The following is a 72089-nucleotide window of genomic DNA, read 5'->3' as shown; positions in this document are numbered from 1 at the left end:
GTTCCACTCACATACTGTGACCTGGATGGCCAACCCTGTCCTTCCACAGCCATCTTGTGCCATCTCGCACCACCTGTGTAGGCCACGCTCACCCTCGGAGCTCTACCTTTTTTTTTTGTATAAGCGGCCCGACGGCCGTACTAATAAGTCTCCCTCACAGAGCCTTCCTCCCCGCGCAGCGATGCAGGCAGAGGAGATAGTAGTCCCGTGACAGGCGGATAAGTGGCACCACAACGGCCCATGGCCCCACCCACTGAGCTGGGCCAGCGGCGTGGAGTCTGCCCAGGCCCTGCTCAGGCAGACTGTCGGCTTTTCTTTGCTGGGGGACCGGATTGTTCCCCCCAGAGGGCTCCTCGCCTGGTGCATGGCGCCGGATGAGGGCCCTGGTGAAAACAGAGTGCCAGAGGGCACAACCTCCGCATGCACAGCAACCCTCACCTACCAGCCTCGATTCGCTCACCTGGTCATCCATAAAGACCGCAACCTGTCTGTGCATCCACCCCGGTCCCCTGTTCACCACTGCTGCCTGTAAACTCATCTGAGTGACATCTCGGCCATGTTGGAGGAGCAGAGGAAAAAACTGCCTCCTCCTTTCTTTCTTCACAACTTTCTGTTCCCCAGCCCAGTCCCGCCTCCTTTTTATATAGTACCACTCCCCCTTGGACTTTACTCACTGTCCCCTCCCCTCTTGGCTCTTCATATTAACCCATGCATTGTCTCCCCTAAACACACTGTCATGCCTGGCCCTGCACTACTTTTTCTTTTCTGCCTTTTCTGTTCCGGGCCTCACTTACCAGCCTTAGGCCAGCTGCTATGAATCTAGCAGGTAGCCCCACGATGGTGCATTTAGAGGTTTTTTGGCTCTTAAAAGCCTGCCTCCTAATTTTTACCCAGGGTAGGGGGGGCACCCTTGGGAACATATCAACAAGTTCCAACCTATTATTTCTTCTTTATACTGCTCTATCAGTGTGCAAGAGTTAATTAAGACCTCTTGTGGTTTGGGCTACAGCTCACCTGTGAGCTGTACGAGAAGTATAAATTGCTATCCTGCAACACTTAATTTACAGGTTCCTGGTGCAAACCTCTGTGCTAGAGCTACATAAACTAGCCTGGGTTTAGTGGGAAGCCCTACATGTGTCTGATTGCCTCCAGGCTAAGATTGTGGTCATCTTTTCCTGAGAATGGCTTAATTGATCTGTGGGTCTGTGCTTGTTAAAGACCTTAGATGCTTGGGAGGCTTTGAACACGACTTTTGGAGGCAACTTGGACAGGACTTGAACGCGACTTGGGCACGGCTTGGGGCGACTTACAACACGACTTTAAGTCGCCCCAGGCCAGGCGACTTTTGCCGTGGCCAATCAGAGAATGAGCTCTGAAGGGGAACCCCCTACGCTGAAAAAAACGGCGTGGGGCTTCCCCCTAAGATCCATACCAGACCCTTATCCGAGCACGCTACCCGTCCGGCCAGGAAAGGGGGTGGGGACGAGCGAGCGCCCCCCCTCCTGAGCCGTACCAGGCCACGTGCCCTCAACATGGGTGGTGCCTTGGGGAAGGGGGGGCCGTGAGGCCCCACCACCCCAAAGCACCTTGTCCCCATGTTGATGAGGACAAGGGTCTCTTCCCGACAACCCTGGCCGTTGGTTGTCGGGGTCTGCGGGCGGGGGGCTTATCGGAATCCGGGAGCACACTTTAATAAGGAGGCCCCCAGATCCCAGCCCCCCACCCTATGTGAATGAGTATGGGGTACAATGTACCACTACCCATTCACCTGTGAAAAAAAATGTACAAAAAAACACAACACACAAGGGTTAAAATAGTTTATTGCACAGCTCCGGGAGTCTTCCGCTATCTTCTGCTAGCTCTTTTACTAGCGGAGGAGCCCGGCTTTCTTCTTCGCCACCGCCCTCTTCTTCCGACTTCGGGGGTCTTGTCCCCCTCTTCGGGGGTCTTGTCCCCCTCTTCGGTTCTTCTTGCCGGGCCACCACGCCTTCTTCTAGCTCTTTTACAACCGGTCTTCTGTCGCCGCTGTCGCCATCTTCTGTTCTTCTCTTCAGATGTGGCCACGTCGCTGCCTCCGGTCACAATGGCAGGGACGCGGCGCGCAGCGACTTATATAGGCACATCGCCGGATGATGTCCCTGCCCATTATGATGTCGCAGTCCAAGCATCCCCTGGGACTGTGACATCATAATGGGCGGGGACATCATCCAGGATGTCCCTATATAAGTCGCCGTGCACCGTGTCCCTGCCATTGTGACTGGAGGCAGCGACGTGGCAACATCTGAAGAGAAGAACAGAAGACGGCGACAGCGGCAACAGAAGACCGGGCCACCGCTTGTAAATGAGCTAGAAGAAGGTGCGGTGGCCCGGCAAGAAGAACCGAAGAGGGGGACAAGACCCCCGAAGTCAGAAGAAGAGGGCAGCGGCGGCGAAGAAGAAAGTCGGGCTCCTCCGCTAGTAAAAGAGCTAGCAGAAGATAGCAGAGGAGTCCGGCGAAAAGACCCCCGAAGACGGAAGACCCCAGGAGCTGTGCAATAAACTATTTTAACCCTTGTGTGTTGTGTTTTTTTTTGTACATTTTTTTTCACAGGTGAATGGGTAGGGGTACATTGTACCCCATACTCATTCACATAGGGTGGGGGGCCAGGATCTTATTGCCCCCTTATTAAAGTGTGCTCCCGGATTCCGATAAGCCCCCCGCCCGCAGACCCCGACAACCAACGACCAGGGGTCAACATGGGGACAAGGTGCTTTGGGGTGGGGGGGCGCTCGCTCGTCCCCACCCCCTTTCCTGGCCGGCCGGGTAGCGTGCTCGGATAAGGGTCTGGTATGGATCTGGGGGGAACCCCCACGCCATTTTTTTCAGCGTAGGGGGTTCCCCTTAGAATCCATACCAGACCTAAGGGCCTGGTATGCTCTCGGAGGGGGAACCCATGCCAAATTTTTTTCATAAATTTGGCGTGGAGTTCCCTCTTGAGAGCTGATAATTCTGTGAGAGTCGCCTCCGTATAGACGGAGATCCAACTTGGAGGCGACTTCCATTGAAATCAATGGGTACCAGTCGCCTACAAGTCGGATTGAAGTAGTACAGGAACCTTTTCTGAAGTCGGAGCGACTTCAGTAGTGTGCATTAAGATGACTCTCATTCACTTACATTGATTTTTACATGTTGTCCGACCTGAGGCGACTAGGGGCGACCTGAAGTCGGATCTGAGTCGCCCCTGTGTGAACCGGCTCTAACAGCTACCACTACTGTGGTATACTCTCACACCTTAGACTTCCATTATTTGCAACTACCATGTTCCTTCACTGATGGTTGAAGGATTAATATCTGGAGTCCAGGCTATGCCTAGGATAGATTGTTTGTCTGACCGCACATCAGAAATACACAACATTGGAAGTTTTGTTTTGTGTCTTTTCAGTTATATAACTATCTTATGGCTCACTAAAAAGGCATAATATTGCTAATCAGAAATGCACAACATTGAATTGTCAGCGACATTTCTGTTGGTTGTACGACTGTACAAGGTCGCTATTTAGAAACTCACAACATTGAATTATTGTTAATGACATGTCTGTTGGCTATATAACTGTACATTGTTGCTAATCAGAAACACATGACATTGAGTTACTGATAGCGACACTTCTGCTGGTTATGACTGTACAAGTTTGCTTATCAGAAAAGCATTACATTGAATTGTTTTTTTTAATTTCATAATCTTTATTCATTTTTCAACATTCTTTTACATAATAAAAGCCAGAGAAACATTCTCTATAGCACGTATAACACTTATTTCACCTTTACAAATACAATAATACTTTAGTGAATAATAAAACCTTTAAGAAACGTTCCTATCCATGATGTGTCAATAATTCTTCTAATCCCTCTTTTCACTCATTGCTCATATATTCCTCCTTCCCCTCCTACTTCCTCTCTCTCTGCCCACCTTCCTCCTCTCCCATGCCTCATTCTGGAAATCTCATTCTATCCAGCCAGGGTTTCCACATCTTTTTAAATTCTTTAAAATTTCCTCTCCTCAAGTATATCACCCTCTCCTTCCATATTGTCTCCATAATTACTAGCTGCCAGTCCTCTGCTGAAGGGGCATTTTTTGCTTGCCACCTTTGAGCTAACAATTTTCTTGCCTGAAACAGACATCTCAGTATTGCTTTATTGGTATGTCGCGATCTTCCTATTGCTTCACCCAGGCCCAGCACACATATCCTGGGATCCCCCCTGATCGCTACACCAAATGTTTCATTCAGGGTAGTAACAATCTCTGACCAGTAGCGAAACAATTTTGGGCATCGCCAGAACATGTGAGCCAGGTCTCCAGACTCTTGACATCTAGGGCACTTATCATCCGCTCTGCGTCCAAAACTAAACAGTCTTTTTGGTGTATAATAGGCCCTATGTAGCAGCATTAGGTGTGACATCTTCTGGGCAGGCGAGACTGAAATTGAATAGCCATCCTCCAGTATTTTCCTCCACTGTTCGTCCGTAAATATTCCCAACTCCTCCTCCCATTTCCTTCTGCATTTAAACCTTTCTGGGCTTCCTATACTTCCTTCACATATAACTGGATATACCTCCGCTATAAATCCTTTTGTCCTTACTGGGGCATTTAATCTGCTAAAAATAGGGAAGTTATTCCACACAGGACCTTGCCTATTAAATTGTTTCCCTAGAGCGTGTCTAATTTGAAGGTATTTATAGAATGATTGTTTTGATATATCAAACTCTGATCTTAACGCGCTGAATGTTTTTAATATTTTCCCTGTATATAACTGAGCCAACTTATCTATCCCTTTGACTTCCCATTCTTTATATACCCCTATTTCTTCCATTTCCTGCAGGTTCCGGTTGTCCCACAATGGAGTGTACTGAGTTAAGCCTCCCAGACCTTTAATCGCCTTAACTGCCTTCCACACCTTTACTACTAATTTTATTGTAGGTATTTTTTTTGGGGAAATGAATTTGCCTCCAGAGCTTCTACCATATTCTTATGGGGTGTCGCCATTAATATTAAAGCCCTGTTAATTTCTCCACCTATCTCCTCGCTCATTTCCAAGTGTTGTAATTGAGCAGCTAAAAAGTAGCTCCTTGGATGTGGAACTGCCATTCCTCCTTTTCTTGTGGGTGATTGCAAAGTTTGTAGAGCAATCCTGGATACTCCCCCTTTCCATATAAGTTCTCGAAATAATACCTCTATTTTCCTAAACCACATTATATCTACCCAAATCGGGGAATTATGTAACACATACAATAACTGGGGCATCCATACCATTTTAATCAAATTGCATCTCCCTGCATTCGATAATGGGAGTCTTTTCCAGATTTCAATTTTCTTTTTAAATTTAGCTATTAATGGAACCAAGTTATCACTTATATATTTATTAGGATCTCTTTGTATGTGTATCCCCAGGTATTTCATGCGCTCCACTACTTCCAGCTGCGCACCTGTCCCTGGGCTTTGGTCCCTACTTTTATCCAATGGCATAAGAGCTGATTTTTCCCAGTTTATCTCCAGGCCTGAGAACCTCCCGAAATCTGTAATAAGTTTCATCCCTTGTCTAAGGGACTGCTCTGTGTCCCCCAGAAAAAGGAGAATATCATCCGCATATAGCGCTATCCTCTCTTCCCTCGTCCTCCTTTGAAAACCGACCATATTCCTGCAAGATCTGATTGCGATAGCTAATGGTTCTATTGCCAGGGCAAAGATCAGGGGTGACAGAGGGCACCCCTGTCTTGTCCCCCTCTCTAGGAAAATCCTATCTGAATATTCAATATTAACCCTAATTCTAGCACTAGGGCCATTGTACAGGGTTTTTACCCATGCAATAAAATTGGGGCCGAACCCAAGTTCCCCCAGTACCCGCCAGATATAGGGCCATTCTAAACTATCAAAGGCTTTGATTACATCTAAAGCCATTATTGCCTTATTGCCATCATTCTCTATAGGTACCTGCATGTTAAGATATAATCTTCTTATGTTCGTGCTTGTAGTTCTGCCTGGTATAAAACCTGTTTGGTCGGGGTGTATCAGCCTGGAAATAATTTTATTCAGTCTAATAGCTAATACTTTGGCTAATATTTTAGCATCCGCACAGAGAAGGGAAATAGGTCGATAGGACTGTGTTTCCAATGGGTCCTTCCCTTCCTTGTGTAAGACTATTATTGTTGCCTCCGTCATTGACGTCGGCAATCTCCCCTCATTTTTTGCCCAATTAAATACTTTAAGGAGCTCTGGAAGCAATATTTTACTATAGTATTTGTAAGTTTCCACAGGAAGACCATCTGGTCCTGGGGATTTCTTATTGGCCATTTCTGCTACTGCACACTGAATTTTCTCTATTGTTAATGGGGCTTCCATTATCTCATTCTCCTCCTTTGTTAGGGACGGCATTTTAGTATTCGAAAAGAACCTATCCATATCCTCGCCAACCTCTGTCCCCCGAGAAGAATACAGTTTGGCATAGAATACCCTAAAGGTATCAGTAATCACTGAGCTCTGTGCTGATATTTCTCCATTCTCAGTCCTTATCACTGGGACAGTGGATGGCGAGGAGTTACTTCTTACAATCTGTGCCAACATCTTTCCTACTTTTTCCCCTTCCCCATATTCCACTTGTTTCTGGAACAATCTTTTATTCTCTATTTTCCTAGTGACCACTACCTTGTGTTCCTGTTGTTTCTCTAACCATATTTTTTTTTTCTCTGGGGTGGGGTTTTCTATATATGCTCTCTCTGCTATTACCAGATCCCTTTTAACCCTATTCTCCCATTCATTAGATGTTTTCTTAACATTCGCTACCTGTTGAATGAGAATACCCCTAAGATAGGCCTTCAATGCGTCCCATATTACTCCTACTTCTGCAGACCCACTGTTAAACTCCATAAACTCTGCCACTCTGACCAGCACCCTCTCGGGGTCTCCAATCAACTCAAACCACACTGGATTCATATTCCATACTCTTGGGGGCTTTATCCCCCCTAGATTTATTGATACTGTCACGAGCGAGTGATCTGACACCCCTCTAGGTTGATAAGCTATTTCCCTCACTACACGGTTCGCCTCCTCATTCCCAAGGACTAAATCTATCCTTGAGAGTGAGGAGTATGAGCTTGAGAAACATGAATATTGCAACTGGTCCGGATTACGCATTCTCCATATATCAAACAGGCCCCCCTCCAGCAGAAATCGAGACAGCCGGGTCTCAGCCTCCGTTTGCATATATATTCCTGGCGGAAACCTGTCTTGGCTTTTATTTATAACCTCATTAAAGTCTCCCATTACTATAACAGGAATCCCCGATTTATCCGCTATAAATTCCATCGAACAATATAAAACTTCCATTTTAAATGGAGGAGGAATATAAACATTTGCAAAAACATACTCCTGATTTTCAATTACACAGTGTAAAAAAATAAACCGCCCTTCTTTATCTATATTGATCTGCCGTCAGGAGAACGCCACCTCTCTACTTACCAGCACAGCCACTCCCCGCGAATAAGAGGTGTGGACTGAATGGTACTGGACTTGAAATTTCCTACTCTGACTTTTTGATATGGTTTCTTTAGTTAGGTGTGTCTCCTGTAGGCAGATCAATCCTACCCTACACCTTTCCAGGGTGTCAAACACTACTGCTCTTTTTACAGGGGCTCCCAGCCCTCGGACATTCCAAGAGCCAATATTCAAAACTCTAGACTGAATGACTCTAGGAAGTGCGAAAAAAGAATAAAGAAGAGCAAAAAAAGAATAAAACCTGGAGACTCAAAATTACCATTTAAATTCTCTGAATTCCATAATGATGAGCAGAAATAATCCCTGCTTCTCTCCCTATAGTTCATGCCGAGGAGAAGAATGCAAAGGGGGGATGTAAAAAGGAAAGTGCAATCCCACTTAGTGAGTACTTTGATAAAGTTATACAATCTTTTGCTTCATGGTGTAATCCCTTCTCAATTTCCCCTTGTGAACGTGAGATCCAAACCTTCTGTCTACACACACCATTACCCCGTGTTTACTCATTACTTTTAGATTATCATCTACAACTGTGCAAGTATTACCCTTTTCCTTTTCCTGAATTCTATATGCTTCCATTTTCCCTGTTCCCTCCCCCCTGCCCTCTCCGTACCTATCAAGGTTACCCCTAGGAGCTTTTTCCGTGACCACTACACTTCCACACACACCCACATGCTCCCCCCACCCCCCTCCCTCTCTCACGCCCCCGTCCCCCCCCACCTCCCACCCCCCCCCCCCAATACCCAACAACCTCCCCCCTCGACCCTCCCCTTTCTCATACATAAATTCTTACTATACTGTGTGTCATTCTCTACACCCTGACTTGGGTATAACATCTTCCCTTTCTTCATTTACAGTGCACCCGTTACACCCCCCCTTCGCTTTTCTCCCCCTCTCCCTGAAAAAAGAGGGAGGGGAAAGGAGAGAAAGAGAGAAAAAAAAAAACAAGAGAAAAAAAAAAGTAAAACACAAAAACATAGGGGAAAGGATGAATGAAAAGGGGGTCATACATATACATATATGAAAAAGAAAAACACATCACTTCTTCAATAACTGATCTCCCTTCTCCTGCATCCATGCTTCCACCCTTGCCGGAGTGTCAAAAAATAATGTCTCTCCTAATGCTACTACCCGTAACCTTGACGGATAGAGCAGGGCATATATAACGTCCAATTTCTGGAGTCTGCGCTTGACCTCTATAAACTCTGCTCTGCGCTTCTGCAGATCAGGGGAAAAGTCAGAATAAAACGAGATTTTGGCACCCTTATAGATGACACTCCCCATCTCCCTGGCCCTCCGGAGCAACACAACCTTATCCCGAAAATTCATAAATTTGATTAATACAGATCTAGGCTGACCCCCCCGGTGCATAATTCTAAGCGGAACTCTATGTGCCCTTTCTATAGCAAATTGTTGGGAGAAAGTCTCTCTGCCAAGCACTTCAACAAGCCATTTTTCCAGAAACTCAGCTATGTCAGAGCCTTCACACTTCTCGGGGAGGCCTACCAGTCTTACATTGTCCCTGCGGAGTCTGTTTTCCAATTCATCCAGTTTCCCTTCATATTTACCCATCTGTATTTTTAAATCTTTGACCTCTTGGTTTAATGGATACACCTCATCTTCAATCTGGGAAATTCTACCTTCTGCTGCTGTTAATCTGTCAACCGTTAACTGAAGTTCCTGCCGTATGAAGGCCAGCTCTTCTTTAATACTTCTTGTTTGATTACATAGCTCTAATAATGACTGTTTACAGACGTTAACAGCTCCAAGGACCTCCTTCAGCGTCGGTTCTTCATCACCATTTATTAAGGGTATCTGCATGGGATTTATCTCCAATCTTCCAGTTGCTCCCGCATTTTTATTATCTGTATGTTTTACGCCTGCTTGTGTCAGCTGCCCATGACTCTTTCTGTCTGTTGGGGGTTTCACTTGACTCCCCTGCCCCCCCTTAGTTGGCGTATTGTCGGGGGTATGAGCATGGGCATATTTTTCCAACTTGGCCGCTGCGGCTATCCCGGCTGTTGTTGCAGAAACCTGGGGGTCTTTTTCTTTATCTTTTTCTTTGGCAGATCTCAAAGATTGCGCCCCCACATTTTCCTGCCTGGCATGCTCCTCCTCCCTTCTCCTTGCAGACATCGCTCAAATCCGCAAGTGTCCCCAGAGAGAGAAAAAAAAAAAAAGTTAACAATATCTCTTTTGAAGGGGGGTAAATTTCCCTAGGCCAAGGCAAAAAAAAAAAAAAAAAAGGAGAAGTCAGCTTCAGCTACTCGGCAATTAGACCACAGTTAGTCCAAAACTTTAAGAATGAATGAGCTAATTTCTTAAAGGGCAAGCAGCAGGAGCTATTTTCCAGTGTATATGTTTATATATTTCTTTCTTTCTTTCTTTATTGCAACACTTTCCCCAAGGATAATACAGCGTTCACACCAACTCCCCTCTTACTGTTAATTCAGCTCAAAGGGGACAGTGATGGCAATGATGGGGGGGATCTGACATGAAATAAAAACGTCTCTCCACAGTCATTGCATAATACTATATCTGTGCCTTTAAATTTCTTCGTTGGTTTTAGGTCTTTTACCTGGAAGTGGCTATGCCTCATCCCCAGTCTCAGTGATGTGGCTCCTCTCTCGAACGGATCTCACGGGGTTTCGCCTCCAGGGGCTGGGCTGAGCTGAGAAATCTCTCCTTCGTTCACACTCCTCCACACACCGCCAGTACTCGAGAGACCCCGCCGCTCCGCCACTCCGCCGCTCCCGGCAGTCAGCAACCACTGCTGGGCACCATAGATCCCCCCAGCACACCAAGCCAGAGCCTTCCGTTCGGGAGATCCGACGGGAATCACACGGGGATATAACGAGTGCCGCTGATACCGGCTCCCGTCAGCGTGCAGTGAGAGCACACATCTCTCTCACACTCACTCCTCACACACCGCCGCCATCACCATCCGGTCACGCCCCCTCTTACATTGAATTGTTAGTGACACTTCTGTTATATGACCATACACTATTGCTAATCAGAAATGCGCAACATTGAATTGTCAGCGACATTTCCGTTAGGTATATGACTGTACAAGGTCGCTATTCAGAAATGCAGGACACTGAAATATGGTTGTGACATTTCTATTGGCTATATGACTGTACACGGTTGCTAATCAGAAACACACAACATTGAGTTACTGATAGCGACATTTCTATTGGTTAAATGACTGTACAAATTAGCTAAAGTGACATCTCTGTAGGTTATGTGACTGTACACTGTACACTCAAAAACACATAACAATGAATTGTTAGTGACAATTCTGTTATATAACCCTACACTATTGTTAATCAGAAATGCGCAACACTTATTTGTCAGTGACATTTCTGTTGGTTATATGACTGTACAAGATTGCTATTCAGAATCGCACAGCATTTAGTTTCTGCTGGTGACGTTTCTGTTGGTTAAATGACTGTACAAGGTTGCTATTCAGAAATGCACAGCACTGGATTTTTGCCAGTGACATTTCTGTTGGTTGTATAGCTGTACAAATTTGCTAATCAGAAATGTACAACATTGAACTGTCTGCAACATTTCTGTTGGTTATAGGATTATACACAGTTACTAATCAGAATTGCACAGCATCTGAGTTTTTCTATTGACAATTCTGTTGGTTTTATGACTGTACAGTGTTGCTAATCAGAAATGCCTTGCATTGAATTTTTTTTTGCTAGTAACATTTCTGTTAGCAACAGTATATGACTGTGCAGTGTTGCTAATCAGAAGTGCATGACATTTGAATTATTGTTGGTACATTTCTGTTGATTTTTTTTTTCTTCTTGACTATACCCTGTTGTTAATCAGAAGTATGTTAGTGTCACCCTGCAGGTTATGACTGCACGTGGTCCAGCACCAGCAATACACAACTATAGGTTGCATGTTACATAGTTACATATAGTTACATATTTACATAGTTAGTCAGGTTGAAAAAAGACACAAGTCCATCCAGTTCAACCTTAAAAACAATAAATAAATAAAAAACAAAAAATATCGTACAATCCAATACAATCCAATATACCCAATTTTATGCCCACAGTTGATCCAGAGGAAGGCACAAAAAAACCCAGCAAAGCATGCTCCAATTTGCTACAGCAGGGGAAAAAATTCCTTCCTGATCCCCCAAGAGGCAATCGAATTCTCCCAGGATCAACTTTACCTATAAATGTTAGTACCCAGTTATATTATGTACATTCAGGAAAGTATCCAGGCCTTTCTTAAAGCAATCTACTGAGCAGGCCATAACCACCTCTGGCGGGAGTCTATTACACATTTTCACAGCTCTTACTGTGAAGAAACCTTTCCATATTTCTTTTCCTCTAGACATAAAGAGTGCCCCCATGTCCTCTGGATTGATCGTACAGAGAATAACTCAACACCAAGTTCACTATATGGACCCCTTATATATTTGAACATGTTGCTCATATCCCCCTTATTCTCCTCTTCTCAAGAGTGAATAAATTCAGTTCCTCTAATCTTTCCTCATAGCTGAGCTCCTCCATGCCTCTTATCAGTTTGGTTGCCCTTCTCTGCACTTTCTCCAGTTCCCCGATATCCTTTTTGAGAACTGGTGCCCAAAACTGAACTCCATATTCCAGGTGAGGTCTTACTAATGATTTGAATAGGGGAAAAATGATATCTCTCTCTCTGGAGTCCATACCTCTCTTAATACAAGAAAGGACTTTGCTCGCTTTGGAAACAGAAGCTTGCCATTGCATGTTATTATTGAGCTTATGATCTACCAAAACCCCCAGATCCTTCTCCACCACAGATTTCCCTAGTTGTGCTCCCCCTAGCATGTATGATGTATGCATATTCTTAGCCCCCAAGTGCATAACTTTACATTTATCAACATTAAACCTCATCTGCCACATAGTCGCCCAATTAGATAGTGTATTGAGGTTGGCTTGTAAATTGGAGACATCCTGTAAGGACATTATTCCACTGCATATCTTGGTGTCATCTGCAAAGACAGAAATGTTACTTTTGATCCCAGACCCAATATCATTTATAAAGATGTTAAAAAGTACGGGCCCCAGCACTGAACCTTGGGGTACACCACTGATAACCTTAGACCATTCAGAGTATGAATCATTAACCACTACTCTGAATTCTGTCTTTTAGCCAGTTTTCTATCCATTTACAAACTGATATTTCCAAACCTGTAGACTTTACCTTACACATGAGCCATGTGTGGGGAACTGTGTCGAATGCTTTTGCAAAATCCAAGTATACCACGTCCACCGCCACTCCTCTTTCCAAGGTTTTACTTACCTCCTCATAAAAAGAAATCAGGTTTGTCTGACAACTTCTGTCTTTCATGAATCCATGCTGTCTGTTGCTTAAAGTGTTTTTTTTTCCAGCAAGAACTTGTCAATGTGGTCTTTTATTAATCTCTCCAGTATCTTCCCTGCTATAGAAGTTAAACTAACAGATCTATAGTTACTTGGTAAAGACTTTGATGCCTTTTTAAATATAGGCACCACGTTCGCCCTGCACCAATCCAGTGGTACTATTCCCTTCATTAATGAGTCCCTAAAAATTAGATACAATGGCTCTGAAATTACATTGCTCAATTCTTTTAGGATCTGTGGGTGAATGCCATCAGGGCCAGGTTCTTTATCCACCTATATTCTTTCTAAATATTTCTGGATGTGTCTTTTTTGTTGTCATACTGGCTATGCGACTGCATTTTCTGAATCATCAGAAATGCACAATAGGTGTTAGTATAATTTCTGTTGGTTATATGACCATACAGCATTTGGTATCAGGAATATACAACGCCATAGTGGTTCTTGGCCTTCTGTATGGCATCCATTACCTTAGTTTGCAGTACATCAGAAAAACTCAACAGTGAAAGGTGTCTATGTCTTCTCTGTTTTTCATATTGGTTGCTCAGAAAAACACCACGTTTGCATTGGTTAGTGTCCTTTCTGTTGGATATATGACCTTACGTTGTTGAGCATCAGAAGCACATATTTGTGTCCTTTCTCTTTGCTTAGGTTATATGATGGTATCTTAATACACAACATTTTACATTTGTTTGTGTCTTCTCTGTTCTACAGGTGACTGTGTGTCTTCCTGTTTTTTGTATTCCTTATAAAGCTTGGGCTGGCTACCCTTCAGAAATATAAGATTTATGGCCTGTATATTTGTGATATTAATTATATAATTGTCACGTTTATTCCAGACCTTATTTTCCATGCACATGGAAGGAACAGATGTTTTGACTGCAAAAAAAATTAAAAAATTCAGTCCGTTATGTTCAGGCATGCCAGAGGCATTTCCTAGGCTTGAACCCAGTAGGGCACTGGAAGAAGGACATAAAATGATCTGTCATGATTTTTTTAGTAAGAACTATGGAGTTCTTTGGCTTGAAGATGCAGCATCAGAACTTATCTGACCTGTGTACCCGACCCAATAGGTTTACAGCTCTGCAGATTTCCTTCATGTCGCCCTCCTGGATGAACTGAATGTAGCTAGTCAATATTGGTCTTTTACTATAGACTTAATTCCCTGTAGTAGGAATCTGCTTAATTTAACACCCATTGGTCATGGATTATGGTCTCAGACATCTGATATTTAAGAAATAGTTACTATTAGTTCTTACCAGGCTCCTTTTTGCTTAAATTTAATGCATCTACCCGCAGGGGTATAAAAAGTCTGGGGATATAGAACACTCTCACATCTGACATGTCAGCATTCAGATGGGAAGAGAACCAGAAGTTGGGTATGCTTGGTTACCTACCTGTCCAGTCCTCTGAGCCCAGGGAATAAGCTTCCTTTAATCTATTATCCTTAAGTGGGTTCTTGCCTTTTCACCATGGCTATGGCAAATAAATATAAAGGGGACCCGCAAGGATTGTCTGTCAGGGACCCTTTTTCTGAATCGTTTTCCTGAACAGACTAATGGTTTAACCACTTTCAGACCGGACCATTTTGCTGGCTTAAGACCAGACCACTATTTGCAATTCGGCACTGCGTCGCTTTAACTGACAATTGCGCAGTCGTGCTACGTTGCTCCCAAACAAAATTGATGTCCTTTTTTTCCCACAGAGCTTTCTTTTGGTGGTATTTGATCCCTCCTGCGGTTTTTATTTTTTGCGCTACAAACAAAAATAGAGCGACAATTTTGAAAAAAAAAAACGCATTATTGTTTACTTTTTGTTATAATAAATATCCCCCAAAAATATATAAAATAAAAAATGTTTCCCTCAGTTTAGGCTGATACGTATTCTTCTACATATTTTTGGTAAAAAAAATCGCAATAAGCATTCGCAAAAGTTATAGCGTTTACAAAATAGGGAATAGTTTTATGGCATTTTTATTAATAATTTTTTTTTTTTACTAGTAATGGCGGCGATCAGCGATTTTTATTGTGACTGCGACATTATGGCGGACACATCGGACATTTTTGACACATTTTTGGGACCATTGTCCTTTATACAGCAATCAGTGCTATACAAATGCAATGATTCCTGTGTAAATGACACTGGCAGTGAAGGGGTTAACCAGGGGGTGGCAGTGTAAGGGTTAAGTGTTCCTAGGGGCATGTTACTAACTGTGGGGGGCTGGGCTTTGTGTTAGTGAACACTGATCTCTGCTCCAATCACATGGAGCAGAGATCAGCATCACTTGTTGCTAGGCAGAACGGGGAGATGCTGTTTACAACAGCATCTCCCCATTCAGCCTCCCCGTAAAACGATCGCGGGTATCCCCGCGGCGATCGAGTCTGCGGGACCCGCGACCGGACTCACGGGGTCCCGAATGGCACGTGAGCACATGCGATGGCAGGGCGGCATATAGAAATGGACGTACCTGTACACCAATATGCCTGCCCATGCCATTCTGCCGACGTACATCGTTGCGCGCCGATCGGGAACTGGTTAATACCAGATGTTCTTTGTTGACCAAGTAGTTCCGTGTTTCAAAGAACAAGTCTCCATTTAGTCCTTTTATTGGTTCTATGCAGCAGTTACAGACATTATAGAACACGATTGCTAGAAGGTTGACAGTCAATTTTTCTAACATACAAAATTCACAGGCTCTCATAATTTATCTTTAAGAGTCCATGCCATTTAGATCCTGCATGCGAAGAGAAGGCAAGGACATGGGTGGAGCAGACCTGAAGATCAGTTACATGATCCAGCTAGGATACATTCATCACACACTAAGGAATGCAGTGTAAAGAATTCAAGTCAAAAACCTGGCATTTGGCAGAAAGGCCTTACAGGCAGGATTCCCACCCTAAAGTAGGCCTGGGGTTACTTGATTATCCTCTCAGGTGTGCCATCCTGGAAGGTGATAGGAGAAAAACCTACGTTAGACTTACCGGTAACAGTATTTCTACAAACCTTCCAGGATGGCAGGCCTACTTCCCACCCTATGTGGAGGGAAAGATAAGCTAAACACTAGGTGGTAAGCACCTATGTAGAGCAATGCTCCTAGTGAATCAGTTCAGGATTACTTTATTACATACTGAGGATCAAGGGGAAGGGTGGGGACTTATAACAAAGCTGTCAAGTGATTGTGTTTCCTGTAGGGAGGAGCCCTCATCTCTCAGGTTTGCTGTCCTGGAAGGTTTGTAGAAATACCGTTACCGGTAAATCTAACGTAGTTTTTTTATTTATTTATTTAGATGTAGCACTGCCCCCATAAGAGTAGTTGATCTTAGGGTTCCCCACTGCTGCATAGCCAGTCACATAGCATTTTCCTTCATTCACAGAAAACAGTCCTTGGCTTGGTTTGTTTTTTTTATTTTTTATTAGGGGATGATAACTTGGGTGGGTAGGGAACTATGGGATTCCCAGTGTGACAACTTGAGCTCTAGAGACGACTTCCTCCCTATTTACACATTTTCCCTCTCACTTCCTCCTGCACACTCTTGGTTAGGGATGAGCCGAACACCCCCCGGTTTGGTTCGCACCAGAACTTTTGAACGGACCCCAAATTCGTACGAACGTTAGAACCCCATTGAAGTCTATGGGACTCGAACGTTCTAAATTAAAAGTGCTAATTTTAACGGCTAATATGCAAGATACTGTCCTAAAAAGGGTTTGGGGACCTGGCTCCTGCCCCAGGGGACATGGGTCAATGCAAAAAAAAGTTTTAAAAACGGCCGTTTTGGCGGGAGCACTGATTTTAATGACGATTAAAGAGGAAAAAAAATGTGAAATATTCCTTTAAATATGGTGCCTGGGGGTATCTGTAGTATGCCTGTGAAGTGCCACGTGTTTCCCGTGTTTAGAACAGTCCCTGCACAAAATGACATTTAACGGAAATAACGTCATTTAAAGCTGCTTGCGGTTTTAATGTTATATCTGGTTCCTGCAATATGGTTGAAAATCATTGAGAAAAATGGCATGGGTAGCCCTCCCTGCCCATTACCAGCCTCTTTGGGTCTTGTACGCATATTAAGGGGAACCCCGTACCCATATTGAAAAAAGGAAATGCGTGTGGCCCCCAGGCCCTATATACTCAGAACAGCAGTATACAGGCGGTGCAAACAAGACAGGGACTGTGTAGGTTTGTTGTGTTAAGTTGAATCTGTTTCTAATTTTCAACTGGTACATTTTTAAAGTGTAGCTCCAGTCAAAAAAAAAATGTTTAAGCTTTTTGGAAAGCATAGGGAAGGGTTATCACCCCTGTATAATTTGTTTTGTCGTCCATCTTTTTTCAGCTCACTTGCTGTTGTCTCCTTCCGTTTGCAAGTAGGAGATGTTTGTAAGTTGGATGTTTGAAAGTAGGGGCCTGCCCTATATGCTCTGCAGAAATGGCGGAACAAGGTGTTGGTTTTGCCACAACATTGTAAGCCCTCAAAGTGACTCTTGGTGGGCGCTGGAGCGCCCTGCTGTGAACGATTATATCAAGAATTGAAATTACATGCCATTGTTGAACAGTGGTAAAAAAATTGACCTTTGGTGGTTGTGGTGCTGGTGCCACAACACTATAAGTCCTCACAGTTACTCTGGGTGGGCACAGGAACGGGCCCTCCTGTGAAATATTATATCAAGAATTGTAATTACATGTCCCTGTTAAACAGGGGCAGAAAAATTGGGCATTAGGCACTGGTGCTGGTGCCACGACACTGCAACCTCTCCCATATACTCTAGTTTTATTGCAGGAATTAGCCCTGCTGCAAAGCATTGCATCAAAAATTGTACTTAAACGCCCCTGTTAAAGAGGGGCAGAAAAATTGGGCCTTAGGCAGTGGTGCTGGTGCCACGACACTGCAACCTCTCCCATATACTCTAGTTTTATTGCAGGAATTAGCCCTGCTGCAAAGCATTGCATCAAAAATTGTACTTAAACGCCCCTGTTAAAGAGGGGCAGAAAAATTGGGCCTTAGGCACTGGTGCTGGTGCCACGACACTGCAACCTCTCCCATATACTCTAGTTTTATTGCAGGAATTAGCCCTGCTGCAAAGCATTGCATCAAAAATTGTACTTAAACGCCCCTGTTAAACAGGGGCAGAAAAATTGGGCCTTAGGCACTGGTGCTGGTGCCACGACACTGCAACCTCTCCCATATACTCTAGTTTTATTGCAGGAATTAGCCCTGCTGCAAAGCATTGCATCAAAAATTGTACTTAAACGCCCCTGTTAAAGAGGGGCAGAAAAATTGGGCCTTAGGCACTGGTGCTGGTGCCACGACACTGCAACCTCTCCCATATACTCTAGTTTTATTGCAGGAATTAGCCCTGCTGCAAAGCATTGCATCAAAAATTGTACTTAAACGCCCCTGTTAAAGAGGGGCAGAAAAATTGGGCCTTAGGCACTGGTGCTGGTGCCACGACACTGCAACCTCTCCCATATACTCTAGTTTTATTGCAGGAATTAGCCCTGCTGCAAAGCATTGCATCAAAAATTGTACTTAAACGCCCTGTTAAACAGGGGCAGAAAAATTGGGCCTTAGGCACTGGTGCTGGTCCCACAACACTGCAACCTCTCCCATATACTCTAGTTTTATTGCAGGAATTAGCCCTGCTGCAAAGCATTGCATCAAAAATTGTACTTAAACGCCCCTGTTAAACAGGGGCAGAAAAATTGGGCTGATGGCATCACCCAGAAACAGAAATGTTCTTCCGACATATCATCGGAGGAGGAAGAGGATAGACAATCAACATAACAGGACAGTCACTCAGCATCAGCATAGGCAGTCTTGATTGAAAAATTATTCGGTTGCATCAGCTTCAGGTGCTTGGTAGCTGTGGGTGATCCAAGACTGATTCATCTTGATGAAGGTCAGTCGATCAACTGATTCGGTAGACAGCCGCACCCTGTGATCGGTAACAAAGCCACCAGCAGCACTGAAGGTGCGTTCCGAAAGAACGCTGGATGCAGGACAGGCCAGTAGCTCAATTGCATACTGTGCAAGCTCTGGCCAGTGATCCATCCTCAAGACCCAGTAAGCCAGAGGATTTTCGGTGGGAAAGGTGTCCAAGTCTGACCTTGCCCCTAGGTATTCCTGCACCATGTAAATAAGACACTGGCGATGGTTGCTGGAACCGATCATACCTTGGGGCTGCGGACTAAAAAATTGTCTGAAAGCATCAGTCAGAAGGCCACCTTCTCCACCGCTCCTTCTGACCGATGCCTCAGCAACACGTTGTCCAGGACCAGGAGTTTGTAACCTCCCAGTCTCTGGGAACGCGTTTCACAGACCTTTCTGCAAGGCCTCCCGGAGATGTCTCATCCTCTGCTCCCTCTGCGATGGCAAGATAAGGTCGGCAACCTTACCCTTGTACCGTGGATCAAGGAGAGTGGCCAGCCAGTAATGGTCCCTCTCCTTGATCCGAAGAATACGAGGATCCTTCCGCAGGCTTTGCAGGATCAGGGAGGCCATGCAGCGTAGGTTAGCTGAGGCATTCGGTCCGGAGTCCTCTGGGTCACTAAGGGCAACATGATCCGCAGCTACCTCCTCCCAGCCACATACAAGTCCACGTGTTTCTTGGGACTGTAAATCATCCCTACAAGACTGCTGCTGCTGCTGCTGATGCTGAGTGCCAGCCTCCACCTCCATGCTGACACAATCATCCTCCTCCTCCTCTTCCTCCTCCTCATCCTCTTCCTGTGTGATGGGTGGCACAGCAGGAACACTGTCTGGATAAAGGGGGCCTTGAGAGGCAAGGAAGTCCTCCTCTTCCTGCCTCTGTTCTGCCTCAAGTACCCTGTCCATTATTCCATGCAGCGTATGCTCCAAGAGGTGGACAAGAGGTACAGTGTCACTGATGCATGCACTGTCACTGCTCACCATCCTTGTGGCCTCCTCAAACGGTGACAGGACAGTGCATGCATCCCTGATCATGCCCCACTGGCGTGGTGAGAAAAAACCGAGCTCCCCTGACCCTGTCCTGGTGCCGTAGTCGCACAGGTACTCATTGATGGCCCTCTGCTGCGTGTGCAGCCGCTGCAGCATGGCCAACGTTGAGTTCCACCTGGTAGGCATGTCACATATAAGGCGGTTCTTGGGCAGGTTCAACTCCTTTTGGAGCTCAGCCAGCCGAGCACAGGCATTAAATGATCGGCGGAAATGCACACAGACTTTCCTGGCCTCCTTCAGGACATCCTGTAAGCCGGGGTACCTGCCCAAGAACCGCTGCACCACCAGGTTAAGGACGTGAGCTACACAGGGCACATGGGTCAGTTGTCCCTGTCGGAGGGCGGAGAGGAGGTTGGTGCCATTGTCGCAAACCACCATTCCTGGCTTAAGCTGGCGTGGCGTCAACCACCTCTCGGCCTGCCCCTGCAGAGCTGACAAAACATCCGCCCCAGTGTTGCTCCTGTCCCCCAAACAAACCAGCGCAAGCACGGCATGGCATCGTTTTGCCTGCGTACTTGCGTAGCCCCTGGAACGCCTACGGAGCACCGCTGGTTCTGAGGACAGAGCACTGGAAGAGGCCATGGAGGAAGAAGAAGAGGAGGGGGTGGAGGAGAGAGGTGTGTCACAACCAATAGTAGCATTTTGGGGGCGTGGTGGCGGAACAACCTCCAACACTACTGCACCTTGTCCTGCATCCTTCCCAGCTGCCAGAAGAGTGACCCAATGGGCCGTGAAAGACAGGTAACGTCCCTGTCCATGCCTGCTGGACCATGAGTCAGCGGTAATATGCACCTTACCGCTGACCGCCCTGTCCAGCGAGGCAAGGACATTGCCTTCCACATGCCGGTAGATTCCGTGAGAAAAAGTGGCGTTTGGGGACCTGCCACTGAGGAACCGCACATTGTACAAACTCACGGAAGGGGGCCGAGTCTACCAACTGAAAAGGCAGCAGTTGAAGTGCTAGCAATTTAGCCAAGCTAGCATTCAACCGCTGGGCATGTGGATGGCTGGGAGTGAACTTCTTTGGCCGGTCCAGCAGCTGGGGCAGGGACATTTGCTTGCTATAATCGGACGTGGGTGTACTGCTAGCAGAAGAAGCACTTGGCTGTGACACACCTAATTCTATACCTTCACTCCTCTCAGAGCAGGTTTCAGAGAGGACTGAAGGTCTAGTGGGGTTGGAGATGCCAGCTGATGAGGAGCAAGGAGAGGGCCGCTTTGTTCTTTGGTGTGGGTCTTTGAGGTACGCTTGCCAACGAGCTGCATGGCAGGTCAACATATGTCTGGTCAAGCATGTGGTGCCCAAGCGGCTGATGTTTTGGCCACGCGAGATACGCTTGAGACATATGTTGCAAATAGCAGCGGTGCGATCTGATGCACTTGTCTCAAAAAAGGCCCACACCAAAGAACTTTTAGCACAACGTGCAGAGGCAGCGCCCTGCACAGGCGGAGCTCTGCGGTGTGATTCAGTCAGTGTGCTGCCCCTAAGCTGGCCCCCGGAGGGCATCCTGCCTCGTTGGACATGTGCCTCCTCCTCCTCCTCCTCTCTCCTACCAGGCACCCACGTGGAGTCAGTGCCCTCATCATCCCCTCCCTCTTCATCGCTGTAGCAAACCTGGCAGTATGCTGTAGCTTGTGGAACATGACTGCCAGATTGCTGTCCTTCTTGAACATCCCCTCTCTCTGCATTCACGCTACTGCCTTCCTCTAGCTGAGTGTCATCATCAGAGGCTACAAAACACTGGGCATCCTCCTGGAGCATGTACCCAACACTGTGCTCAAAGAGTTCAGGAGACTCCTCAGGAGGACGTGGTGGGTCTAGGGAAGGAGTCACTGATGATGACATTGAGAGGAGGGAAGACGATGCGTTGGCAGCTGCTTTGCTAGTACCCTGAGACTGGGTGAGAGAGGATGAGGAGGATGAAGAGGGCTTGGTCATCCACTCTACCAAGTCGTTGGCATGTTGCGGCTCAACATGTCCAGCTGCTGAAAAGAAGGACAAGCGTGACCCATGGCCACGTGCTGATGACAATGCACCGCGTCCACGACCAGCACTGTTGTCTCTAGACACAGAGCCTGCTTGCCCTCTTTTATCGGCTCGCGCCTGTCTGCCTCTCCTTGCTGGCCTGACTGCAAGCTCTATTATAAAAGATAGATCACTAGCTATATAGGTGAGGTGAATATAGCGGTGTATACTGCGGTCAGGGCACGCAGACAACAACCACTACACAACAGCAAGATTGAAAATCGTCCGAAAACGATCGATGTGTACTGTGTTGAAGGTACACAGAACACCCACTAACTCCTGCAGATGCCTTTATTATAGAACACCAGAGATAAAGGGGTATATACAGATGTATACTGTGCTGTGCTGGAGGCACACACAACTTCCAATAACTCCTGCAGATGGCAAGTGGGCTCAAATAGAGAAGAGCTATGTAGGTGGATATAGCGGTATGTACTGGGTACAGAGCACGCAGACAGCACGCACTAGCTCCTAACACTACTGACTGCAAGCTCTATTATAAAAGATAGATCACTAGCTATATAGGTGAGGTGAATATAGCGGTGTATACTGCAGTCAGGGCACGCAGACAATAACCACTACACAACAGCAAGATCGAAAATCGGCCGAAAATGATCAGTGTGTACTGTGTTGAAGGTACACAAAACACCCACTGCTTCAGATGCCAACACACTACACAAGGCCGCCACGCTGGCGGCCTTATATAGTGTGGGGCGTGCACTACACAGCCTGAGCTATGATTGGCCACAGGCATCCTGCCTGTGGCCAATCATGGCTCTCCTCGCTGCTGGCGTTGCGATTGGCCAAGCATGCGGGGTCACAGTGCATGCTTGGCCAATCATGAGCCAGCAATGCACTGCGCCATCGCAGTGAATTGTGGGCCGTGAGCGCCACACGAATTTGGCGTGAACGGACCAAAACGTTGGGACTTCGCCGAACGGGCAAACAGCCGATGTTCGAGTCGAACGTATGTTCGACTCGAACACGAAGCTCATCCCTACTCTTGGTTCTTTATGTGCAGCTCCTGCTGATACACTCCTGAGGGAACTAACAATTTTAGCTAGTTCACCAAAAGCCCATTACAGACAGACTCCCAGCGTCTTTGACACAGTAGCAGAATGGACTGAACAGACATACTTCCTTATGCCTTCCTGTGGCCACTGATCCCAGTTACACTTGCTCTCAATTCCTCCTGACTTGCTCTCTGTCCCAGTCCTGCCCAACTGACACATACACTTGGAGATTCCCCAGGGCAAGGTTGGATGAAGACTTGACACAACATGGTCTTCAAGAGAGATCTGCTACAAATAAGTCTATCCCCTAGATCTACTCACTGTCTCGCCTTGCTTTCTCCCGTGGCCTCTCTGATGTGAATCCCTCCACCTGCCTCCTGTGGTGGGATCCTTTCAGGCCAGCCAGCCTGAGGTAAGTCCCTGCCCAGTGGGGGTGCCTCAAAGGCCAACAAAAGCCTCTCCTCAGCAGTGCTTCTCCATCTTCCACCTGACCCCCCCCCCCCCCCGCTGGCATGGCTCGTGTCTGTTTATGGGTTATCCCAGTTCCCTGCCAGGCTCATTGGGGATTGGCTGAAAGCCCATAACTATTCAAGGAAGCCCCTCCTCACCTCCACCCACTAGTTCTAGAATGTTTTCCAGATACCGGGGGCAGGGGAGGTGGGGGGACCACAGAGATGCCAGGATGAGTCATCCAGCCCTGGCCTCTGATAACCCTGACCCAGATTCAGTGACTCAGGTTTATACCTGGGCCAGAAATGATTTTTTTCCTACACTCACTTCTAGTAGCACACACTAGAGGGTGCTCCATAGAATTTTGGAGGAGTTAAGATTAAAAAACTGAAAGTCTGAGAAGCCATGACCTGCTAAGGGGGTATCAGTAATCACATTCCACAGAGATAAAAAAAAACAGTACATAACGCAATTTAGTAGCATTTACGAAAAAATAAATAAACATGAGATTAAAAACTTTACGCATTATGTGAACATTTGATGACATGTGCATGGAAGTTCCAAAGAAGAGATGCAATGCATGAGAAATCCAGGAAGTGTGAGTGAAAAGGGATAGCTATAAATGAGTGGTTGCTATGAACAATACAACCATTATGCTCCAGCTTTTCTAAGTCAGTCAACTGTAAATAACAAAGCAGACCCTTGATTCTCTATAAAACACAGAACAGTGTTATATAACACATAGCAAGATGTATCTTTAATAACAATAAGGACATTAGAACATCCAAAGCTATCCCTGTCATAAAGAACAATGTTTCCAGAAATATGTGTACAACTGTACTACTGTAAATCAATGTTACATAGTTACATAGTTGCATAGTTACATAGTAGGTGAGGTTGAAAAAAGACACAAGTCCATCAAGTCCAACCTATGTGTGTGATTATATGTCAGCTAGCTATTAAAGTACATCTCTCAGCATAAATCAACAGCTACCAGGGCAGGCTGGGACTTTTACTGACTGAACATGCTGTCATATTACTAAATTATTGTTTAAAGTCCTATGTAAGCATCAATTTAAAATTGTCAATAAATAATATTCAATAACTGTTAAATGTGGTAATCTAGAGTAATAATAAAACAGTCCTTTATCTGATACATATTTACCAGCTGCTCTCCTTGTTCTGTCAATTATGACAACCACTACCATGCTTTACAATCTCCCACAGTATCTAGCACATGCTCATACCCACACGTCAAGTGCCCACCTTAAACAACATCCGCAGCCAATAGTTCCAAATATTCCCCCTCCCCAGCTAAAAAAGGTTAATCACTAAATATTCATGACTGCCCTACATACACCAACATACACCTGACCCCAGGATGAGAGGAGAATTCCTTCTGCTCATCTTCCCCTCCCATCACAGGCAGCTGCCCTTCTGCCAGCTTATGGTGCCAGTGGGATCCTCTGCCTGCAATTTACCCCCAGCGGGCCCTGCAGCTTCTGCCACCAGAAGGCAGAGGGAGAGAGACTGAAGCAGTGATGCAGGAGAAGAAGGAACCAGCTGTGTTACTGTATGTACATGTCAGCCCTAACTTCCCGTATATACATGGTACAAATTTACCATCTATACTGCAAAGAGATTTCTTCTTAACCTATTTTATACCAATATCACGTAGCAATAAACTGCATAGCATCAAAGTGCTTAACAGCAATCAACAGCAAAAGAAAATAAAAAAAGACCAGGGGATACCGTAGGACACAGTAATCACAGAGCTAAGCTCATCTGATCTTAAGTCATATTTGGTTTTAGAAAGCAAAGACATTCAGGTATGTTTAAGGGTTCATTCATACTTCCTTTAGATGTAGACAGCACATCTAATCACAGTACTATGTAATCAATGAGCTCATACATACAGGCAGCTGCACATACCTGCCAAAATGTGTGCTGTGTACAGCCACACACAAAATGGTCTGACACTGCTGCACCCAGGGCCACACAGATCTGCAGATTATATGCATATATACACACACATGCATGTAACTATGCATAAATGTGTACACACATACATTCTTTCATTGTAATGAAAGAAGAAGAATTTTATGCGTCTAAATGCTGTACATGTTTGAAGGCATTTAAATGCACCTACCGTATGTATACTCTTATTTTACACAGGATCTTCTGCTAGCTTGCTTTTCCAGCAAGGACCTGCATTCCCTGCAGAAAATATGCAAAAGCCAATGTGGATGAGCAACAAATTCACATTTTCAATTATTCTATAATAACTACAAAGATAGAAAGATGATTGGCTGCTATGGGTTTCTGTTCCTCATTCCTTGCATTGCCTAAGTAATATAAGTGAGTATAATTTCCTATTACATTCTATGGAGAAAGCCTACATAGAAGAGTTAGGTTGCATATATACCTGAAGAATAAGAAAATATTAATTAACCAATATGATTTTACCTTCTGTTTTCCAAAAAGTATATTGCAGGTTGATTGTTAGAATCTGACTGATTGCTATAAACAATACAATCTGTTTAACAATTACACACAATTCAGCTTTTTTATAAATCGAGGATGATGTGTAAGGAGTGCCCACAATTCTTATACATTGTCCTCTAGATATAAAAAAGCAGAAGTACCCTATAGTAATTTTTTTATTGTCTATAGTAACCAATAATATCTAGGTTTGGAAAGGAAACAAGGATTCTGATTGTTTTCTATAGACAGCAAGATATGTTCTCCTTTGCACACTATCTACTACAGTGCCAAAATACAACAGGTTCATTTATCAAACATATATCTGCTTCAGTCTCTTTAAATCAGCCTTTCGGTCTTAAACATAATAATGAGAGCTAGCCAGGGAACTTAGGTAAAAATAGAAGGAGCAGGATGCATTATGCAAACAGCCACAAAGTTAGTGTCATAACAACCAAGCAGGTAGAACCAATTTGGCCCCATATTTAATTTTTACACATGTAATATGAGAATAAAATGAGGGAACTGGTAAGTTGTTATGGTCAAAAACTCTACCTTTGCCCCATTTTCAACCTTTGGGTATAGTTGGCTATACTGATTTGTGCTTCTGCTGCAAAGTTTTACGACAGCGCTGGTTGCTGTGATACATGGGCGGCACAGTATGTGCATATTTGGAAGGTCTCAAGTGAGTGTCATATGTGCTGGGGTTGGTACTCAGAGCTTTGGGCTGCTACGCCACTCCAGGATGTTAACTGTCTGCTGCACATCCCTGGCACACTGGCAAGCATTGAAAGTGCCATGTGATTGATGACAGAGCCTGGATTTAAGGGCACCCAGTGGTCCAATCCTCATACCTCTCCCAATGCCTCCCCAACCCCTATTCAGGGATCAAATTGGTCTCATGTTGGTCTCAGGAGCCCCATTAATTAAAAATACATCCAATTAAAAGGCAGATGAAAACATCCCACCCCTCCCTTTCCCTGGCTCAGCTGCTCTCAAAGTAAGAAAAAAAAGAGCGAGAGAGAGAGAGATGCAAGTGCCAAATAACAGTGTGCCAATCTGCCCTAGTGCCCACGCCCCACGGCTGCATTCTGGAATTATTACATATCCTCAGCTGGGTCCTACTGCTATTAGAAAATCTAACCCCAACCTCATACCAGAGTCTTGCCGTGCCAAGGGGGCATAGTCTGGCTATCAAAAACACAGCAGGTTCCCAGTGACTCTTCATGGCCAGAACAATAAACAGGAAAAAATGTAAACTACCTCCTGCTTAAAAATCATTGCATCACAGTAATACTATGCTTATATTCTTTTCTGCAACATAATGTTTTATAATTGTATTTTGAGAGGCTGACTATACAAACCCGCAGTAAATGACAAATAAGGTGTTCACATTCAGTTTTCAGCTTATAGTAGAAAAATTACAGCTGGAACTTAATGGGTTGCTTGCTATGAACAATGCTTTGCCTTTACATTCCTTTGCTCTAGTTCATATAAATTGGTACCCTGTTTTCTTTTTTATCGTTTTTTTTTTTATCATTGGGTTTTTAATGGTACTCATTTTGGCCATTATAAATAAAGGGTTTTGGTCTTTTTATGAAAGAGGTTGTATGTTCACTTAATAAATTAGTGATATGAACTTCATGACCGTAATTTTGAGTATAAGTGGAAAAACAGACTTGTATGATGGCATAAAGCACCCTTTCTTTATACTAAATAAACATGTGTCCTTTTGCAACCAAAGTTTGGGGGTTATTTACAAAAGCCAAATTCACTTTGCACTGCAAGTGCACTTGGAAGTGCAGTAGCTCTCAATCTAAGGGGTAGATCTAAAATGAGTGGAAGCTCTGCTCATTTTATAATCTAATCATGTGCAAGCTAAAATTCTGTTTTTTATTTTCCTTGCATGTCCCCCTCGGATCTACAGCGACTTTACTTTCAAGTGCACTTGCAGTGAAAAGTGGATTTTCCTTTAGTAAATAACCCCCTATGCAATTATGGCTTATCCAAGCAATTTGGACAAATTTGATAAAATTCATATTTTCAGATGCCAAATACCAGAACTTGCAGTACTCTACTTTCAAAAGATCATCAAGAATGCATATACTTTGGTATAAAAACAACATGGCTTGAAACATAATTAACTAACTAAGGAAAAAATTTGACTTTCTGTTTCACTAATGTTCAATTTTCAAGGAAAAAAAACAATAATAGTGCTCATGCAGAGGCAGGGGATTAACATACAAGGGTAATATAAGAGTAAGAAGTAAGCAATAACAGAATACAACAATAAGTCATGGAAAACCTACCCAAAAGGTTATCAGCCTGTGTCCTAAAGGGACACTCAGTGTGGTTTTCTTCACTATTATGAGCTGCATTACCTGCTGGTGGCACTGGATTCAACAGAGCTAGAGGATGCAATTCCTGTGTCCGCCAGTGGGTGTCTCCAAACAGCCAACAAGTCCCAGGAATCAGACTGCACCAGGTGCTGGACTGCTAGGCGGGTATTTAGCTCCCACTCAGCTATCTCTCAGCGCCTCTGTGTCTTCTTTCCCACTTGCTCTCATCAATTGCTCTCTGAACCAGTATCCTGATCATAATTCTGTCATGAGCGTCTAATGCTCCTGCTCCTCATTCCAGCATCCTGGGTTTGATTGTGGCATTCTCCTTGTCTGTCTGTCCACCTGCGAGGTGAATGATGTGGCCAGTCTCTGGGTGGAGACAAGATCTGATTTAAGCCAGCCAAACCTTCAGTCTCACACTTGTTATAACATGGGTAATATCTGATCAAGTTCCCTGTCTGTCTGCCCTGCTCTTCCAGATTGGATTTCCTTGTGTGGATTCCCTCTGGCTATTCTCTGAACTCTGCCTGCCTTTTACCTGGACTACCATTGAAGCAGTCTGCCGTTAGTAACTGTTTGCTTTGCTCAGTTTGCGCCTGCCCTGGCATGGTAGCCAGGCACTATACCATTGTAGCACTTATACACAAGTCCTGGGGGTAACCAAGGACCGGTAGGCCTGCTTGACGTATGGGAAAGGGGGCTGATATAGGTGAAGAACACAGCAGCCAGCTATAATGTCAGACCACCTGCAATAGGGGTAGGCATGTGTCAGGGCTGGCTTAGCCCTTCCTTTTCTGAGCTGGCTGCTCATCTGTCAGCTAATTGCCAGCTCCCATCTCTCTCCACAGTTACAGGCTGTTCCTGATCCGGCTCGTCTGACCTGCCTACTTAAAGCTGTCCAGCTCACTTCATATCTGCCTTCGACCAAGTCACATCACTAGAAACCATCTCCTGCGGTTATGTTCAAAGACTGGATTGCTGACATCTCTTCTGGATCCTTATCCTGCTTGCTGATGCTCTACTTGAATCCCTGACTTCTGGCCCGGCTGATACCCGATCTGGTTATTAAACTCTGGATTGCCTGACTACTCGATCTGGTTACTGGACTCTGGCTATGCTTTCTCTATTTACCTTTTTATTTTTATTTAATAAACAAGTGTGATTTAATTGTACTTCTTTCTCGGTCTGATTCATGGTTTCTGACAGTAGGTGAAGGCCATGAATTTACAAGATACAGTCAATCCACTTGTTGGTAATATTTTTTCCAGATTGGATGAGCAAGATTACCACATGGATCAGTTTGCCTTGGCTTTACAAACGCTCCTGAGTCGCACGGCTCACCTGGAATCCCCCACTGGGGCTGCTCCGGTACAACCTGAGTCGCAGGCCATCCCTGCTGCTGTGCCAGTCTCTGTGCAGGCACCCGCGTCGAGTACTACCTCTATAAGAGGTATGTCTGGCTCTGCTCCGCTTCCCCAGTGATTTGGGGGCAATCCAGTTCAATGCAGAGGGTTTCTCAATCAGGTTAAGATATACTTCGAGATGCTGCCCCAGACGTTTATCACGGACAGAAGCAAAGTAGGTTTCGTGATATCTTTACTTTCTGAGAGAGCCTTGGCCTGGGCTAACCCTCTATGGGAGACGCAAAAACCTGTTGTCTTGAGTTACCCTGAGTTTGTGGCCTCCTTTAAAAGGGTATTTGACGTTCCCGCACGGTCCGCTTCTGCTGCCAAGTGCCTCATGTCCATCAAACAGAGTACGAGAACTGTTGCTGACTACACCATTGAATTCTGTACTCTTGCAGCAGAGGTTGCTTGGAACAATGAGGCCCATGTGTCTGCTTTTTCTCATGATCTCTCGGATTCCATCAAGGATGCGATAGCAGCCCGAGATATACCCACTGAGCTGTAGAGCTTGATCTCGTTTGCCATCCTCATTGACTCCAGACTCAGAGAAAGACTTTCTCTTAAGGAACGCTTGCGGAGGCCTCCTGTATGTTTGCCTCCGAGCTTTGTAGTCCCACCCATGCCTCCCTCACCTCCCATGCCTCCTGGTACTGAGTCGGTCAGTGAAGAGGAACCCATGCACCTGGGCTTCACACGTCTCTCTGCGGATGAGAGAGCCTTTAGGAGGAGGGAGAAATTGTGCCTTTATTGTGGCCAGGCAGGTCACTTTTTGAAGTCTTGTCCTACCCATTCAGAGAACGCCCGAACCTTGAGGTCCTGTCATGGACAGACCTTAGGTGGTGTTCTTTCGTCCCCAGTTATCCAGAAGGATAAGCCCCTGGTTTTGGTTACTCTTTCTTGGGCTAAGTCATCCATCGAGATACAGGCTCTAATCGACTCTGGGCTGCAGGCCTGTTCATTTATGCTGCATTTGTTTCGCAGCACTCAATTCCGCTGCAGCTGCGTGACACGTCACTTGCCATTGAGGCTCTTGATGGGAGACCTTTACAGCCTGCCCATGTGACTCATGAGACAGTTCTGTTGTCCATGGCTGTAGGGGCTCTTCACCATGAGATAATCCAATTCCAAGTTATTTCCTCACCCAGGTTTCCACTGGTTATTCTTTATCCTTGGTTACAGAGGCAGAACCCCTCTTTTGATTGTCTCCGTGCTGAGGTTCTCTCCTGGTCACCACAATTCAGTGAGACATGCTTCCTGAAGGTATCCAAGGTTCTGTGCACCTCTTCACTCCCCTCCCTGCCGGAGGAGTACCGCGGTTTTAGCGATGTCTTTGATAAAGGTCAAGCCAGTAGTTTGCCTCCACACCGGCCTTATGATTGCGCAATTGACCTTCAACCTGGTGCCATACCTCCTCGTGGCCAGGTTTACCCTTTGTCGGTCTTGGAGGATAAGGCCATGGAGGAGCATGTTGCTGACGCACTTAATCGAGGTTTCATCCACAAATCCTCGTCTCCTGCTGGTGCTGGTTTCTTCTTTGTGAAGAAGAAGAGCGATGAACTGAGACCTTGTATAGATTATAGGGGTCTCAATCGTGTCACGATTAAGAATGCCTACCCGATTCCATTGATTACAGAGTTATTTGACCACCTCAAGGGAGCAACAGTTTTCATGAAGCTTGACTTGAGAAGGGCATACAATCTCGTGCGCATTAAAGAGGGTGACAAGTGGAAAACTGCGTTTAATACCAGAACAGGCCCTTATGAATACCTGGTAATGCCTTTTGGACTTGGTAACTCCCCGGCAGTTTTCCAGGAATTTATTAACTATGTCCTCCGAGATTTGTTTCAGTTATGTGTGGTGGTTTATCTTGATGATATCCTCATATTTTCCAAGTCCCTGGAGAAGATATCTGTCGTGTGCTTCAGAAACTAAGAGAGAACAATCTCTATTGTAAACTGGAGAAGTGCGAGTTCCATTGTGAACAGGTTACATTTCATTTCATTTTGTCATTTCCACTGCTGGTTTTTCAATGGACCCATAGAAACTCTTGGCAGTCCTACAGTGGCCTCGACCCGTGGGTTTATGTCCTCTACAGCGTTTCCTGGGTTTCACCAACTACTATCGGAAGTTTATTCGTAACTTCTCGTCTCTGGTCAAGCCCTTGACTGATATGAAACAAAAAATGTAGCGCTAAAGTGAAAAAACACAATGACGTGTAAAAAGTGAATAGAAACAAATAATCTGTGTTAAAGGAAGAGGTCTCACTCTTATTGTGGGAGAAACTGCAAAAAGTAATATGCAAAGCTCTGTACAATATACACACAGCTATATATCAGAAAAAATAGAGCTATATGGTACAAATACTGAAAAAATGGGCAGAAATCAGTTCATCAGATTATGAAAGAAGTCCTCTTATCATATAACACAGAAGAGATCAATCTTCCCATCCAAATCATAGGTCAAGGCAGGGAGGAAACCAACGACAGTAGCCTGTTTGTCTGAAGTGGTATTGGAGGATTCAACCTTCTATGGATACAAGATGGATACTCTTACCGGAAATGTTGGACCCACCTGTCCTACGACAGTGGGTCTACAGTGCTTGTAATCCCCAAGGATTAGGTTCCAGCTTTCGATGCAGTGAATCCTAGTACACCATCCCCATGTAGACGTCCTCGACCCTGGATAAGGTAAGTATTCCCAAAGGTCGCCAGCCGATATTCTCCAGGCCCAAGAGCGATGTTGTTTTGGGGACCCGGTATATCCAAACTTTTTACGTTGCGAATAGAGGCTCAAACGGATGACACATAAAATAGGAAAAAGAAAAAACAAAAGGGCTCCGGATCATGCGGGTAAAAAAAAACAGTTGGTTTTATTAAAAATAAATGATGTACAAAAATATAAAAAGTGATCACAAAAGAGACTAGTAAAAAGCAATGTGGGGTGCACGTAATGCTGCCAGGCGCGTTTCGACACTAGCGGTCTTCAACAGGGGCATACTGTGTCCCCCCCACATTGCTGCTCTATAAATACATTCATCTGAAATCAATCTGCCCTAAAGTGGGCAGGACAGGAAGTTGGGATGTGTTGTATGCTAACATATTCAACAAACTCATAAGGTTACCCATCTGCAAATGTATCCCAATCGCAATCAAAAGTTACATATACATATAAGAATAACCTTCCTTCATAATACAGTTAATCACCCAATTGGGATATAACCGGTAGGGATGGCCGAATGGTTAGCCCGGCGGTCGGTTCGTGGCAAATTTTGCCTGTTCACGATTCGCCCGATCGCCGGACTATTGCCGCTGTTCGCCCGTGTGAAAGAACTTTGACCCATGATGACACATCCATCATGGTGTACAGGACAGCCAATTGAGACATTTCAGCACATGGACAATTGGACATTCCCCCTAACGTATAAATATACCCGATCCGGTGGCCATTTTACATTCTTTCTTCTGTCACTATAGGGAGAGGTTGCTGTGTGGAGCAGGGAGAGACTGCAGTGACACAAATCGCTAGCTATTAGGTCCACAAAAGTCCTTTTAAGGACTGGTATGGTATAGAGTATTACAGTATATAGGGTTGAGTGAACTGCTGTGCTTGTAAATCCAGCAGCCTGTCTTTAGTGAGTGCAGGGAGTGACAGGACGCTGAGTGTAGCAGGGAGGGACAGTCAGTTTAATCATTAGCTGTTACTATTAGGTCCACAAAGGTCCTTTTAAGGACTGGTATGGTATAGAGTAGTACAGTATATAGGGTTGAGTGAACTGCTTGTGATTCCAGCAGCCTGTCTGTAGCAGTGAGGGACAGGACGCTGTGTGTAGTAGGGACAGTCAGTTTAATTATTAGCTGTTACTATTAGGTCGATTATACTTGACTGCTGCCCTATTCTGCAGCAGTCCTTTATCAGTATAGGGACTGAGGTACAGTCTGCTAATCCATAGCTACTAGTTCCACAAAGATCCTTAAGGACTGGTATAGGTCCACAATATATAGGGTTGTGGTGCACTACTGCTGACTGCTGCCCTATTCTGCAGCAGTCCTTTATCAATGTCGGGACTGAGGTACAGTCTGCTAATCACTAGCTACTAGTTCCACAAAGGTCCTTATAAGGACTGGTATAGGTCCACAATATATAGGGTTGTGGTGCACTACTGCTGACTGCTGCCCTATTCTGCAGCAGTCCTTTATCAGTGTAGGGACTGAGGTACAGTCTGCTAATCCCTAGCTACTATGTCACGTACCTTATAGTAGCGAGCCCAGATTGCGGAAAGAGACCTCCCTTACAACTCCCACTACCGGTTTCCTGGTAATGTAACAGGGAACACAGGAGTAGGAAGGGGTACAGGTGCCTGGCAGGATCAACAGATGAGAGGGATGAATTGGTGAGGATTAGGGATGAGCCGAACACCCCCCGGTTCGGTTTGCACCAGAACTTTCGAACGGACCCCAAATTCGAATGAACTTTAGAACCCCATTGACGTCTATGGGACTCGAACGTTCGAAATTAAAAGTGCTAATTTTAACGGCTAATATGCAAGATACTGTCCTAAAAAGGGTTTGGGGACCTGGCTCCTGCCCCAGGGGACATGGGTCAATGCCTAAAATGTTTTTAAAAATGGCCGTTTTTGGCGTGAGCACTGATTTTAATGATGATTAAAGTGAAAAAAAAAATATTCCTTTAAATATGGTGCCTGGGGGGTGTCTGTAGTATGCCTGTGAAGTGCCACGTGTTTCCCGTGTTTAGAACAGTCCCTGCACAAAATGACATTAAACAGAAATAACATCATTGAAAACTGCTTGCGGTTTTAATGTAATATCTGGTTCCTGCAATATGGTTGAAAACCATTAAGAAAAATGGCATGGGTAGCCCTCCCTGCCCATTACCAGCCCATTTGGGTCTTGTACGCATATCAAGGGGAACCCTGTACCTATATTAAAAAAAGGAAATGCGTGTGGCCCCCAGGCCCTATATACTAAGAACAGCAGTATACAGGCGGTGCAAACAAGACAGGGACTGTGTAGGTTTGTTGTGTTAAGTTGAATCTGTTTGTAATTTTCAACTGGTACATTTTTAAAGTGTAGCTCCAGTCAAAAAAACTATTTTTAAGCTTTTTGGAAAACATAGGGAAGGGTTATCACCCCTGTATAATTTGCTTTGTCGTCCACCTTTTTTCATCTCACTTGCTGTTGTCTCCTTCCATTTGCAAGTAGGAGAAGTTTGTAAGTTGGATGTTTGAAAGTAGGGGCCTGCCCTATATGCTCTGCAGAAATTGTGGAACAAGGTGTTGGTTTTGCCACAACATTGTAAGCCCTCAAAGTGACTCTTGGTGGGCGCTGGAGCGCCCTGCTGTGAACGATTATATCAAGAATTGTAATTACATGCCATTGTTGAACAGTGGTAGAAAAATTGACCTTTGGTGGTTGTGGTGCTGGTGCCACAACACTATAAGTCCTCACAGTTACTCTGGGTGGGCACAGGAACGGGCCCTCCTGTGAAATATTATATCAAGAATTGTAATTACATGTCTATATGTATAGTTTTATTGCAGGAATTAGCCCTGCTGCAAAGCATTGCATCAAAAATTGTACTTAAACGCCCCTGTTAAACAGGGGCAGAAAAATTGGGCCTTAGGCACTGGTGCTGGTGCCACGACACTGCAACCTCTCCCATATACTCTAGTTTTATTGCAGGAATTAGCCCTGCTGCAAAGCATTGCATCAAAAATTGTACTTAAACGCCCCTGTTAAACAGGGGCAGAAAAATTGGGCTAATGGCATCACCCAGAACCAGAAATGTTCTTCCAACATATCAGCGGAGGAGGAAGAGGATAGACAATCAACATAACAGGACAGTCACTCAGCATCAGCATAGGCAGTCTTGAAGGGATGTGATATTTCAAAAATAATTATTCGGTTACATCAGCTTCAGGTGCTTGGTAGCTGTGGGTGATCCAAGACTGATTCATCTTGATGAAGGTCAGTCGATCAACTGATTCGGTGGACAGGCGCACCCTGTGATCGGTAACAAAGCCACCAGCAGCACTGAAGGTGCGTTCCGAAAGAACGCTGGATGCAGGACAGGCCAGTAGCTCAATTGCATACTGTGCAAGCTCTGGCCAGTGATCCATCCTCAAGACCCAGTAAGCCAGAGGATTTTCGGTGGGAAAGGTGTCCAAGTCTGACCTTGCCCCTAGGTATTCCTGCACCATGTAAATCAGACGCTGGCGATGGTTGCTGTAACCGATCATACCTTGGGGCTGCGGACTAAAAAATTGTCTGAAAGCATCAGTCAGATGGCCACCTTCTCCACTGCTCCTTCTGACCGATGCCTCAGCAACACGTTGTCCAGGACCAGGAGTTTGTAACCTCCCAGTCTCTGGGAACGCATTGCACAGACCTTTCTGCAAGGCCTCCCGGAGATGTCTCATCCTCTGCTCCCTCTGCGATGGCAAGATAAGGTCGGCAACCTAACCCTTGTACCGTGGATCAAGGAGAGAGGCCAGCCAGTAATGGTCCCTCTCCTTGATCCGAAGAATACGAGGATCCTTCCGCAGGCTTTGTAGGATCAGGGAGGCCATGCAGCGTAGGTTAGCTGAGGCATTCGGTCCGGAGTCCTCTGGGTCACTAAGGGCAACATGATCCGCAGCTACCTCCTCCCAGCCACATACAAGTCCACGTGTTTCTTGGGACTGTAAATCATCCCTACAAGACTGCTGCTGCTGCTGCTGATGCTGAGTGCCAGCCTCCACCTCCATGCTGACACAATCATCCTCCTCCTCCTCTTCCTCCTCCTCATCCTCTTCCTGTGTGATGGGTGGCACAGCAGGAACACTGTCTGGATAAAGGGGGCCTTGAGAGGCAAGGAAGTCCTCCTCTTCCTGCCTCTGTTCTGCCTCAAGTACCCTGTCCATTATTCCATGCAGCGTATGCTCCAAGAGGTGGACAAGAGGTACAGTGTCACTGATGCATGCACTGTCACTGCTCACCATCCTTGTGGCCTCCTCAAACGGTGACAGGACAGTGCATGCATCCCTGATCATGCCCCACTGGCGTGGTGAGAAAAAACCGAGCTCCCCTGACCCTGTCCTGGTGCCGTAGTCGCACAGGTACTCATTGATGGCCCTCTGCTGCGTGTGCAGCCGCTGCAGCATGGCCAACGTTGAGTTCCACCTGGTAGGCATGTCACATATAAGGCGGTTATTGGGCAGGTTCAACTCCTTTTGGAGCTCAGCCAGCCGAGCACAGGCATTAAATGATCGGCGGAAATGCACACAGACTTTCCTGGCCTCCTTCAGTACATCCTGTAAGTCAGGGTACCTGCCCAAGAACCGCTGCACCACCAGGTTAAGGACGTGAGCTACACAGGGCACATGGGTCAGTTGTCCCTGTCGGAGGGCGGAGAGGAGGTTGGTGTCATTGTCCCAAACCACCATTCCTGGCTTAAGCTGGCGTGGCGTCAACCACCTCTCGGCCTGCCCCTGCAGAGCTGACAAAACATCCGCCCCAGTGTGGCTCCTGTCCCCCAAACAAACCAGCGCAAGCACGGCATGGCATCGTTTTGCCTGCGTACTTGCGTAGCCCCTGGAATGCCTACTGAGCACCGCTGGTTCTGAGGACAGAGCACTGGAAGAGGCCATGGAGGAAGAAGAAGAGGAGGGGGTGGAGGAGAGAGGTGTGTCACAACCAATAGTAGCATTTTGGAGGCGTGGTGGAGGAACAACCTCCAACACTACTGCACCTTGTCCTGCATCCTTCCCAGCTGCCAGAAGAGTGACCCAATGGGCCGTGAAAGACAGGTAACGTCCCTGTCCATGCCTGCTGGACCATGAGTCAGCGGTAATATGCACCTTACCGCTGACCTCCCTGTCCAGAGAGGCAAGGACATTGCCTTCCACATGCCGGTAGAGAGCCGGAATCGCCTTCCGTGAGAAAAAGCGGCGTTTGGGGACCTGCCACTGAGGAACCGCACATTGTACAAACTCACGGAAGGGGGCCGAGTCTACCAACTGAAAAGGCAGCAGTTGAAGTGCTAGCAATTTAGCCAAGCTAGCATTCAACCGCTGGGCATGTGGATGGCTGGAAGTGAACTTCTTTCGCCGGTCCAGCAGCTGGGGCAGGGACATTTGCCTGCTATAATCGGACGTGGGTGTACCGCTAGCAGAGTTCCCAGAAGCACTTGGCTGTGACACACCTAATTCTACACCTTCATTCCTCTCAGAGCAGGTTTCAGAGAGGACTGAAGGTCTAGTGGGGTTGGAGATGCCAGCTGATGAGGAGCAAGGAGAGGTCCGCTTTGTTCTTTGGTGTGGGTCTTTGAGGTACGCTTGCCAACGAGCTGCATGGCAGGTCAACATATGTCTGGTCAAGCATGTGGTGCCCAAGCGGCTGATGTTTTGGCCACGCGAGATACGCTTGAGACATATGTTGCAAATAGCAGCGGTGCGATCTGATGCACTCGTCTCAAAAAAGGCCCACACCAAAGAACTTTTAGAATAACGCGCAGAGGCAGCGCCCTGCACAGGCGGAGCTCTGCGGTGGGATTCAGTCGGTGTGCTGCCTCTAAGCTGGCCCCCGGAGGGCATCCTGCCTTGTTGGACATGTGCCTCCTCCTCCTCCTCCTCCTCTCTCCTACCAGGCACCCACGTGGAGTCAGTGCCCTCATCATCCCCTCCCTCTTCATCGCTGTAGCAAACCTGGCAGTATGCTGCAGCTTGTGGAACATGACTGCCAGATTGCTGTCGTTCTTGAGCATCCCCTCTCTCTGCGCTCACGCTACTGCCTTCCTCTAGCTGAGTGTCATCATCAGAGCCCACAAAACACTGGGCATCCTCCTGGAGCATGTACCCAACACTGTGCTCAAAGAGTTCAGGAGACTCCTCAGGAGGACGTGGTGGGTCTAGGGAAGGAGTCACTGATGATGACATTGAGAGGAGGGAAGACGATGCGTTGGCAGCTGCTTTGCTGGTACCCTGAGACTGGGTGAGAGAGGATGAGGAGGATGAAGAGGGCTTGGTCATCCACTCTACCAAGTCGTTGGCATGTTGCAGTTCAACATGTCCAGCTGCTGAAAAGAAGGACAAGCGTGTCCCATGGCCACGTGCTGATGACAATGCACCGCGTCCACGACCAGCACTGTTGTCTCTAGACACAGAGCCTGCTTGCCCTCTTTTATTGGCTCACGCCTGTCTGCCTCTCCTTGCTGGCCTTCCAGACATGGTAATGGCCTGAAGGGAGTTGGGTAAAACAGCAGTGTAATGGAGTCACACAACACCCACTAAGCCCTGCAGATGGCTCTATTAGAGAACAGCAATAAACGGTAGATACAGGTGTATATTGTGCTGGAGTCACACAACACCCACTAACTCCTGCAAATGCCTTTATTATAGAACACCAGAGATAAAGGGGTATACTGTAATTGAGTCACACAACACCCACTAAGCCCTGCAGATGCCTCTATTAAAGAACAGCAATAAAGGGTAGATACAGGTGTACAGTGGTGTGAAAAAGTGTTTGCCCCCTTCCTCATTTCCTGTTCCTTTGCATGTTTGTCACACTTAAGTGTTTCGGAACATCAAACCAATTTAAACAATAGTCAAGGACAACACAAGTAAACACAAAATGCAATTTGTAAATGAAGGTGTTTATTATTAAAGGTGAAAAAAAATCCAAACCATCATGGCCCTGTGTGAAAAAGTGATTGCCCCCTAAACCTAATAACTGGTTGGGCCAGCCTTAGCAGCAACAACTGCAACCAAGCGTTTGCGATAACGTGCAATGAGGCTTTTACAGCGTCCTGGAGGAATTGTGGCCCACTCATCTTTGCAGAATTGTCCTAATTCAGTTACATTAGAGGGTTTTCGAGCATGAATGGCCTTTTTAAGGTCATACCACAACATCTCAATAGGATTCAGGTCAGGACTTTGGCTAGGCCCCTCCAAAGTCTTCATTTTGTTTTTCTTCAGCCATTCGGTGGTGGACTTGCTGGTGTGTTTAGGATCATTGTCCTGCTGCAGAACCCAAGTTCGTTTCAGCTTGAGTACACGAACAGATGGTCGGACATTCTCCTTCAGGATCTCTTGGTAGACAGCAGAATTCATAGTTCCTTTTATCACGGCAAGTCTTCCAGGTCCTGAAGCAGCAAAACAGCCCCAGACCATCACACTACCACCACCATATTTTACTGTTGGTATAATGTTCTTTTTATGAAATGCAGTGTTCCTTCTACGCCAGATATACTTGGACACACACCTTCCAAAGAGTTCCACTTTTGTCTCATCGGTCCACAGAATGTTGTCCCAAAAGTCTTGGGGATCATCAAGATGTGTTGTGGAGAAATTGAGACGAGCTTTGATGTTCTTTTTGCTCAGCAGTGGTTTTCTCCTTGGAACTCTGCCATGCCGGCCATTTTTGCCCAGTCTTTTCCTGATGGTGGAGGCATGAACGCTGACCTTAACTGAGGCAAGTGAGGCCTGCAGTTCCTTGGATGTTGTTGTGGGGTCTTTTGTGACCTCTTGGATGAGTCGTCGCTGCGCTCTTGGGGTAATTTTGGGCGGCCGGCCACTCCTGGGAAGGTTCACCACTGTTCCATGTCTTCGCCATTTGTGGATAATGGCTCTCACTGTGGTTCGCTGGATTCCCAAAGCTTTGGAAATGGCTGTATAACCCTTTCCAGACTGATAGATCTCAATTACTTTCTTTCTCAATTGTTCCTGAATTTCTTTGGGTCTCGGCATGATGTGTAGCTTTTAAGGATCTTCTGGTGGACCTTACTGTGTCAAGCAGCTCCTATTTAAGTGATGCCTTGATTGTGAACAGGTGTGGCAATAATCAGGCCTGGGTGTGGCTAGAGAAATTGAACTCAGGTGTGGACAACCACAGTTATAGTATGTTTTAACAAGGGGGGCAATCACTTTTTCACACAGGGCCATGATGGTTTGGATTTTTTTTCACCTTTAATAATAAACACCTTCATTTACAAATTGCATTTTGTGTTTACTTGTGTTGTCCTTGACTATTGTTTAAATTGGTTTGATGTTCCGAAACACTTAAGTGTGACAAACATGCAAAGGAACAGGAAATGAGGAAGGGGGCAAACACTTTTTCACACCACTGTATATTGTGCTGGAGGCACAAAAAACCCACTAACTCCTGCAGATGCCTTTTTTTATAGAACACCAGAGATAAAGGGGTATATACAGATGTATACTGTGCTGTGCTGGAGGCACACACAACTTCCAATAACTCCTGCAGATGGCAAGTGGGCTCAAATAGAGAAGAGCTATGTAGGTGGATATAGCGGTGTGTACTGGGTACAGAGCACGCAGACAGCACGCACAAGCTCCTAACACTACTGACTGCAAGCTCTATTATAAAAGATAGATCACTAGCTATATAGGTGAGGTGAATATAGCGGTGTATACTGCGGTCAGGGCAAGCAGACAACAACCACTACAGAAGAGCAAGATCGAAAATCGGCCGTTAACGATCGGTGTGTACTGTGTTGAAGGTACACAGAACACCCACTAACTGCTTCAGACGCCAACACATTACACTAGGCCGCCGCGCTGGCGGCCTTATATAGTGTGGGGCGTGTACTACACAGCCTGAGCTATGATTGGCCACAGGCATCCTGCCTGTGGCCAATCATGGCTCTCCTCGCTGCTGGCGCTGTGATTGGCCAAGCATGCGGGGTCACAGTGCATGCTTGGCCAATCATGAGCCAGCAATGCACTGCGATGACACAGTGCATTGTGGGCCGTGCGCGCCACACGAATTTGGCACGAACGGCCCATAACGTTCGGAATTCGCCGAACGGGCGAACAGCCGATGTTCGAGTCGAACTTATGTTCGACTCGAACACGAAGCTCATCCTTAGTGAGGATCAGTTTTGCAGACTGGAGCACAACAGCAGGGGGAGAAGTCCAGTGGAAACAAGTAATCACAGCGGATGGATCAGCAGGTAACTTATAGCAAATGACACCGTTCAATAAAACTTATAGCAGGTGACACAGTTCAATGAGCAGGTAACTTGCAACAGATGAAACAGTGCAGTGAAGCAGGCAACTTGTGGCAGATGAATCAGTTCAACAAGATAGGTAACTTGCAGCAGATGAAACAGTTCAATATAAGCAGGTTACTTGCAGCAGATGAAACAGTTCAATATAGCAGGGAACTGGCAGCAGATGAAAAAGTCTATATAAGCAAGTTACTTGCAGCAGATGAAACAGTTCAATATAAGCAGGTTTACTTGCAGCAGATGAAACCGTTCAATATAAGCAGGTTCACCTTTAGCAGATGGATAGTCAAAGCAAGCCGGGTCAGATATCAGACTGGAAGCGAAGTACAAGGGAACAGGCAGGAGAATCGTCACAACAAGCCGGGGTCAGGTGCAGGCAGATAGCAGATGGGTCACAGGCAGGCCGGGTCAATCAGAAATGAATGTTAAGGATCAGGTTCACAGGTATAACGCTGTAGAGCAGACAGCAGAGACCATTAGCAAGAGACAGGTTTAAATAGTCCGTTTGGCGCCAACACGGACGCGTGCACGCGCGCGCACGATCGCGCATACCCGCGGTGACGCCCGCGGTCACAAACCAGAAGACCTGGGGGTCAGTTTTTTCATGCGATTTTCATGACATACTAGTTCCACAAAGGTCCTTATAAGGACTGGTATAGGTCCACAATATATAGGGTTGTGGTGCACTACTGCTGACTGCTGCCCTATTCTGCAGCAGTCCTTTATCAGTGTAGGGGCTGAGGTACAGTCTGCTAATTCCTAGCTACTAGTTCCACAAAGGTACTTATAAGGACTGGTATAGGTCCACAATATATAGGGTTGTGGTGCACTACTTATGACTGCTGCCCTATTCTGCAGCAGTCCTTTATCAGTGTAGGGACTGAAATACAGTCTGCTAATTCCTAGCTACTAGTTCCACAAAGGTCCTTAAGGACTGGTATAGGTGTACTATTTGGTGTGCAGTATATAGTTGTGTAATACACGTATAAAATACTTGCACATATAGAAAGCATAGTATAGTGCGTTTCCACTGTGCAGCATTGTGACTGCTGAGCGGTTCTGCAGCGATACTACAAAGAGTGACAAACGCAATCAAATAAAAAAGTATTGTAACTGGTGTGATAGACCAGTGGCCCCAAAAACAACAGATTGAAGCGGGGTGTTATATACCTTCTTCCACATACATACTGCACTTCTCTAGAGACTTTTGTCACAGGGTCATTTAAAAAATGACAGGCAGAGCAAGAGGCAGGCCCTTCCGCAGGGGTGGTAGGGGTAGGCAGGAGCAACAGGCTTGAGCCAAAGTGGGAAATTGCAGAAGGTGCGTGCGATTACGTCAAAGGAAGCACCAGACTTGGTTGAGTGGCTCACTCAGCCTTACTCTGCTGCACCCTCCTCATCCTCTCGATCTGCACCTTCTTCTTCACTCTCTGCTATGTGCACCCCCAAAGACACTACCACCAACACCCCCACCACCACATACCTTCCGCTTGAGTCACAGGAATTATTTTCCGATCCATATCAAGACATTTCTGATGCGCGGCCACTCTTGGCATTGGATCAGGAAGAGGAGGTAGCAACAACCGCCACTCAGCAGTCTGACGACAGTACCCAGATCAGCCCAAGGAGGAGGTTGGTCCCCAGTGTTGCTGCCTACTCCGAGATCTCTAATTATAGAGGTGGGGAAGGTGACGTCGATGATGACGTGTCTAGTGATGTCACGTGGGTGCCCACAACAGAGGAAGAGGAGGGGAGTTCAGAGGGAGATATAGGGAGGAGAAGCAGGAAGAACTTACATTGCACAGGAGGGACAAAGCAGACTGCTAATGTATCAGGAGCGAGGCATCGACCATGTACGGTCACATCTGGCGCTCCCAGGACGCAGGCACATGGCTCCGCAGTGTGGGCTTTTTTTAACGTGTCCGCTGCTGACAATAGTATTGCCATCTGCAATCTTTGCAGATCAACGCATAAGTCGCGGTAAGCCCAACACTCACCTAGGGACGACCGCCTTAAGAAGGCACATGAGCTGCCATCATCGAGCCCAGTGGGAGCAACGGAACACACAAAGCCGCACTCCAGGCTCTCACTGTCCAGCCTCGTCTTCTACTTCTTCTCCTCTCTCCTCACAATTGTCCTCCACTCCACCTTCCATCACGCCAAGCTCACGTTTTTCTGCAAAAAGGCAGGCTTCCGTGGGCCAAATGTTTGAGCGTAAAAAATGATGACGCCGGATAACCCTCTTGCCCAACGGTTGAAGGCTGGCTTGTCAGAACTGATAGCTCGCCAACTACTGCCATATAAACTGGTGGACTCGGAGGCCTTTCGAAAATTTGTGGCCATTGGAACACCACAATGGAAGGTTCCAGGAAGGAAGTATTTCTCACAGAAGGGCATCCCAGAGCTATATGGCCATGTTCAGCGGCAAGTGAATGTATCTCTGGCACACAGTGTTGGTGCCAAGATACATCTGACCACAGACACGTGGTCTAGCAAACACGGGCAGGGAAGGTATATCACTTTTACTGCCCACTGGATGAACCTTCTGACGGCCGTCCAGCATGTAACCCGTGGCACCCGTGTAGATTTGGTTTTACCGCCACGGATTGCATGCAGGCCTGGCTCTTCTTCTCCTCCTCCTCCTACTCCATCCTCCTCCCTCTCCTCCTCGGCTGACTCCTCCTTTTCCGCGGCTAGCGTCTCTTCTGCTGAGCCGCCCAAGCTCCCCAGAACCTATTCAACATGCCAGGTGAGACGTTGCCATGCTGTGCTGCGTCTGTTGTGCCTGGAAGCCAAGAGCCACACTGGCCCGGCACTCCTTTCAGCTTTGCGTTCACAGGCAGATCAGTGGCTAACTGCTCAATTTGACAGTTGATAAAGTGGTGTGTGACAACGGCGCCAATCTGCTTAGCGCATTGAAACAGGGCAAAATTACGCACGTGCCATGCATGGCACACGTCTTAAAACTTGGTCGTGCAGCGATTCGTTGTCAAATACCCTGGGGTCCAGGACATCTTGCGGCAGGCAAGGAAAATCTCGACCCATTTCAGAAGATCTTACGCGGCCATGGCTCGCCTTGCTGACATTCAGCGGCGAAAACAATCTGCCGGTCAGACGGCTTATTTGCGATTGCCCGACGCGATGGAACTCAACCTTCTATATGCTTGATAGGCTGCTCCAGCAGAAACGTGCAGTTAACGTCTACCTGTATGAACTCTGCAGCAGAACAGGTTCTGGGGAGCTGGGTTTTTTTTCACCGCGCCAGTGGCTGCTCATGCGTGATGCATGCAGACTTCTGCGGCCATTTGATGAGATCACCAAACTGGTCAGTCGCAGCCATGGCGCCATCAGTGACACGGTACCTTATGCCTTCTTTATGGAGGGTGCATTGTGTCGTGTCATTGATCAAACTGTGGAGGAGCAGGAGCAGGAAGATGAGGAAGTCGCAATGCTGGATGAATTCCCAGGGGGGGCTACTCTATCTGAGACAAGTCAACAAAAGGAGTCTGAAGAGGAGTCAGAGGAGGATGGTGCCGGGCGGATGAGGAGGAGCAAGAAGAGCATGCTTTAAACCTTTCTGGGATCCCTGTTGTTGTGCGTGGATGGGGAGAGGAGAACGAGGAGGATGACATTATACTGGATGATGAGCAGGAGCCAGGATACCACACCGCTTCCAGTTTAGTGCAAATGGGGGCCTTCATGCTCCAGTGTTTTAACAGGGACCCCGTATAAAAAACATAAGGGTCAAGGACCAGTACTTGGTGGCAACGTACTTAGACCCCCGGTACAAAGACAAAATGGCGGAAATGTTACCGCCGTCACAGAGGGCTGTCAGAATGGAGCACTTCCAGGCCTTGCTTCAAGAAATGCTGCATTCTGCTTTTGCGTGCGCTGGCAGAGGAGCAATTCCCACTCCCAGAGAAGGAGTTGCGGGTACCAATCCAACAGCGCCTGCAAGAAGAGGCCGGTTTGAACATGTGTTGGTGACTTCTGATATGAGGTCATTCTTTCAGCCGACCCATCGACAGGTGTCATCCGGATCCAGCATCAGGGAACGTCTAGACCGACAGGTGTCCAACTACATCGGGTTAACGGCCAATGTGGACGGAGTGATGAACCCCTAGGTGGAGGTAATAAACCTATCTTCCCTGACAGAGATGACTAGATCCAAAAAGTGAATTTGTTCTAAGCTTGCTTCATAACTAAAATGTATCCCTCTGTTGTTGGTATTTAGGAAATCCATATACTTAGAAAGAGCAGGAAGATCACCATCCCAGAGGAGGAGGATGTCATCTATATACGGGACCCAGAGGATGACCTTTGACCTAGGCTCCGCATAGATGACGTCCTCCTCCCACTTGGCCATAAACAAATTAGCCAAACTGGGGGCATATTTAGCAAATTCACTTTTTGGATCTAGTCATCTCTGTCAGGGAAAATAGGTTTATTACCTCCACCTATTTTAAGCCTACAGACAGGAACGCGTACATACCCCGAGACAGTTGCCATCACAAATCATGGCTTAACTCAGTCCCAAAGAGCCAATACCTTAGAATCAAACGCAACTGTTCAGAGGACAGTACCTTTTTGACACAGGCGGAGGTCCTCACTAAGAGGTTCTTGGATAAGGGGTACAGTTCTGAATTCCTTAAAGACGCTCTAGATCAGGTTATTGGCACCAATCGAGGTGATCTATTGGAGGCGAAAGAGAGAAATGAGGGTGGTGTCGGTTCTTACAGATGCCCTTTTATTACTACTTTTTCGCGCCAACACTTTAGCGTGAAAAATATTATGAATAAATACTGGCACATCTTGAAGAGTGACAGGGTTTTAGGTGCCATTTTACCAGATAAACCCAAGGTTGTCTTTAGAGGTGTGCCTAACCTCAGAGACAAATTGGCCCCTAATGTTGTAAACCCCCCCAGAGAGAGAACAAACTTGTTCTCCGAGCTAAAAGGGTACTATCAATGTAAAAGATGCCAGGTGTGCCAACTTAACCGATGCACTACAAGAAGGACCACTAGTTTTTCTTCTACCTGTACCTCTAAAACCTTCCCCATGGATTCTTTTATCACTTGTTCTACTACCAGTGTTGTTTATTTGCTCCAATGTCCGTGCGGCCTGCAATATGTGGGCCGGACTAAAAGACCCCTTCAGGTCCGGATTAATGAGCACATAGGCAACATCAGGAAAGGGTTTACTAAACACTCCGTTTCCAAGCACTATTTAACGGTTCATAACAGGGATCCCTCAAATACGCTGTTCCTTGGCATAGATAAATATAGGCCGAATTGGAGGGGGAGTTGCTTGGTCCGTTGTATCTCCAGGTTGGAGATGGCCTGGGTACACAAACTAAAGAGCTATACCCCCTTTGGGTTAAACATTGATGTTGATGTTAATTGTTTCATCGACAACTCCTAACACTGTATACTTTTTCACTGTTTATGTTTACTAAAAATATTTTTTGTACATGGATTTAATTTCCATATTCTTGCCTATTTCATCTGAACCCGTATGTACTATTGTTAGGAGTCATGCATGGCCCTATGGTCCACATATATTTAAGCCCAAGAGTATAGTATGGCACTGTTTCCGGCTGACCATTGTGATGTAACAACGGAAGCAGTACAGCTCTACTCTAATTCCACTTTGGCTATATATTAAATATAACAGTCATTTATGTTCTGACCTTTGGAATGTGATCATACATGCGGTCAAATTCATCTAGGGGGTTTACTTAAGTTTTTATGCATTTTAGGGGCCATGCACGGCTCTAAGGTCTGCATATATTTTGGTTCATGGTTGCAGGGAGATACTGCTATCGGGACTTTATAATAGATGTAATACATTTGTGTTCCCATTTTACTATTGGTATATATTATTAGATGCAATAGTTGGTTTTTATGAGCTGTACATCTATGGTTTGACCTTCGGAATTGAGTGGATCATACATGTAGTTAATTCATTAAGATAGTTTATCTGATCTAATTAATTTCATATGGAGCCCTTACAAGGTCCTTTTAATGTATTATATGAGCTCTTTAATGTGACCATATAGATAATTAGACTATATCGTTTTTTATAATTTTTCTCTTTTCATCGTATGTATGCTTCCTGTTTGGTTACATAGCCTTTTGAATTTACATTTGCTAAATTTATCTATTTAATATGATGGCCGTTTTTGGCAGTACTAGTTAATGCTATTTTCCCTAAACCAAGATGGCGTTTTCCGTCTCAGTTCCGGGGTCAAACCGAGGCTTGGTTTATTGTCTGTATTATTTAAGCGGTGCGTCAGGACGCCGCCCGTACCCCGTGACCACGTCCCATAGTGACGAAACGCGTAGGGAGGAGGAGCGACGTCCTGACGCCACCAGCTCGCGTTGTTTGTTTGCGTATTGGGTGCGAATCGAGACCGGCCGGCTCGGATTTGCATAACGATCGTTTTAAACATTATTTCTGTAAGTGCGCATTTGTCTCTTACGTTCGATTAAAATTTTACTTGGGTTTTACACTATTGTGAGTTTTATTACCTTCTATGTAAATCGGTGAGAGGGAGTGTATTTGGAGGTGAACGGGTTCCAGAGTTCCTTTGCATCCATTTGTGAAAACCCTGGACTGGGGGAATCAGTCATCCGCTCTGCATGGTTCTCTGTAATAAGGAACCATACACCTTCGGTAAGCGGCAGTAATATCTGTGGTGGAGGTTGTGCACGGTTCACGTTCGTTTTGGATATTTATGCTGTCACCATATCACCGTGGAATACTTTGGAAATAGATATTTTTCATGGACTTTATGAACACTTTAATATTCAATGTTATGATTTTTTTCACATATATTGAGTTTTTATTTATGTTTTAAGGCAATTGGTCATTGGTTGTCACATTGTGCTTTTCCTTTGAATGTTCACATCATATTAGGACAATTTATTATTATTTATGGTATCTTCATTGACAACATTGATATATGTTTGAAATTTCCTTGCACTTAAAACTTCTCCGCATAGGATTGACAAATTATTAAGTTAAAGCTATTGGAGTTTTTTTCACATAGGTGCATTTTTTGTATTCTTATATGTATATATAACTTTTGATTGCGATTGGTATACATTTGCAGATGGGTAACCTTATGAGTTTGTTGGATATGTTAGCATACAACACATCCCAACTTCCTGTCCCGTCCACTTTAGGGCGGATTGATTTCAGATGAATGTATTTATAGAGCAGCAACGTGGGGGGGACAGTATGCCCCTGTTGAAGACCGCTAGTGTCGAAACGCGTCAGTAGAATTACGTGCACCCCACATTGCTTTTTACTAGTCTCTTTTGTGATCACTTTTTATATTTTTTGTACATCATTTATCTTTAATAAAACCAACCTTCTTTTTTTATCTGCACCATCCGGAGCCCCTTTGTTTTTTCTTTTTCCTATTTTATGTTCCATCCGTTTGAGCCCCCATTCGCAACGTAAAAAGTTCGGATATACCGGGTCCTCAAAACAACATCGCTCATGGGCCTGGAGAATATCGTCTGGCAACCTTTGGGAATACTTACCTTATCCAGGATCGAGGACGTCTACATGGGGATGGTATACTAGGATTCACTGCATCGAAAGCTGGAACCTAATCCTTGGGGATTACAAGCACTGTAGACCCACTGTCGTAGGACAGGTGGGTCCAACATTTCCGGTAAGAGTATCCATCTTGTATCCATAGAATTTGAATCCTCCAATACCACTTCAGACAAACAGGCTACTGTTGTTGGTTTCCTCCCTGCCTTGACCTATGATTTAGATGGGAAGATTGATCTCTTCTGTCTTATATGATGAGAGGACTTCTTTCATAATCTGATGAACTGATTTCTGCCCATTTTTTAAGTATTTGTACCATATAGCTCTATTTTTTCTGATATATAGCTGTGTGTATATTGTACAGAGCTTTGCATATTACTTTTTTGCAGTTTCTCCCACAATAAGAGTGAAGCCGCGTACACACGGGCGGATTGTATGGCCTACTTAGTCCGTCATACAATCCGACGGACAGTCCGTCATACTTTCGAATGAACGGACTTGACCACACACGGATGCACAAACAGTCCGTCGAAAGCTTGCGCGATGACGTGTACAGCACGTACGACGGGACTAGAAATAGGAAGTCCAATACACAGCAATGCAACCTTTCGCCGTGTAAATCCTTTCTGAGCATGCGCCATTCTTAGTCCGTCGAACTAGCCTACTGACGAGCGGATTGTCCGCTGAAACCAAAGTATGACGGACAGTATTACGGAAATTCCGAAATACTTAGTACGCCAGACTGCACGCTGAAAAAGTCAGCTGAAGCCCACACACGAGCGGACTGTCCGCTGAAATGTGTTTCGACGGACTAAGTTGGCCATACAGTCCGCCCGTGTGTACGCGGCTTCAGACCTCTTCCTTTAACATGGATTATTTGTTTCTATTCACTTTTTACACGTCATTGTGTTTTCTCACTTTAGCGCTACATTTTTTGTTTCATATTTATTTCAACTTTGTTTGTTTGAGTGTTAGCTGCTGATTTTATCGTAGTAGCGCAGTGTTTCCCCTTTCTTCACCCTGACTGATATGACCAGAAAGGATGGTAACCCACAGAGTTGGTCTCTGAAGTCCATTAAAGAGGAAGTAAACCCTGATGAGTTTACTTCCTCTTTCATTCCCTGTAAAGGCAAAGCATAATGGACTACTATGCATCGCATAGTAGTCCATTATGTGTCACTTACCTGACACAGGAGCTAGCGAAGTCACCGCTGTCCCCTGTAGTTCCGAGCGTCCATCTTCTTGGTGGGTCTCGCTGCTCCGGCGCTGTGATTTGCCGGAGCAGCGATGACGTCACTCCCGCGCATGCGCACGGGAGCCGAGACTCGCGGCATTGCCGTCATCGACGATGCTCCGCTCAGTGCACCTGCACACCGCTGTCTACGGCGCATGCGCCGTAGATAGCGGTGCCCGTCTTCGGGCAAATATCTCCTAAACCGTATAGGTTTGGGAGATATTTCTTGGACCACCAGGTAAGCCTTAATCTAGGCTTAACTGTAGGTCAAAGTGGTTTGTAAGGGTTTACAACCACTTTAAGGCCTTTGAGACTCTCAAGGCTGCCTTTGTTTCTGCTCCTGTGTTGGCACATCCTGATCCTACATTGCCTTTTATCCTAGAAGTTGATGCTTCTGAGACTGGAGTTGGCACCCTTCTGTCTCAACGTCCTAACTCTGAGAGTGCTATGCATCCGTGTGGCTACTTTTCCAAGAAATTGTCACCTGCTGAGTGCAATTATGAGATTGGTGACAGAGAGCTGTTGGCGATCATTTTAGCCCTGAAAGAATGGAGACATCTCCTTGAAGGTAAAACTGTGCCTGTTCTTATTCTTACTGACCATAAGAATCTTACATTCTTGTCTGAGGCTAAGTGGCTCTCTCCCAGAAGGGCGCGATGGGCTCTTTTCTTGTCGAGCTTTTATTACATTGTCTCATTCTTACCCGGTACTAAGAATGTAAGGGCTGATGCCTTGTCACTAGTGATGGACGAACTTCCGACGGGACGTTTCGCGAATGCGGCCAAAAGTTCGCGAACTGCAAAGTTTGCGGCGGGCCCCATTGACTTTAATGGCAGTTGTTAAAAGTGAATGTAGAGTAGTAAAATGTAAATGTAGTGTAGATACAACTCTACATACTCACTCACAGGGGCGTTTCTTAATGAATAGCAAAGTCTTTGTGTAATATGTGAATCAGTAAAGTCTGTCTTCCTTCAAGGCATTTCAAACATACTTTCAGGAGTAGAAATTGAAGAATCCTTCGTTCATCCAATAGTTCGTTTATTGTTCAGAAAGACAAGCAAAGACAAGATCGACATCTGGTAACATATGGCATGGTGATGGCCTCAGAAGGAGGAAAGGGTCTTCTGATCTACATTCTCCAAAGTGTAGAATCCTTTCTCTTCCCACCAATCCTCCCTTTCCTATAACCCTAGTCCATTCTTATACTGTTTCAAGATGTTATGTCAGCATATCCTAATAACACCCACATTTGCATATATACCCAATATGGTTCAGTCTATAGATAAGTAGCATAACTCCACCCATTGTTCTGACATAGTAACTCAAAAATAGAAATACCTACTCAGCAAAACCACTCCTATCTAAACTCTGTGTTGTTCTGTGACCTTCAGAAACCATCACTTACCACCAAACATATAACTTACATATATTTTCAGAAACTTTTATCTTTTAAGATATTAATTACCTCAAAAACTTCTAACATTCCCCCTCAATGCACTATATTCAACAAATAATAAGTGCATTCATCTTAAATAATAAATGTCTCTGATTCTCTTTTTTCCAATACAAAAAACATTAATACAATACTCATTAATACATTTTAGTGAGTCAGAATTTGTACATAAACATTTTCAAAAATTCTGAGATGTTTCTATGAAAAATATTTAAATACCGGTATTTCATTCCATTGAGAAAGTATAAACTATTATATTTAATTTTAATTAATTCTCCATCTAAATCATGTAATATTAAATATTTTCTTCTTTCAACTTTATAAATGTATTTAATTTCTTGTGAAACTCTTATAACTTTAACCATATCATATAAATATTTTATGTTTAATCTATGATCTTACTTTAAAAATGATCTTCTTTTCAAGTATATTGTTCCATTATATGACACATTCTCTATGTGTATTTTTATCTGTGAAACCACTGACCTACTGACCTTTAGTCATAAACATTGGACATGGAGAACAACTGGTACCAAAATGACATTCACACAACTTGAATATTAGCTAAATCACTCACACTTCATTTATGGCGCCCTTTCATACACATTTTTGAATCAATTGCTCCAGATGTACCATAGCTAATCACTGGATCAGATAAACCAGAAGTAATTTTCCGACTAAAAATACTTGTCATAATTTTTCACCTTTTTTTTTTCATTTCTTCCTTAATCAATTTATAAAATTGTTTCATTCTAACCCTAATACAGATTTGAAACAAAATACATAAAAACTTTCCCATTAGTTGATTGTCATATTTTATATATTCTATCTATTATTCTATTTATTTTTCTATTTATTTATCCATCTATCCATGACCAGCAAGCAACTTTTTCTATTTTTTTTTTTAAACAAAAATGATTCCAAAATTATTTAATTCAACAATAACTTTGTTTAGACACATTGAAATCCTTTTCTTCATATACTCTAATTATACCTATTTGTCTTTTTTATTATCTTATTACTATCCTCATTATTCAGATAATTCATAAAAAAATTCCTATGAGAAGCACATCCTAACTCCCACTCACATAATGATCGACCGATCAATATGTCGCTTTTGATGCAAGTTCACCAAAAAATGATAGTCCTTGATAACATAATCAAAAAATTATATTTTTTGAAAAAACAAGAAATATTAACAAATAGAAATTTAGTTGTGCTTGTTGCATTGTCATGGAAAAATTTCAAAAAACGAAATAAAAAATTAAAATAAAATCGTTTTCTTTAAATTTAGAAACAAAAAGACATATCTATAAAAGAAAATGAAAACAAGTATCAAATTCTTTTAAAAATTATGTTTTCCCAAATAATTTTCATTAATCAATTTAAACCATTTTAGAATGATAATCCTGTCTGTATTTACCCATTTTATTATTATTTTTACCAATAATTTTTATTTTTACCAATTATTTTTATTTTTACCAATACTTTTGAAACAAAAAACTATAATCCCAATGTACCTTAAAAATAACAAAATAATCTTCCCAACTGATATCCCAGTTGACATCTCTTTTGACATCCTTGGTACCTTCAGATCTAGAATTATTAACCATAACTTTAGCTACTGGAATAAATTACTAAACATACTCATTAGAAGTAGAAATCTCATTCAATACATCATTTCTATTTAAATTAGCATAGGCCTAGCCATGTTTTGTAAACAAACTTCTGAAATACCTATTCCTGTTGTTTGCAAAATTTGCAACCACACTACTTTCAATGAAACAGATAATATAAAAAACTAAGTATGCTAATCTCAAAAGACTGTCATTAACTCAAAAAGTTAACAAACCCTATGTTTAGAAAATAATAACGTTTTTAAACTATAGCAGGTAAATAAGTCACCCAATATTTACCTTTATCATCTTAACCAATACTATTCATACGTTCTACAATACCTGAGTACTTAAGATGATAAGAAACAAAAACTTTACTAAACCTAAAATTGCATACATGTCCTTTACTACCTGTCCTATAAAATTTTAAATCATTAACTGATTCCATGATTTGAAAACCAACCCCAATGGAATATGACATAAGTTCACAACAACTTAGCTTTTATAAAAAATATTATTTTTTCTAGAATTACCTCAATTAATTTATCAAAAAGAAACATTAACTAAAAAAATAATATCCTTGTAATCCTCCTGTAGCAAGTGAAAAAAACTAATATAAATCAATCTATATAGATTTGCCAAATCCCTCAATACTTTATAGTATCAGGTTAGGCCTCTTTCACTTTAAATAATTCTATAAACAAATAAAACAATTTTCAGAAGTTTGATGACAAAGTGTTCTAAAATGAGTAGTTCAGAATTTTTTCATAAGCTAAAACAAAAAAATCAATCAATCAGGTACCTGGATATGTAAAAATAAATATTTTCATTTAAAAATAACTCTATCCATTATTATTGTAATCCAATTATTTTTACAATAAATTATCTCCTATATCAGTCTGTACTGATTCTAACTAAGACAACATGTCATAGCCCCCCTCTTTTATCCTGTGACTAATATCAAATCTTCCAAAAGAATAATCTTGCCAGATTACTGTTTTTTTTCTCTACACTGACAATTTATTTTAATTTTGTAAAAGAACATTAATTTAGGTTGGGCTTTCCTAAATATTCTGTTTCTGAAAGAAATTTGATCATGTTGAAGTTTCTTTTCAGAACCCAGCATTCCCCTCGTACAGTATGATTGAATGAACCACACCTGCTCTGTCACTGACTGCTAAACCAACACATGGCAGTCTTAAATTCAGCTTTCAATGCATCCACTAAAAGTTGAAAAAGTGACATTCTCATGATTAATTTACACAACTGTGGCTCTGTCCCTCACACTACAACTGATCTTTTTAACATCCAATTGCCATTAGACAAAGCTGTGTGTATTGACACCTCCTGTTTTCCTTGAAATAATACCTTTAGTGTAACATAAGATGTTTTTCAAAACAAATGGTGCTAAACCCACAATGTCTCAGATCTGTAGCATTGGACAATGCACCCCTAACACATTTATTTATAAATACCAATGAAATCTTCTCATCATCCACATACACTTAAATGTAAAATGACTGAGAGAGGTTTCTATATTTACCAAAAATACTAAATTTATAAGGGCTTTCTTCAGATCTTCAAATGTTTGTATATAAGTTATCTTTTGTTATTAAAAATATATTTGCCCTACAGTAAGCCTATATAATTCATTAAAATTTACTCAGACAGATACTTTGTCTGCAAAAATCTCAATGAGCTCTCGAAAAAATTTATTAAGGCCTAAAAAATCTTATTTTTCAAAACAATTACTTTTAGTAAGTAATGATACCTTTTAAATATATATTTTCCTCATCAGTGAACCCTCTTCCAAGTATCTGGAAAATTTAACACAAAAATGTATTGTGCTTTGATCCATAAAAGTGAAAAAATGTCATGGCATGACTGACCAGTCTGTAACTTGATCTGCATCTCTCTGTTGGTAATACACTCCTCACATGTCACATACTCTTCAGAGAATGATCTGTTACTGACAGTCTTGGCTACCATGCTTTGTACACCCTACACTGTACAATTCGGTAACAATCTTGTTTCTCGTTTTTTTTAAATGTTTAACCTTTTTAACACTTTTTAGACATAATTTGTTTGTACATCTACGAAAAATCATGTACACTATGTTATATGACTTTCCTGATTATAATAATGACAAAAAATTGTTTAGAAGACAATCTCGTTTTTTTTTTTTTTTTTCAATTCTGTTTTTATTTTCAATTATTATAAAGCATTACACATAATTAAGCAATTTCATACATATAAATATATATTACTTACATACATAATAATCACATTTATTATTTTATTTCCTCTTCCCTCCCTCCCTCCCTCAAAAAAAAAAAAAAAAAAAAAAAAAAAAGGGGAGGAAAAGGGGAAAAATGTATATCTGATTTCTCCCCCTCCTCCGCTTCTCACTCCTCTCTCCTCCGCAAGTCCCTCCCTCCCCCTCCTTCCCTCCTAATTCCTCAGTCCTTTACCAATTTCCTATACTGACTCCAAGGAGTCCAGACCAAGAGACACCTTTCATATGTATCTAATTCTTGAGCTAAGAGTATCTCCATTCTCTCTATGTTATCCATTTCTAAAGCCCATTCATTTATCGTAGGGGACTGGGATGATCGCCAGTGCCGCGGTATCACAGTTCTTGCCGCAGTCAGCCAATATCCCAGAAGATTCTTTTTAACGTTTTTATATGTTCTTGGTAACATAGAGAGAAGGGTGATTTGTGGTGTATTTGGAATTACCTCCCCAGTGATTGTTGTATATAATTGCATAAGCTTTTCCCAAAATCTGAAAATTAGGGGGCATTCCCACCAGATGTGGAGCAATGTACCCTTGTCTCTATGGCACCGCCAACATATATCTGATTTTTCTGGGTATATACGATGGAGTGTCACTGGGCTCCAATACCATCTTGAGAGCAATTTATAATTCGTCTCTTGTGCTTTAATCGACGGTGATAAACAGTGAGTGAAGCTAAATGCCTTCTCCCATTCCCCAACCTCAATCTGAGCGTTGATCTCATTAACCCATTTATTTATATATTCTGGGGGCTCCGGGTGATTTTTAATAATAAACATCTTATACAGTACTGATATAACATGCTTTGGTTTCAGATCTTGTGTCAGGAGAGTTTCAAGTTCTGTTAAATCTCTACCCAGAGACTTATTTGAATGAATTGTACACCAAAATGATCGCAACTGCCAAAACTCCAACATTTGCATAGGTGATGGTCGCTGTGTAGAGAATAGATTTAATAAAGACGGAATTGTCCCCTGGCTTAGAATATTGCTCAGTCTATAATGGGATTCCCTTTTCCATATAAGAAAACTTGTCCTATTTAATGCCGGTGGAAAAGAAGGGTTGCCAAATAGAGGTGTCATAGGTCCTTCATAAGAGGAAAGTTCCAATTTTATGGCTGTTTTTCCCCATATATTCAACACATGGGATGTGAGGGAAGGCATAGACTCTTTCAACTCTTGATTTAAATTGCATTGAAGACAGTCTCGTGAAACTCACAGATTGGATCCTGCCCATGACCTGCGATTGGCCATTTCCCCGAGAAAACTCCTCCCACAACAAAAGTCCTTACTTTTACCAGAAATACTAATTTACAAGAACTTTTAACAATAGTTATTTTTTACATTTTTTTAGATTGAACAAAAACTTTCATATTTTAATATTTTCTCTGGGTCACCTTAAGTAAATTATAACAATTTACTACTTTTAATTTAATAACTAAATCCAAGTTTGTAAAAATTGCTCAATCCTTAACTTATTATATCCTTCAACCAAATCTGTAGGATTTTTGTAAAACACTAAACTTCATGTTTTTTTCCATTATCTCAATTTCATACAGTTCTTTCCACAATCTTAATCAATAATTTTTCTCTGAAAACTTTGTTCAGGGCTTAATACATAAAGATATACATGCAGCATTAAACTTAATTTTCTTCTTAATGAACTTCTTTACACTGGCATAAATTAATTAATTACCTTACTACTGCATGTATTCCTCTATTCCATACATATGAAATATATAAATTTCCCGATCGTACTGAGACTTACTTCTGAGCCTAGAGATGTTAACCATTGCCATATTACCCTTTTATATTAACAAACACACTCACCCCTTGTTAGTATGATAGTCCTGTGTGTACTTAAAATAAAACAAGAGATGAATAATGTCCCTTTAACTTTGTTTTTCATTGCTTTATCTTCCTTTTTCTTTTCTTTTCATGTAGCTCTTTGCCTTGATTGTGTGCTGTAGTGTGCTGTAGTGTCTTGCCTGTTGATCTATTCTTTGCCTTTGTGCTTGGACCTTCCATCTTCAAACATCAAAATCCGACTTCCATATTAGCTCACCCAAAGTGTACATTCGCTTCTGTACCTACAATGGTGACTTTATCAAATAACGTGAAGTCTTTGTTCCTATTTCAACACTTTTTCTTCTTGGGTAACAACCCATTATTTTCTTATGTGAGACTCTCTCACCTTCTTAGGAACTAACCTTGGCAGATATCTTCACGTACGTAACTAAATTACGTCTTCACAAAGTCCTGGATTTTCCAAAAATAACTTGAAGTATACTGTCCAACTGGCCTTGTCAATCAACTTCGTAGGCTGTATCTTTTTTTTTTTTATTCTGTGTACAGAGAGGTGAGAAAACAAAGAGAAAAAAACTCACCCTCTACTTTTTCTTCTGGACCGTTTTACGCATCTGACGCAAACGCCTCCTTCTAGGTTCTTTGATCATTTGTTCCCAAAACTTGAAATTTGTGTGCACATTCCCCCTTTTTCAAGGAGTAGGGAAAATTGATCATTGTGGCTGGCACGACAATGTTAAAAGTGAATGTAGAGTAGTAAAATGTAAATGTAGTGTAGATACAACTCTACATACTCACTCACAGGGGCGTTTCTTAATGAATAGCAAAGTCTTTGTGTAATATGTGAATCAGTAAAGTCTGTCTTCCTTCAAGGCATTTCAAACATACTTTCAGGAGTAGAAATTGAAGAATCCTTCGTTCATCCAATAGTTCGTTTATTGTTCAGAAAGACAAGCAAATACAAGATCGACATCTGGTAACATATGGCATGGTGATGGCCTCAGAAGGAGGAAAGGGTCTTCTGATCTACATTCTCCAAAGTGTAGAATCCTTTCTCTTCCCACCAATCCTCCCTTTCCTATAACCCTAGTCCATTCTTATACTGTTTCAAGATGTTATGTCAGCATATCCTAATAACACCCACATTTGCATATATACCCAATATGGTGCAGTCTATAGATAAGTAGCATAACTCCACCCATTGTTCTGACATAGTAACTCAAAAATAGAAATACCTACTCAGCAAAACCACTCCTATCTAAACTCTGTGTTGTTCTGTGACCTTCAGAAACCATCACTTACCACCAAACATATAACTTACATATATTTTCAGAAACTTTTATCTTTTAAAATATTAATTACCTCAAAAACTTCTAACAGCAGTTAACCTTAAAAACCTACAGGTCATATTTTCAGCCACAAAATCCTTACTAGATGTGCACACATAGTCCCACCACATGGACACTGACATAACAAAAGTATTAACTGGATCTGGGATCGACAATGACAAGCATTCTTTTTTTATCTGTGAAATTTTGACAATTCAGGAGCGCATGAAGGCCATGGAGGAGAGGAAAGGTCAGGGCAGGCTATGAAGATGGGGCAGGAGATGATCACCCGAACCGTGATAGAGAGCACTGACACCAGCACCATGATAGAGAGCACTGACACCAGCACCGAGATAAAGAGCACTGACACCACACCAGCACCGTGATAGAGAGCACTGGGACCACACCAGCACCGTGATAGAGAGCACTGACACCAGCACCATGATAGAGAGCACTGACACCAGCCCCATGATAGAGAGCACTGACACCAGCACCGAGATAGAGAGCACTGACACCACACCAGCACCATGATAGAGAGCACTGGCACCAGCACTGAGTTAGAGAGCACTGACACCACATCAGCACCGTGATAGAGAGCACTGAGACCACACCAGCACCGATATAGAGAGCACTGACACCACACCAGCACCATGATAGAGAGCACTGACACTGACATTATCTGTGAAATTTTGACAATTTAGGAGCGCATGAAGGCCATGGAGGAGAGGAAAGGTCAGGGCAGGCTATGAAGATGGTGCAGGAGATGATCACCCGAACTGTGATAGAGAGCACTGACACCAGCACCGTGATAGAAAGCCCTGACAACAGCACTGAGATAGAGAGCACTGACACCACACAATCACCATGATAGAGAGCACTGAGACCACACCAGCACTGTGATAGAGAGCACTGACACCAGCACCATGATAGAGAGCACTGACACCAGCTCCGTGATAGAGAGCACTGACGCCAGCACTGAGTTAGAGAGCACTGACACCACACCAGCACCGTGATAGAGAGCACTGAGACCACACCAGCACCGTGATAGAGAGCACTGACACCACACCAGCACCGTGATAGAGAGCACTGACACCAGCACCGAGATAGAGAGCACTGACAACACACCAGCTCCGTGATAGAGAGCACTGACACAAGCACCGTGATAGAGAGCACTGACACCAGCACCGAGATAGAGAGCATTGACACCAGAACGAGTTAGGCCGCGTACACACGGGCGGACTGTTCGCCCAACCTTGTCCGCTGAACAGTGTTTGGGCGGACAGTCCGCTCGTGTGTGGGCTTTCAGCGGACAGTTTCAGCGGACAGTTGGACGAACAAGGTTTTTCGGAAATTCCGAAAAACTGTCCGCTGAAACCTTGTTTCAGCGGACAGTCCGCCCGTGTGTAGGCTTGTTCGACAAACTAAGTTCCGCGCATACTCAGAAAGAATTTACAGGGCGGAAGCGCTCGGTCTTGTAAAACTAGTGTTCGTATTGAAGCTAGCATATTCGTCATGCTGCTAATTTTGTGGTTTTTTTAATATAGCCCGTTCTTTTCTTCTTCGTAATGCAAGAAAAGTGAAGTAGCTTTGCTGCTTATATTCACACAGAGTTATCACAAATGTTTTTATTCATCCTATGATTAATCTTCCAATTATATCAAAAATATATTCCCAATTTATATAAAAAAAAAAAAATTATATATATATATATATATATATATATATATATATATTTATGGCCCAGAGCCCTCTGACCGATACGGATAAGGATGACAAACAAGGTTAACATAAACTCGCTTACTTGAAATGGACCTGAAAGTGTGCCCTGGCCTAACGTAGGGTATACCAAATAAGGGGGCATACCCTAGATAGAGAAATGAGTAATAAATGAAATGAAAATGAAATGGAGTGAAATGAGTACTCACCCGAGGAGTATAATGCTTGAGAAATGCCCTGACAGGGGATGGGTGGGTGGGTATCGCGCACCGGAACCGACGAGGGAGCTAGGCGAACGGGCTGGTTATATACTCCACCGGGCTCCACCCATAATTCCAGGCCACCATACTGGCCTTTCTATTTATGGCCCAGAGCCCTCTGACCGATACGGATAAGGATGACAAACAAGGTTAACATAAACTCGCTTACTTGAAATGGACCTGAAAGTGTGCCCTGGCCTAACGTAGGGTATACCAAATAAGGGGGCAAAAACATACAGGTAGGGAATGCATTTATTGATTCGAGTTTGTTACTGGGTGAGCTTGACAAAGGCCTGGGCCATCTCTACTTGCGGATTGGGTATGTAACGGGCAAAACAGGTGGACTTCCATCTACCCAACTTTTTGATAACGTGGACCGGGACCCCTTGGCGGGAGGCAGTTGAAGCAGCTCCGATACGAAATGAATGTCCGGAGTAGTGAGCCGGATTGAGGTGAAGGATGCCCAGGAGTATCCTGACATGCTCCATGAACTGGGCTGCGTTCAGTGGCTTACCGTGAAATGGCAGAAGCGGGCCAGTTCCTGGTTGATCGGCCAGAAGGGTCAACAAGCGGGTGAGAATGGCGACCGGGCACCAGCGGTTGTTGGTTTTATAAAAATGTATGTCCGTACCTGGGCCAAGCTGCTGCGTCTTGGATACTGCTATATGTAGGATGAAATGGTCTCCGTGCCTGACCAGGTGGTGCTTGCACAGCATGCGAGCTGAGGGGCTACTGGAGGTAAACTCGCCTGGCCGTAAGAAGCCGTAGAAGGCCAGGTGTATGGCTGCTTGTATAATGATACTAGTGTGGAGCCCGAAAGGTGCAGTGGCCAGAATATCAGACATGTTTCTGAAAACGTCTCCTGTGATAGGCAGGCGTTTGGCGGAGGCCGTAGGCTGGCGTTTCTGGATGCCGCGCATGACAGCCCGAATGGCGTGGAAAGTGAACAAGGAGGGTTCGGCAGGGTCCTGGAGGGACGTAAAATGTTGTACCCCGGCCAGGTATAGCCGGATCGTGTTAAAGGATAACGCCAAGTCCGAGTGGCAATGGGCAATGAAGGCCAGGACTTGCTTGACCCGGGAGGTCTCTGTGGAGTGAGATGTTAAGAAACGGTTAAAGGCCCTCCAGGCTGTTTGATAGGCCTTGCGGGTATTGTCTGAGAGGGAGTGATCGATGAGTTGAGTTGCGGCTACTAGGTGAGGGGTTAATCCAGGGTCAGTTGAGACCAGTCCGGGATAGCTGCTGACGTTGGTCCGGCTCCGGGCACCTGATCAAAAAAGGAAACTAAGTTAAAGCGGGAGAGGGCGTCCGCTGCCCGATTACATTTACCGGGGATAAAGGCACAATGAACGTTAAATTGAAATAATAACGAGAGCTGGACCAGTCGCCGCAGGAAGGACATAATCTCCAGAGACTTAGACCTGCCTTTGTTAATGATTTCCGCAGTGGCGAGATTGTCCGTTGAAAAGGTCACTGTTTGACCCGACCAACTGCGGCCCCATGTGTGGGCAGCGGCTACGATGGGGTACAACTCGAATAGGGAGGACGTCTCGGTGAAGCCCGGAATTGCCAGTATCTGAGGAGGCCAGGGGGCTGCGAGCCAGAGGTGGCCAAAAATTGCCGCAAAACCCGTGGAGGCCGCTGCGTCGGTCACGACCTGAGGTGAAGAGGAGGACACGGAGGGAATGAACAGGGACACGCCATTCCAGGACGTTAGGAATTCCTCCCACATGGCAAGATCTGCTATAGCTGCGGGGTCCAGGCTGAGGACGTGCTCCGGGTCTTGTGAATGGGACAGTAGGACTAACAGGCGCGATACGAATGCGCGACCTTGAGGGATGATGCGCATGGCAAAATTAAGCATACCGAGAAGGGACTGTAGCTGCCTCTTGGTGCAAGTTCTGGTGCGGGTGAAGTCCCTCATGACCGTCCTGATGCGGCTTAGTTTATCCGGGGGGAGGCTGGCCTGCATAGTGCTGGTGTTTAAGCTGACCCCGAGAAAGGTGATTGCCTGCGCTGGGCCCTCCACCTTGTGCTCAGCAATGGGGACGTTAAGGTTATTGAAGACCACCCTTAGTTTATCCAGATCCCCTGGAAGGGAGCCAGGTGACTCGATCAGCAGGAAGTCATCCAAATAGTGTATGACTCCCTGGCACTGGGCTACGTGCAGCAAGATCCATGCGAGAGTCTGCGCAAACGAGTCGAAGAGCCAGGGGCTACTCTTGGACCCGAAGGTTAGCTTAGTGGCAAAATAGTAGAGCTCCCTCCACTTGATGCCATGCCAGCACCAGAGAGATGGATGGATAGGAAGGAGCTTGAAGGCATCTGAGATGTCGGCCTTGGAGAGCCATGTTCCTGTGCCTGACTTGAGAATGGCCTGGATGGCCGTGTCTACGGATGCGTATTTAAGGGAGAACTCCTCAGAGGGGATAAGGGAATTAAGACTGGGGACAGAGGAAGAATAAGGCGCTGACAAATCGTAGACCAACCTGAGTTTATTGGAGAACTTGCCCTTGACAAGCCCAATAGGGCTGACTCGCCAGGTGTTAAATGGGGGCTTTGTGAAAGGGCCTATGACGAAGTCCCGGTCTCGCTCTGCCTGTAATAGCTGGTCGATGGCTTGTACATCCGTGGCTGCTGACCGCAGGTTCTGGCACTCGTGTGTAAGGTGAGGGAGAGAGACAAGTCCTGTATGAAAGCCCTGAGTGAAGCCCTGAACTAGGTAGGCGGCAAGTGAGGGGGTGGGATGATTGGCGAGGTAGACACTGAGCCACAACACGTTGACCCGGCTTAGTCAAGATCTTTTAGCCTGCTTGACCTCGCACATGAGCCTGGGATGAGCTCTATGACACCGTGTGCATACGTGGAGCAGCCTGCACTGACTGAAATTGCACGACCCGCTGTTGTAGTTGTTGCAGATGGCTGCGCCTCCCATGGTCTTGACCGGGCGCCCCAGTTTATCTGTCTGCGGCAGGCGTACCGGCGCCGGTAGGCCCTGGGCAGTACCTGAGGTCGACGGACCGTCTAAGGGCGGGGCTGCCACTGAGCTGGCACACCAAGTCGCGGTGTGAGTAGCCGACTGGCAAATGGCACAGAGGGGAGACCGCAGCCCCGCGAAGTGTCGGCAGAACAGCTCGGTGTCCATGACACTCCAATCAGTAGGTATCTGAAATTGGGAGAGCCTGGCGGCCGCCTTAGCGGAGAAGGAGCGGTGATAGTCATAAAATGAAAAACCGCCGTATTTATACCCCAGGTCAACTACCACGTGGAGGTAACGATCCAGTTCCTCCCTCCTGCCGGGGGAGGCCGAGCAGATGACGTCCCTCAGCATGCCGAAGGCCAAGGTGAACTCGGTGACAGAAAGCTTCCTGTCCAGCCTGGGGTCTTTGGCTTTGAGGACCACCGACACGTCCCCCCAAGTGTAAGCTTTGTTTTCTGCCAGCTCATGAATGGAGATAAGAAGTGAAGCCAGATTGACGTCCTTGCCCTCTAGGATGTCCTTCCTGATGTTGGCTGATATCAAATGAGAAGGGTACACTACTGGTGTACACCCGGGGGTACCTGCGCTGGTGTTATCCACTGCTTGTGAAGCTGGTATTGGAGGAGAAACGGATGGGCGGGTCTCGAGGAGGGCCACCCGACTCTGAACCTCTGACATTGAGGTCGTCAGAGATGACACCAGAGTGTGAAGCTGCGTGATGGAAGCAGCGATAGAGCCCAGGGAGGCCTGCTGGGCACTATCCTCAATCGCGGCTGGGGGAGGAAAGAGGAGCCCAAAAAGTTCGGCCTTTCTGGCTGTAGCTGGAAAGGGTACACCCCTGCGCCTTAACTCGGCTGTTAGCCTGGGAATGGTCCACGCTCTGAAGGACCTTTGGCTGCCACTCTCTGAGACAAGAGAAGGGGACAACGGAGCCGTGTAGTCCTCGCTGCCAGCCTGGGACATGGTGGCAAAATCCAGGCTTGGTGAGCCTATTAATCCCTGGGTCCGGGTTTTCTCCTGTACGGAACCTATGAGGGTGACATGGATTACAAGACTCGTAGGAGACTCCTGAGAAAACATTTTTAAAGAGAAGGATACTACCGCTCGTAAGCGTTCCCCTCCCAGATGACCCTCTCTTACCTACGGAGGCACCGTTCGACCAGGTGCAGGTTGGACCTACTGAGAACTCGACTGATCTGAGGAGATGAAGGTGAAGTTTTGTTTGAGAATCCTACACCTAAAGAGAGATGTCTAGCTAACTAGTGGAGGTGAGACTGGAAATGTGATAAATGACATAAATGAAATGAACGGACAACCGAAATTTGCTCTTTAGAATAACGTACATACGACAACAGAGACGTGATTTGGTTGCGTCGCCGATGCAAAACAAAAAAATATATATTTTTTTTTTTTAATTCTTTTGAGGCAATTCAACAGTGAAATGAGGCTGATGATCAAGGCCCCCCGATAGAAATCCGACATTGAAGAGTCAACTGGACTAACCGGGAAGCCGTATGTGACTGTGAAATGAGTGGATCCGCCATGACAGAGATCTGAATCGCCATGCCACAAACTTGCGACCGAGCACGAAACGGACTCTGGAGCATGTACTGAAATGAGGCCATTCCTGGGGCACGCCGATACGAATTTAGTACACGGAAGTGGCTATTCGTACCGGAACGTGATAAGTGAAATGAAATGAAAACCCATGACAAAGACATGAATCAAAGGACGAGCCCATGAACCCAACAGAAGAATCCTGTCTTTGGAGCATGTACCGAAATGAGGCGTAATAGCTGGGCTCACCGGAACGAATCGGTACATAACCAAATGCAACAGGATTCGAATCGGAGCGTAATAAGTGACTGAAATGATATCCCATGACAGAGACAAGTTTCAACGACTGGACAGATGGTTACCACAAAGAATCCGTCTCTGGAGCATGTACTGAAATGAGGCGTAGCAGCTGGGCGCACCAGAACGAATCGATGCATAAGGAATGCGATGGGATTCGAATTGGAGCGTAATAAGTGACAGAAATGATAAGCCATGACAGAGACAAGATTCAATGACTGGACTGATGGTTTACAATAAAGAACCCGTCTCTGGAGCATGTACTGAAATGAGGTGTAGCAGCTGGGCACACCAGAACGAATCGGTGCATAACGGAATGCGACAGGATTCGCTTTGGCGCGTAATAAGTGACAGAAATGATATGCCATGACAGAGACAAGTTTCAACGACTAGACTGATGGTTGCAACAGAGAAACCGTCTCTGGAGCATGTACCGAAATGAGGCGTAGCAGCTGGGCACGCCAGGACGAATCGGTGCATAGCAGAATGCGACAGGATTCGAATTGGCGCGTAATAAGTGACAGAAATGATATGCCATGACAGAGACAACATTCAACGACTGGACTGACGGTTACAACAAAAGAATCCGTCTCTGGAGCATGTACTGAAATGAGGCGTAGCAGCTGGGCACGCCAGGACGAATCGGTGCATAGCAGCATGCGACAGGATTCGCATTGGCGTGTAATAAGTGACAGAAATGAAAGCCATGACAAAGACTAGAATCAAGGACCGTGCTTGAACCTGCGAGTGACTCAGTCTCTGGAGCATGTACAGAAATGAGGCCGAACCCTGGGGCACTTCGAAGCGAATCGGTGCATTGGAGATGCGACGGGATTCGCATCGGAGCGCGGTAAGTGACAGAAATGATGAAATGACTTTAGAAATGGTAGAAATGAAATGATCCGACATAACAGACTGAAATGATTGAAATGACTCGAAATGATTGAAATGACTGAAATGATTGAAATGAAATGAACCGAAATGACAGACATAGTACAAACGGCATGAAATGATTGAAATGCTTAACTTATTCGGATTTGAAACGGTCCGACCGTTTCATGATATTGAACAACATTAGATTGCCATTGGCCGGAGTGCTCAGTTTAACGTGACAAGCAGACGGCTGTAATTTCGAAACGGTTCGATCGATTCGAACATAGAAATGATCGGGGGAGTCGTTCGGTTTGCAGCGACGTGCTACGAAACGAAGTGCCTGGTGGCACGAACGGCATGTACCGAAAAGTGATAACGGCTTCTTTCGAAGAAGGGGTAGTGACATGAAGTAACGAATACGAGTGCCACAGTTAAGACGTTCGTGCAATCTAAAGTGAGTGGTTCGTGAGTTCAGGAATCTAGTTTACGTGACTTTGTAACACATGAAATGAAATGAGTGCCGAAGCCCTACCTGCGACAGCCGGCCCAGACGTGTTTGTACGACAACGGAAAATTTCGATTTGAGTATAGCGACTCAGACGGCAATCAGACGGACGCTGACGAACGACAAGGCTTTGTCGACACTAAGGCGGACGGAACAGCGTGGAACTCACGAACCCGGCTCACTGAAAGGTCTCGAGGATAGTCGGCCCTTGATTTCTGACGTATCAGATATCGCGCACCGGAACCGACGAGGGAGCTAGGCGAACGGGCTGGTTATATACTCCACCGGGCTCCACCCATAATTCCAGGCCACCATACTGGCCTTTCTATATATATATATATATATATATATATATATATATATATATATATATATATATATATATTTATTTCAGAAAAAAAAATCTATTACTATATATTTTTGGAACTACTATTGTTTTTTTTTTTTTGTTTTTTTTTTGGGTGGGGGGTTTGAAACAAGATGGACTTTCATTTTTTTGGGCCAAGCAGGACTATGCAAGTAGAGATAGATAGATAGATAGATAGATAGATAGATAGATAGATAGATAGATAGATAGATAGATAGATAGATAGATAGATACCCAAACCATCATTTTAGCCTACACATGATTGCATGTTCAAAATCAGCAGAGCTTCCCCTCATTTCAAATGTTAAGCCTCAAATTTACAGCGACTGCACTTCCAAGTGCACTTGCAGTGCTTTAAAAATTGCACTTGAAGTTAGCATATTTACATGAACATGTGTTTTGTAAATAACCCCCAGAGTCTTTTGACATGTATCTGCCTACTCACAAATAAACTTTGTTTTTTTTAACCCAAAATTATACAAAAATATTGATTAAAAAAAATAAAAAAAAATAAAACATACAATTTTTTTTTTAAATCAAAAATTTTTATTTTTCCTCATAACCAAAATAAATCAAAAGGGAGGCAACACTGGAGACAATTTTGACGTTTGTGAAGCCTTTTGTCCCCCAGGCACACATCAAGTGAGTGGACACCAAAATTCCGAACCTGCGTAGCATGTACATAGGGAGCACAACCAGGTCCTAGAATCCCAAAGACCAGGAACAGCAGCAGATGAGATCTATGTCCCCAGACTGTGGTACTACAACAGCCTGCGTCTTCTTTCAGAGCAGACTGAAGCCAGGCAGTCACTGGCGACTCTTCCGTCTAGCCTTCCCTCCACGCTTCGCTGGAGGCTGTGCCTCTGGTGGTGGAGTTGTGGTAGGAGGAGGAGGAGGAGGAGGAGGAGGAGGAGGAGGAGGAGGATGAGGAGCAGTAGGGTCTGTTTTGTAGAGCTTCATGGTGGGTGTGAGCTCACCCTTCAGACCCAGTTGTATGGCATCAAAGAAGATTGCCTCACACATGTCTCTTTGGGGTTTGTCCATTTCTTGGAGCTTGCTAGCCAGATAAGTGGCATAGGCCTCCTGCGGATTGGGGGGTTTGGTCAAAATCTGGGTGGCTTACCGTATCAGCACCAAGGACTCCTCCTCTGTACGGCACATCCTCCTGGGCCTTTTGCTGGCTAGGCGGAGGGGAGGGACCTGGCTCTCAGTCCTACTCCTGCTGGGCCCAGCTAGCTCCTGCGTGTGGCTGGTCCCGGCCTCCTCCTCCATACCACTGGTCCCGGCCTCCTCCTGGGTGAGCTCATCCTGTGTAAAAAAACAAAGCAATCAATAACTAAAATATGTCTATATTTAGAAATCATCAATCACTAACAATTTTACAGTTCTCACTTGCAAATACATTTGTCTTGAAATACAAAAGGCTATCATTTTGACACCATCATTTTTCCATCAGTTCATTAAGATTTGAGCCACATTTGTGGAAACTACTGTATCCTTCTATCTAATTTAATTTGTGATGAAATCCTAGATTTGGAAGCAATTCAAACATTGAACTTGACATCATTAATATTTGAGCAATCCAAACGTTAGAAACTAAAATATACCTGGCTCCAGCTGGGCGCATCAACCTCGTCCAGCAAGGAAGGGTCTGGATCTTCCAGGGATGGCTCACCTGAGGCGGAGGGAAGGGTGGAGGGACGGGTAGACGGAAGAGTCGAAAGTGACTGCCTGGCTTCTGACGTGTCATCCAGAAAACGCAGCCTGTCATAATACCACAGCCTAGGTACATAGACCTGACCTGCTGCTGATCCTGATGTTTGGGACTCTAGGATCTTTCTTTGCTCCCGCCTATACGCGCTACGCAGGTTCTGAATTTTGGCGTTCACAAAGGTAGTGTCTGCCTGGGGGACTCGGGTTCTCACAAACGCCAAAACTGTCTCCAGTGTCTTCTTCCGGGCAGCACGGATTGGGTATTGGGGGTGTTTTGTATCCCACAGATTGCTGTGGGACTCCACTAGATCTATAAAGGTGGAGAGGAAGGCCTCCTCTTTAAAGGGGTCTGCACTATACTTTTTCATTTTCTGAAAAGAAAAAAAAACAAAAAAAAAAGTCAGACCAAATGCACACTATATTGTGACAATGTAGGCGAGACACACACTACTACACACGCTACCCCCCCACACACACACACACACACACACACACTACCCCTCCCACACACACACAAACACTCCCACACACACACACACACACACACACACACTACTGCCCCCCCCCACACAAACACTCCCCCCCCACACACACACAAACACACACACACACACACACACACACACTACCCCTCCCACACACACACACACACACACACTCTACACACACTACTGCCCCCCCCCCACACAACCACTCCCCCCCCACACACACACAAACACACACACACACACACACTACTGCCCCCCCACACAAACACTCCCCCCCCACACACACACAAACACACACACACACACACTACCCCTCCCACACACACACACACACACACACACACACTCTACACACACTACTGCCCCCCCCCACACAAACACTCCCCCCCCACACACACACAAACACACACACACAAACACACACTACTGCCCCCCCACACAAACACTCCCCCCCACACACACACACACACACACACACACACACACACACACACACACACACACACACACACTACCCCTCCCACACACACACAAACACTCCCACACACACACACACACACACACACACTACTGCCCCCCCCCCCACACAAACACTCCCCCCCACACACACACAAACACACACACACACACACACACACACACTACCCCTCCCACACACACACACACACACACACACACACACACACACACACACACACTACCCCTCCCACACACATACACACACACACACACACACACACACTACCCCTCCCACACACACACACACACACACACACTCTACACACACTACTGCCCCCCCCACACAACCACTCCCCCCCCCCCCCACACACACACACACACACACACACTCTACACACACTACTGCCCCCCCCACACAACCACTCCCCCCCCACACACACACAAACACACACACACTACCCCTCACACACACACACACACACACACACACACTAGCCCCACCCCCTATACACCCACCCCCACACTACCACACAAAACACCAAGCCCACTCAACCACCAACCCACATAGAAATCAATTAAACATCAATAAGAATAAAATTCAATATGGACATCCCTAACGCAGGCTTTAAATTAACCGAAAATAAAATGATAACTATCTTACCGTCACGTGTAGCACTCGCTGCTCCCGTTCGGACAAGCGTACGGCCTCGTGGTACCGCTTTATACACGGCGCATGCGCTCAGGCTCCGCCTGCGTCGCCCGCCCCTGACGTTCCTTGCGACCGTGTTTCCCCGCCCCTTTTACCCTCCTTCCGCTGTGGGTGTATGAGAGTGGAAAATGGCGGATGCAAGCTCAATTAGCAGCGTGAGCAGCGCGGAGGAAAGCCGTGGGCCCCAAGCAAGGAGGAGATATAAGGCCACCAATATGGCGTTCGAAGAGATGGTGGAGATGGTAGCTATCCTTCAAAGGGAGGATTATGATGGGGAACATGGCCCTTACCCAAAACCAAATATAAGGAAAAGCGCCATCTTGGACGAGGTGGTCACAGCCTTGGAGTCAAAATTCGGGGTACGGAGAGGAAAGGACCAGCTGCGGAAAAGATGGTCGGACATCAAGTCCAGGGAGCCGGACCAATATGACCGCATCAAAAAGGTCCTGAAAAAAAGTGAGTAAACTCCGCGTTTCTCGTGACTGTCGGACATAATCGTTTGATTTGATTGTAATCGTTCGTGTAGATAGTGTATGTAAAACTGGCGGATTTGATCGTAATCGTTCATGTAGATAGTGACTGGAAATCTGGCGGATTTGATCGTAATCATTCATGTAGATAGTGTATGTAAAACTGGCGGATTTGATCGTAATCGTACGTATAGATAGTGTATGTAAAACTGGCGGATTTGATCGTAATCGTTCATGTAGATAGTGACTGGAAATCTGGCGGATTTATATTAATCGTTCGTGTAGGCGGTGTAAATCTGGCGGATTAGATCGTAATCGTTCGTGTAGGTAGTTTATGAAAATATGGCGCATATGGTTGTTCGTATATGTGGGTGCAAATAGCATGAATTTGTGTATGGTGTAAATTTATCTGGTGTTGGATTAGATTTTAATTAGTTATTTCTTTTTTTTTTTTTTTTTCATGATAAACTGAATTGTCACGCTCAGTTTATAGGATATAAATTTTTAATAAAGTTTCATAAATTTATTCAGTGCAATGTAGACTCAATTAAAAAAATTAGATAGATAGATAGATAGATAAAATGCTGGTTCAACATCTGGACTAGGAAACATTTATAAGTGTAGTTTGGGCCTTCATAGAACATTTTTGACATAATCACACACAGGTACTCCAGGCGTTGATTCGAGTGTGTCCGTCTGTGAAACTTGGACAAAAGATATACAGTATCACAGTTTGGTTAAAGGCTAGGTTCACATTGCTGCAATGTACGAGATCAAA

This window comes from Lithobates pipiens, unplaced genomic scaffold (assembly GCF_037356315.1).
Source record: "Lithobates pipiens isolate NorthernLeopardFrog02 unplaced genomic scaffold, aLitPip1_a1.2 Scaffold_28, whole genome shotgun sequence".
Classification (NCBI taxonomy): domain Eukaryota; kingdom Metazoa; phylum Chordata; class Amphibia; order Anura; family Ranidae; genus Lithobates; species Lithobates pipiens.
This window is presented reverse-complemented; position numbering follows the sequence as displayed.